Raw genomic sequence first — 61434 nt, 5'->3', positions numbered from 1 at the left:
ACGAACAGCAGTGTTATGCCTGCAACCTTGATCGATTCTACATTTAAAACCCTGATAACAACTCTTATGTCCCTGCCTCCCAACTTGCTTTACTTGTGGATCTCATCCAACCAAGTCCACCTTACAAGACTTTTTAGGGAGTGCGGGGACATATCCAGCGATGTTCAAGGCTTACTCCTGGCTCTGCATTCATGGATCACTCTTAGCAGTGCTAAGAGGACCATATGTAGTGTCAGGGATCGAACCCAAGGCATTTCATGCAAGGCAAGCAAACTACCCACTATACTATCTCTCCAGCTCCACAAAATCTTTCATTTCCCACTTCCTTCACTGTAACTCCAGCACTTCCAACAAAGAGAAAAACAAACAAAACTCAGAAGTCTAGCTGTCCAAACTCCCAGTTTATGTGATCCATTTCTACATTTCAAAAACCACAAACCTGTTTATTGACCATTTGCTGCCACTTCATACATCATTATTTCATTTAAAAAAAAGTATTCTTCTCCTCTATTTTACACTTGGGAGGCTAGGACTCAAGGAAGTGAGTAGCCACTATTTAGATGCATCAAATATAGTGAGCAGCAGGGGCAAGCCAAAGTCACAAGCAGAATCTGGCTCAAAATTCACCTTTTAGGGGCTGGAGTGACAGTACAGTGATAGGGCATTTGCCTTGCATGCAGCCAACCTAGGACAAACCCAGGTTTGATCCCCAGCATCTCATATGGTCCCCTGAGCTTGCAAGAGGCAATTTCTGAGTCCAGAGCCAGGAGTAACCCTGAGAGCCACCAGGTGTGACCCAAAAACTGAAAAAATAATAAATTCACCTTTCAATGTATTCCCTTGAAAAGCAAAGTTTTTACCCAGTTGTTAATACCATTATATCCTGCCATGCTAAAGTCTGTGCAGACATCATTAAGAATATACCGGGGGGGGGGGGTGGGTGGGAGGAGAGAGATCTGGGAAATTGGTGGTGGGAATGTTGCACTGGTGAAGGGGGGTGTTCTTTACATTACTGTAATCATACAACTATAATCATGTTTGTAATCATGGTGTTTAGATAAAGATAATTATTTAAAAAAAAAGAATATACAGGTAAACAAAACAAACAAAAGAGCCTTGTCGTTTGGGGGCCAGGGAGATAGCTCAAAGGGCTTGAGTTCATGCTTTGGATTTTGGAGCTGCGATTCCACCTCCAGAACAACCACTGAACCAGATATGAGATCCAACCCACAGCACCAAGGAGGGACAGTCCCCAGCACTACAAGTTGTGGTCCCCAAACTACAAAAAAATATTGCCACTAGGAGCTTATTCGATTGCAAGATAGATGATAAATAAGTGATAACATAACTAAGTGAGCAATGCAAAAATGATAAAAAGATAAATAATAATAGGATTGGGGGCATTTAAAATCTCTTTATATCACAAGAAATCTAGCACAATGGCTTAAAGAAAGTGTGCTTTAGGGGCCGGGCGGTGGCGCTGGAGGTAAGGTGCCTGCCTTGCCTGCGCTAGCCTAGGACGGACCGCGGTTCGATCCCCCGGCGTCCCATATGGTCCCCCAAGAAGCCAGGAGCAACTTCTGAGCGCATAGCCAGGAGTAACCCCTGAGCCTCACAGGGTGTGGCCCAAAAACCAAAAAAAAAAAAAAAAAAAAAAAAGAAAGTGTGCTTTATTGACCTGTAACTTTCCTCCACTATACACGTCCTTTTCCCATGCTAAAATAGGGATGGACACATTCTAAGTTGGAACTTGCATTTGGGTAAGTAGGATTGGGAAACCATAAATTCTGGGCAGGGGGCAAGTTTCTGACCCAGTTTGGGCCTCTCAGTACGCCCATTAGTATATAAAAGAGCTGGACTAGAGAGGATCCCCCAAGGTCTCCTTCAGCTCTGACGCTCTAAGATGCTATGAATAGGGTTAAAGAGAACTGGGACCAGAGATTGTTTCCCCATGCTAGCAACTGTTGTTAGACTAGGGGCATCCCTGGTGGAGCGTCAACACCTCCTAGAATCTGGGGAGGTCTTTGCTGCATCCCATCATGCAACGCAACTTTGCCTCGCTAGGAGGCACGTTTCGGCCTCGTTGGTCACGACTCTCCTGTCGGAACCAGCCACAGAGCGCTCCTCGTTGCTATAGCAACTCGGCCGGGTCCACGCGCCGACGGCGAGCGTGGAGGGTCAAAATACCTACGCCAAGTCGAAGTCTTTCTCTCTACTTGATTCGTGTTTCGGGTGCGCTGGCCCTTTAAGCATCACGTGACTGCTCTCCGGCTCCTTTCCCTCCTTATTTCCCCCTCCTCCCCGGGCCCCGGGCGATCCCTGGTGTGGACCCGAAGTCTCCCACCCGGCTCCGCAGACTGGATTGGAACACAGGACTCTGCATTCGCGGGTCAGGACGGTGCCCTTCCCTGGTAACTCCTACCCGGCGTGTACAGAGGTGGCGGGGGCCGGGCAGTTTTTTTTTTTTAAAGATCTGTCAATGCCTCTTGGTTTCGGGTTCCCTCTGGGCCTGGGAGGAACCTGCAGCCGACTGGGCCTGGTCCAGGGAAGATCGGGGGGCTTCATGGAGGAGGTGATGGTGGCCCCTTTTCCCAGAGGGCTGCGACCTCCTTTGGGGAGCTCAAGGCGGGCCTCAGCCCAAGAGTGTGTGTCCCTGGGAGCGAGTGTGTGTCCCTGGCCTGGTCCAGGGGACATTGGCTGTCACCTACCTGTTGGGCTGGTTTCTTTCTTTCTTTCTGCACCGAACCAGGTCAGTGGAAAGAGATTGACAGGCACAGTGGTGCCCTCGAGGCAGTGCTCGCCCTGCTTGGTAGGGAACAAAATAATAAGATGACCCAAGACCATTGATGGTCTCTTGCTCAACCCTTGCTCCACAAATCTTGGTGTGTGTTGAACTCCTGAGATGCTTTCAAGGGGGCACCATTCACCCCCATTTTGTGACTAGGGGTGCTTTGAAGCTTTAGGGAGTTGAAATAACTTGCCCAAGGTCGCATGGGGTGGAGGATCACCCCAAGCTTTCTTTGGTCTGATTCCACAGCTAGGTCCTGATGTCACTTTCTGGGTGTTCATTGTATTTGTAGAGCAAAAAAGAGTTCATGGGTTGCCATAACAAGGGAAAAGTTGTTTTGTTGAGGGTTTTCTTCATTGCACAAGAGGGTCTAAATATGAGTAATATTTTCAAGTACACACACACACACACACACACACACACACACACACACTTTAAAGGTTTATGAGGGTGGGGGATTTTTTACTGGATTTGCTTCCCAGTACCTCATAGTTCCTCAAGCAAACATCCATGGCAAGCTACTTCAGTCCAGAGCAATCCAGAGCCAAGAGTATTAATCCCTGACAACCACCAGGTGTGGCCCCAAAACCGAAAAATGAAAAGAGGTTTATGAGAAGTCCAAATAAATATGGTCTATGAAAAGTCACTGTAGGGATCAGAGATATTATACTATAGCAGGTAGGACCTACCTTGCCTTGCTCAGGGCCGGCCAACACAGGTTGGATCTGGACCATCCTATATGTCCCCTGAGCGTGTGAGTGGTGGTCCCTGGTCAAAGAACCAGTAAAGCACTGAGCACTACAGGCAGTAACCCAAAATTAAAAAAGAAATAAGAGGCTGGATTGTTAGCACAGCAGTAGGGCATTTGCCTTGCATGCAGCCAATCCAGGACGGACCTGGGTTCGATCCCCAGCATTCCATATGGTCCCCTGAGCCTGCCAGGAGAGTGATTTCTTTGCACAGAGCCAGAAGTAACTCCTGAGCACCGCTGGGTGTGGCCCAAAAACCAAAACTAAATAAATAAATAAAATAATAAAAAGAAAGAAAACAACGCGTTTTGCCACAAAGAGAGTATATTTTAGTGTCTTGTCCATTAACCAACCAGTATTATTTCCAAACCTACATTGAATTCAATTTTGTATATACCAGAAACAGTTTTAACATTTGAAGACCATGCCTGGTATAGTCTTTTATTTTCATTTATACTTCTTCATATGGGAAATTAAACTTTTTTTCTTGCCATTTTTCCCCCACGTTCTCCATTTGTAATTTTTGCTAGATTGCCAATGATTTTTAAAAAAACAACTTCTCGGGCTGGAGAGATTATATCGTGGATATGATACTCGCCTTGTCCTCAACCCACCTGGGTTCCATCCTGGGGACCTCATCTAGTCCTAGAGAACAGTCAGGAATGATCTCTGAGTACCACTGGGCGTGGCCCCCAAAAAGCTTGCGTAGATAAATAAGTAAATAATTTAAATAGTTCATTTCCTTGTTCAGATGTGGTGAGAACGAACTGGGACTAACTGCACAGAGTTTTTATTTTCAAAAATAGTTCCCTTTAGTGTCTGTATGACTTTAACCCCTAAGAATACCACAACTATACAGTTTTATAGTTTTATACATGGTAAATTGTATCATTGAGGTATATCTCTAAGTCACATACTTTAAGTTTAAAGAGTTATTGCCAGAATTAGTGAAACAGTGTTGTAATCACCTTGATTTTCCTGTGTATGTTTTGCCACATTCACTTATTATTTCTTCATCTCATTCATTTTCAATCATTTCTAAAGCTTTTCTAATCCATGGAGTCGGGAAGATCGCTGTTAATTCTGACTGCTCATCTTTTCATCGATGGTCTATTTGTGATATTCTAAAATAGCAGGTTTGTTGATTTTTAAAAAAATATATACAGTCAAACAGCTTGATACTTTTCCTGCAAAAATACCTTTTGTTGTTTTGTTTATCTATATATCTTTAGATCTATTTATCTATATATTCTTAGATCTTTACCTAAAAAGCAAGACTGTTCAGGTTTCTACCACTGAAACTCACTGCCTCTTCAATCATTTCAGCCCTGGAAAGGAAGAGAAATGGAATTGAAAAAGTTGAGCATTTCCTGGCAGTTCTTGATAGTTCTGGCTCTGATCCTGCAAAATCTGTCTGCGTTGGATTTTGACCCATACAGAGTCCTAGGGGTCAGCCGAACAGCCAGTCAGGCCGATATTAAAAAGGCTTATAAGAAGCTCGCCCGGGAATGGTAGGTGAAACAAAGAAAAATAGCAGTTTAATATAAGCTAAGTAGTTTTAGCAAGAGAATGAAGCCTAAATAATGGCTAGCTTTTGTCTGTTTCTAATTCAATAAATACACAATATATACATATACATATATGTATATATATGTCTGTAATATCTGATGTGCTAGAGCTTATACTGATAGTTTTTAGCTTTTTGATGTGGTTTGGTTTGGGACCACACTGGCTTTGCTTGGGTCTTACTCCTAGCTCTGTGCTCATTGGTCACTCTAGGAGCTGCGCTGGAGACCGTATGTGGTACCACGGATCAAACTGAGGTCAGCTGTATGCAAAGCAAGTGCCTTATCCCGTTACTATTTCTCTGACCCAACTTGTCATATTTTTAGTGGTGAGATCTAAAACTTGTGTTAACTAGGAAACCTTTTTTTTTTTTTTTAACAAATTCTTGACTTCGAGTTGCCTTAAATATATACTATTTGTTTAATGTTAAAATCAAGTAAGCATGAACTTTCACTTAAACATATGCAGGGTTGAACACATGCTTTGCATACAGGAGGCTCAGGTTCAATCCTTAGCATTATATGGTCTAGAACACTACCAGGAACAACCCTGGAGGCTGCTTGGTTAAGTATCCTTCCACCCCCAGAATTGCCAAGTGTAGCCCCTAAATTTAAAAAATATATATTATAATCAATAAAAGACAAGTTGCCCATCCCATGATGTATTTGATCATGAGTCTCATTGGAAAATATATCTAGTTTATTTAGATTATAAAATTTTAAGCTTTCAAAAAACTTTTTTAAGAATCTGGGCATAACAATATAACAATTTCCTTGAATGTATGAGGCCCTAGTTTGGGTCCCTGGCACTGAAAAAAAGGAAAAAGACAAAAGTATGTTTTTAGAATAAGAACTTTTTATCCTGAAAGGTATTCAGGAACTGAGTACATTACTTTTAAAACCTACCTTATAGAAAAATCACAATTCAGTTTGTAAATAGGGGTGATAATGGCCCATTTACAGAAAATCAATGATTTTAAAATATATTAGAGGGGTGAATAGCACAGCAGGTAGGGCATTTGTCTTGCATGCAGCTGACCTGGTTCTATTCCTGGTCCCTCGAACCTGCCAGGAGTGATTTCTGAGCACAGAGCCAGGAGTAATACCTAAATGACAGCAGGTGTGGCCTAAAAACAAATAAGATAAAATTATTTTCATTGTTGATTTTAAAAATTTAAATGATAGTACAGCAGGTAGGATGCTTGCCTTGCTTGCCTTATACATGGCTGACCTGTGGTCACCCAAACACTTCCCAGAGTAATTCCTGAGTGCAGAGCCAGGAGTAACCCCTGAGTATTGCCAGGTGTGAACCAAAAACAACCAAAAATATTTTAAACAAGTACAGTTAGCTTCTTCCTCCACTACTAGAACACACTTAAGAAGTAGAGGTGTGGGTCACAAAGCAGGAAGGGAGCAACTGTGTATGTGGGAGGTGGGCTAAAAAGGACATCAGTGATATAATCCAGGGGAATCATCCATAGGTATCAGTAGAAGGTTTGGGGTGAGCTTTGTCACTAACCTCCACTGCATGCCTGTCTTCTGGTTCTATACTTTTCATCTAATTTAAAACTTGTTGTCGTTCTCAGGATAGAAGGATATTCCTATCCTCGTCTTATGTGTGAGGAAACCTACTTTCATTGTTTTAAGTTTGTATTACCTCCAGGTTCCATAGTTTGGCCTTCTGCACCAGTGGGTAGTTCTAAGAATTTTGCTTTTCAATTGCTGACCAGTGGGCCAAAACAAAAGTGAGTGAGTTAGTGTTTAGGCCTGGAGTCTCTAGGGAATGAGGAGAGGTGCCACATGGAGATGATACTGTGACTGAAACTGGCTCTCTCAGTACCTCTTCTGGTGAAAGAGGGGTCTGAGTGGTGCAATGAAGGTAAAGGGTTGTTTAGAGTATAACATTTGGTGTATATAATATTTGATACCACATTTGTATCATAAAAAGTATAAAATCGATTACTAAAAGTACTAATTATGGGGCCAAAGCAATAGTACAGCAAGTCAGGTGCTCGCCTTGCTTATGGCTGTCCCAGATTCTATCCCCAGCACCCTGCTAGTCCCCTGAGCATCCCAAAGAGTGGTCCCTTATCCCAGGACCATGAGTAAGCCCTAAGCATCACCAGGTGTGGCTCAAAAAACAAAATAAAATAAATTAATAAGTACAAATAATCGGGCCCGGAGAGATAGCATAGCGGTGTTTGCCTTGCAAGCAGCCCATCCAGGACCTAAGGTGGTTGGTTCGAATCCCGGTGTCCCATATGGTCCCCCGTGCCTGCTAGGAGCTATTTCTGAACAGACAGCCAGGAGTAACCCCTGAGCACTGCCGGGTGTGGCCCAAAAACCAAAAAAAAAAAAAGAATACAAATAATCAGGGGCCGGTGAGGTGGCACTAGAGGTAAGGTGTCTGCCTTGCAAGCGCTAGCCAAGGAAAGATTGCGACTGCAGTTTGATTCCCCGGTGTCCCATATGGTCCCCCCAAGCCAGGAGCAATTTCTGAGTGCTTAGCCAGGAGTAACCGCTGAGCATCAAACGGGTGGCCCGAAAAACCAAAAAATAAAAAAATGAAAAAATACAACTAGAATACAAATAATCAGGGAGTGGAGTGGTGGTGCAAGTGGTAGTGTGCTTGCCTTGCTCGAGCTAACCTAGGACGAATCACGGTTAGCCAGGAGTAACCCCTGAGCGTCACTGGGTGTGACCCAAAAATCAAAACAAACAAAAACAATAATCAGCGACCTCTTTTTTAGGGACTCCATTTAGAGTAAAATTGTTTTGTATGTCTTTCTAAGCCCTTGTCTCTCCTTATATTAATAGAAAAATATAGACATCTACAATTAATTTATAAGGTAGCAACACTCTTAGGGCAGGGTATATGACTTTTGACATTTTCAAGACGAGAATGAATGAATAGAATTAATATGTAGCACCTGTTAAAATACAACTTAAGACTTTGCTGTCTTCCATAATTCAAAAAGTGCTATGATATTAATGACTCATATGCTTCTCTTCCTAAATTAGGTTGTCTCTAGGAATAATTCTTTTTCTTTTTCTTTTTTTTTTTTTATTTAAACACCTTGATTACAAGCATGATTGTGTTTGGGTTTCAGTCATTTAAAGAACACCACCCATCACCAGTGCAACATTCCCATCACCCAATGTCCCAAGTCTCCCTCCTCCCCACCCGACCCCCACCTGTACTCTAAATAGGCTCTCCATTTCCCTCATACATTCTCATTTTTAGGACAGTTCAAAATGTAGTTATTCTAGGAATAATTCATCACAATAGAAATGAAAACAAGTCATCGATTTGGAAGTCTAAACTTTCACTTTGCCTTCATGTTTCCGCTGTTCCCTTTTTTTTTTTTTTTTTGCCTCTCAGGCTATGGCAGTCTTTTATCACTGAAAGAGTTTGCTTTACTTTATAGTGATCTCAGATACTTTGAAAATAGTGTTTCACAGTCTGGCGTTTCAAAATGAGTTTGGGAAGGGAGTAATTAAATCTGGAATTAGATTTGTAACCTTGCTTTTTGGCATTATAATATTTCTTAGATTTCTCAAGAGATTTCCATATAAAATTCCCCCTTTTTCATACTAATAATTCATTTGTATCATAGATTTCTTTTCTTTTATCATCTAAATTGGCAACTAAACAACTCCTGGACTAGAGATGTAGTTCAGTGGCAGAGTATATGCTTCACACATAGGATGCCTGGGCCTCAATCCCTGACACCAAAATTAAGTAAAAATTAAATAAACTGCTCTTCATATCTTTGAAAGGAGTATCACAAAAGTTGATTTTTTTTTTTGTTTTGTTTTTGGGCCACATCCGGCGGTGCTCAGGGGTTACTCCTGGCTGTCTGCTCAGAAATAGCTCCTGGCAGGCACGGGGAACCATATGGGACACCGGGATTCGAACCAACCACCTTTGGTCCTGGATCGGCTGCTTGCAAGGCAAACGTCGCTGTGCTATTTCTCCGGGCCCACAAAAGTTGATTTTTAAGGCCAGAGAAAGAGCTCAACATTTGGGAGCTTATGTTTTGCACGTAGGAGGCCCTGGTTCAAACCTCAGCACCGTAGATTCCACCAGGCCCCAAATGGGGAGCTGAACACCAGCAAAACAAACAACAGCAACAAAAGTTAATTGGAAACAAACAAATGGGTATCATGTGCTCAGGCACCTGAAGAGTAAAGTAAGTTGTTGATACTGTGCTTATAGAACAAGCTCTGCCACCAGGCTACATCCCCAGCCCTTCTGCCTTCATTTTTATTCCAACTACCAGTAGCAATCAAATGATGTGTTTTCTTCACTTTGACATTTTAAAGGAGTTTATTATGTTAGTTTGTGATGGGCTTCATTATACTGAAACTAGCATTGGAGAGTACTTTCTTAGAACTCAATTTATCCTTTTAAAAATGTTTTTAGCTACATGGATTCTTCTCGCGATTAGGAAATTTTTCTCTATAAAGCTGGAACTATCTGATGGTTTTCTCCTTCCTGTTCTTGGGCCTCAATTTTCTCTGCTTCAGGATCCATGGTTTTGGTCAAAGCCCCTTCCCAACCTTTCTTCCCCTGTAGAGTTCTAGATATGAATCTTCATTTGTGTGATTGCATAATTTTTATCTTCTCAGCCTTTGACCTTAATTTGAATATTGAAATACTTTTTTTTTTCATCATTCCGAAACATGCTTTGCAATCGTCATCTTGGTTCCTTAACTCATTCTCTTATCTTTATACCTGGCTGTGATTCCCTCCACCCCACCCCACCCCCGCCTTTGCAATACTTAACAAGGAATAAATAGTTCAGTGAGAAATCAGTCTACACTCAGCAGCCAACCATTTGGAGTTCCTTTATTTTTAGAGAAATCAGGTTATGTGCCATAATTCATTCAGACATGTTCCTGCTAGAGTAAGTTGGTCACGTTATAAATTATTTTTATTTCAGTGTACTTGGTACTGTTCTTCATGGTCATTTGTTTCTCTAGAACTTTTGCTAGAGGAAATTTACCAGAAGTTAACTGAAGTAATTACATAAAAATAGGGTCAGGAGAAATATTACAGCAGGTAGGATACTTGTCTTGCACGGCCAGCCTGGGTTTGCTCTGGCATTCCAGGTTCCCTACCACTGCTAGATTTACCTCCAAAAATAAAAATATAGAAATAATCTCTATGATGGTCTCTGTAAAATGAATATTGAAAATTCAGTTGATGTGAATTGCTCATTTTATTAAGCACTAATGGGTTCTAGGAAAGCAAAACCCAGGGCCAGAGTGATAGCACAGTGGGTAATGCATTTGCCTTGCACGTGGCTGACCTCTATTCAATCCCCGGCATCCCATATAGTCCCCCAGCCTGCCAGGATTGGTTTCTGAACGTAGAACCAGGATTAACCCCGAGTGCCGCCAGATGTGGCCCAAAAGGGAAAGCAAACCCCAGCTCCAATTTCCAGGCTTCAAAATCCCCACAAGCTGAAATTGGTGGAATTATTTTGCATAAACTGTAGACTCTTCTCACATTTCAAAACAGATGACCTTGAAATTATTCTTTTGTGAGTAAAAGGCAGTCCTTATGCAGAATGGGCTAACCGGAATACATATGTACATATGTAAATGTAAATGTTCTCATTTGAATGTCAGCAAGCAAGATTCTATTGGAACATGATTGTCACTAAAATACATGGTGCATCCTAGACCCTGTTTTCAGCGTCTGCTGAATTATCGGAAGAAACACTGTATTGAAAGCATTCCAACTTTGGGATGAAATGCTGCCATGGGGAAAGAAAATGGGACTCTTGATAAGGGCCTTGAGCCAGTTCTAATTGTGCAAGATCAATAGAAAGGTATCCACATGTCCCTCCCCCCTTTTCAAGGTGAGGTGCTGCAGTACTTATTTGAAGAATAACTTGTCTGTTTCAAAGTTTTATTTGTTATAGTCATGTGAAGCAGCTGAATGTTTCTATCATCTATCTTTAAGAAACTTTTAACTAAATGGCCTTCCGTTGGCCTCTGATATCAAGTGAGCTGAGCGCAAAAGGATATTAGGTTACCAAGTGTTCAGCATGAAATCCATTCTCACTATCTGCCCATTTGTGTTTCAGGCATCCTGACAAAAACAAAGATCCTGGAGCAGAAGACAAGTTCATTCAAATTAGCAAAGCTTATGAGGTATCATGTCAAACTTTGTGGTGCAACCTGTAGCTCTTAGAAAATATCCCTTATGTGATCAGTTCTGTAAAGTTATCAATTCAACTGGAGGGTTGGGGGGGGGGGGGAACATCCAGTATATTGAAAGTAACATCTGAACATTTTACCCTTTAAAAAAAAAAAACTGGACTATAGGACCAGAGAGATAGCATGGAGGTAGGGAGTTTGCCTTGCATGCAGAAGGACGGTGGTTCAAATCCCGGCATTCCATATGGTTCCCCCGAGCCTGCCAGGAGTGATTGCTGAGCATAGAGCCAGGAGTAGCCCCTGAGCGCCTCCGGGTGTGACCCAAAAAACAAAACAAACAACCAAAAAAAACAAAAACAAAAAAATCTGGACTATATTAACAGCTTCAAGTTGGAATTACAGATTCCTAGTATTGTAAGTCTCCTGTTTCCTTCTTTAGAAATGTACTGCTACTCTGGGAACAAATATATTAGAAACTTGCACTAAATAGTCACAGAACACATGTGCCTATGGTTACTCAGTGACACAAGGTTACAAATATATTTGAAAAAGATTTTTCGGTGGTTTTTCAATGTGCCAGCTTTAATAAATTCATCTGGAATGTACTAAAAACTAAGTGCATGCCTTCCTGATTTGTGTAGGACAGCCTCTTCAGAAGACTTTGTTTTGTTTACAGAATGACACACCATCCTAAAACATTTTCTCAAATTTTATGCTTGAAATTTTAAGTGATTCAAAGTCCACTCACGGAGGCCAGAGAGATAGCATGGAGGCAGGGCGTTTGCCTAGTATGCAGAAGGATGGTGGTTCAAATCCTGACATCCCATATGGTCCCCTGAGCTTGCCAAGAGCGAATGTAGAGCCAAAAGTAACCCCTGAGCGCTGCCAGATGTGACCCAAACAAACAAAACAAAACAAAAAAACAAAGTCCACTCACATAAGCATTGAACAGCATTATTTTTGGTGTTCACAGATTTAATGTCTTACCTAGAATTGTTACATATTATGAAATTTTTTGTGGTTATGCCCTAATGAGTAACATTGTTAAGTTTTGTTTTACTAATATGTTTAGCATTAGATTAGCTGGAAATCTTTTCAACACCATGTGAACATTACTGTCAAAGTGACTGAAGTATTTGGCATAACAAGGCAGTCACATTAGAATGTAGAAGCATTATATATTTATATATATATCATTATATCGATAGATAATCTATGTTTCATATTTTATACATTTTACTTATATATATCATTTATATTTTCTTTTTTTTTTTTTTTTTTTTTTTTTTTGGTTTTTGGGCCACACCCGTTTGACGCTCAGGGGTTACTCCTGGCTATGTGCTCAGAAATCGCCCCTGGCTTGGGGGGGACCATATGGGACGCCGGGGGATCGAACCGCGGTCCTTCCTTGGCTAGCGCTTGCAAGGCAGACACCTTACCTCCAGCGCCACCTACCCGGCCCCTCATTTATATTTTCTAACTTTGTCTTCCATGCTGTTCATAAGAAAGTCTTTTGAAAAACAAAAGGTATAATGTAAATGTAAGGTACAATACCTTACATTTGGTGTGGTCAGTGTCTGTTCACTGTTGTGCCTCATGATTGAATGGAAGGTTGAGAACAGATGGAAACTCCGGGATTTTCCTTTTCATTATATAGAGTTCTCTTTTTTAATCTTTCCTTATAGATTCTTTCCAATGAAGAGAAGAGATCAAATTATGATCACTACGGAGATGCTGGAGAGAACCAGGGCTACCAGAAACAGCAGCGAGAGTATCGTTTTCGCCATTTCCATGAAAATTTTTATTTTGATGAGTCATTTTTTCACTTCCCTTTTAATTCCGATCGGCGGGACTCAACTGATGAAAAGTATTTGTTGCACTTTTCACATTACGTGAATGAAGTGGTTCCAGACAGCTTCAAGAAGCCCTACCTCATTAAGATCACCTCAGATTGGTGCTTTAGCTGCATCCATATTGAGCCTGTTTGGAAGGAAGTGGTTCAAGAGCTGGAAGGCTTGGGTAAGATCATTTTGTTTATTGAAACATCGTATAGGAGAAGTGACTTTTATATCTTGAATCTTTTTTTTTTTTTTTTTTTTTTTTTTTTGGTTTTTGGGTCACACCCTGCAGTGCTCAGGGATTACTCCTGGCTGTCTGCTCAGAAATAGCTCCTGGCAGGCACGGGGGACCATATGGGACATCAGGATTTGAACCAACCACCTTTGGTCCTGGATCGGCTGTTTGCAAGGCAAACGCCGCTGTGCTATCTCTCCGGGCCCTATATCTTGAATCTTAAGGGTTGCTTAAGAGAAAGGGACCGGGGACCGGTTAATACAGCTTGTTGTTGCAAGTTTTCCTGGTAATTCCTATATTCTTTGGGGACACATTTTCAGAAACGAAAAATGTACCACTTATATTTGGCATTACTAGTTTGTTTGGGTGCTTAGTATACAGGAAAAACTTTAAAAAGCATTGGTTCAACAAGTCAGTCTTCCTACATCAATTATTTTGGTTGATTTTTGGTTTTGTTTTTTAGTTTTGGTTTGGGGCTGGCAGTGCTCAGGGGTAATCCTGACTAATTTCTTCTGGTAGTATTCAGGGGAACCACATGGCACTGACATGAGGACTATTCCAAGAGCACAAGTGTCTCAAATCAAGTCACATTTTGAACTATAAGGAGTTAGGTCTTTAAGCTATGAATGCAGTAAATGAGGAGAGATATAATTTAGGCCAGAGCTATATGAACTTTTAAGCCAAAAGAGTTTTACATGGCTATCAATATATGAAATAGCTTTATCAATAATTTACTGATTATAAACCATAAATTTATTTTAAATATAGTTTAATGTCTTCTTCCATATTCGCATTCAGTAAGATAGCCCCATATGGATTGCAACTCTCAGTGTAAGAAGGCGGGGATTTAGACTATAACAGGCTAATGATTGTGACTTCCCACTCTTGCTTTCACATAACCTTTCCTTTGTTCAGAGTTAACACTTAGAGTTGAGAAAAAAAATTTTTTTTTTGGTTTTTGGGTCACATCCGGCAGTACTCAGGGGTTACTCCTAGCTCTGCGCTCAGAAATCGCTCCTTGTAGGCTAAGGGGACCATATGGGATGCCGTGATTCGAACCACCATCCATCTTGAGTCGGGTGCATGCAAGGCAAACTCCCTACCGCTGTGCTATCTTTCCGGGCCCCCAAGTTTCCTCATTTGTAAAAAATAACTGTCATATCAAATAAACAGTATTATTATGAACATTAAGAGAAAAAATTGTATTAAGTAATTATATATATATATATAAACACCTTATAAACTTCAGAAAATTTCTGATGGACTGGGCTTTTTGGTTTACCTAAGTAAATTTGGGGGCGGGGGGAATAAGGGTTATTCTCAGCTATGTGTTGTGCTTACATCACTTAGATCCCATTTGAAAGCACCTGTTTCAAAAACTACTTTCAAAACCCTTAAAGTCAGTTTTCTTCCATTAACTCTTAAGTACTGACTTTTGGCCTATTTTAGCTAAATCTTGAAAGGTGATTAGAAACTGATCAGAAAACAGGAGTGACATTACAGGCCTAGGAGACCTTTCAAACGAGGAAGCAAGAAGTACCCAAGAGTACTATAGGGAGGATGTAACTGAGGAGAAAGCAGGAAGAATATCCTGGGAGTTTGGTTACAAAAAGCCCTAAATTTCACGCCACATTGTATTTGATTGATTGTGGGGGGCAGATTTTGAGCCACAAACTAGTTTGGGCTTCTCTGGCTACATGCTTGGGGAGTTGTAGGAAATGATAGGATGCCAAGGATGAAAGCAATGCCTTACCCTCTAGACTAACTCTCTGGTCCTATACTTTGTTTAATGTGTAATCAAGCTCAGAAGAGTCTTTATTAGAGCAGTGATATGATCATAACTACACGCTGCTTATTTCTTTTTGGAATGGCTTCCAGGTCATAGTCAGGAGACCCAAAGGACCCTCTCGGCAATTCTTGCCCAATTGGTATGGCAGTTCAGTGCAAGGGCCAAAGGATGCAATGCTGTTTATGCTCTGCTGTGCGATGATTACCTAGATACACTGATGGTGCTGGAGGCCTCTAAGCCTGCACCCAGTGATGCTTAGGGAGCCAGGTAATGCCAGAGTTCGAACCAGAGTGGACTATATACAAGATATTCACCTTAACCCCTGTATCTTCTCTCTCTATATCCATGGAATTGCCAGGGTCAACACAGCACAAGAAAACACGGGAGCTTGAACTCTTGGTCTCACACTTGCCAGGCAAGCTCTTCAAGCCACTGTGTCATCTTCCAGGTCCTTTCCACCAGGGATGCCACACAGCAGAGCTGCTAGGATTGTCTCTGCATTGGTGGGTTTGAATTTTCGGCCTCATTTTTGCTGGGCTAGTGTTTTAAGCCACTGAGCTGTCTCCCAGGCCTAAAGCTAACTGTTAAAGTTGATAGCATGGCAGATTGAAGGCAATAAGCAGAGGGCCAGGGTATAACTTAGTGGTAAAGTACTTGGCTTGCACGGTGAGGCCCTTGGTTCCATCCCCAGCACTGGGGTCAGGGAGTGGGAGGGATGTTACCTGACTTTGCATGACAGCCTTTGCCTTGAACTAGGGCATTAGGAGCAAAGTGGTAAACAAGTATAAGCTATTTCAGCAGTAGAATTGTGACAATCTGGAGGTACCTGGCTTTCTGTGAAAAATTGGCCAAGTGAAAGTCAGGAGTGGTTCTGCATATCTCAAGCTACAGGACGTAATATAAAAACCGGGAGGGGGGGGCAGCAAGGTGGTGCTAGAAGTAAGGTGTCTGCCTTGCAAGCGCTAGCCAAGGAAGGACCACGGTTCAAGTACTTCCAACTGTACATAGCTTTATGCTTTGAATGAGAATGCAGACCACATGGGGCCAGAGAGATAGCACAAGCAGTAGGGTGTTTGCCTTGCACACAGCCAATCCAGGATGACTGTGATTCAAATAATGGTACCCCCAAGCCTGCCAGGAGCAATTTCTGAGTGCAGAGCCAGGAGTAACCCCTGAGCACCGCCGGGGGGGTGGGGGTGGGATAAAAACATAGACCACAACAAACACCAAAACCTGATGTGAGGTCTCTGGGAATCACCCCAGCTCTGCATGTGTTCAAGCACGGGTTATGGTAACAACAACAACAAAACTATAATTTGAACATACTGAATGTGATAGTGTGAAAGTTATCATCCAAATATAACAATATCGATAATTTACGTGTGACATATCCCATTAAACAGCACCATTTGAGGGAGATTCCATTGTCACCCTCACCATAGGAATCTTGTGCGCTTTCGGAGCCCAAAAAGTTCCCCGGCTGGAGATTGACTCTGGTCTATTTATGCAGACATTGACACCATGCAGTCCTGCATGATGAATGAAAAGTGTCATTCTTTTGGATTGCTGTGCTGTATCATCCTAATAAGTCAAACGTAAAGGATAGAATTTTAGTTGAATTTAGACCCAAAGGAATGAGTGATGTTCTCTGAGTATTCAGTCCATTCTCCCTCTGTCTCTTCCAGGTCCCCTGGAGGCACATTTTGATTCAGTGTGTTAGATTAGTTTGTAAAGATGGCTTGTAAAATATTTTCCTCTTAGGAACTTCAGGATAGTGGAAGATTCCTGTGGGGTTCTGTTTGATGACATTTGGATAGTGTGGATATGAGATTCTTACAGCATCCATAGCCATTTCTGACAGGGCAGTTGATACTTTTCTACCGATTTTAATTTTAAGCAATGTTTTGTTTTGTTTTGTTTTGTTTATTTTGTTTTTTAAGTATTCCCCTTTAGGGACCAGAACAATAGTATAGCTGGTAAGGCAGTTGCCTTCCGAGGAGTGATTCCTAAATGCAGGGCCAGGAGTAGCTCGAGTATTGCTATGTATATCACTAATATTCCCCTTTGATGACCTCTTTATTGCTGTGATGTCCCAGGGTTGCACAGGCATGGTCGTATTGCTCACAGGTAGTGACAAACTCTAGTTACTGTTCAATCCCCTTGTGACACTGTTTCCGAGCCCCCTGACAAACAGAAGCCCATAGAGGAACTGTTTTGGGAAACCCCTAGAGCACCTGTGCCTCGGGGGATTCACCTTGAGGCAAAAACTTCAGAGACACTGCACCAGAGATGGGGAGGGACAGCACAAAGAGGGGCACCATCTCCTCATTATTAGTAGTTCCTAATCAGGCTTGATTCCAAGCTGTTCCCCCATCTCTCACAGAGTGTTCTGGTTAAAGTAGAGCACTTTGTTGCTCCTGATGCATTTCTGAGACCCAATGCTCAAGCTTATCTTCTCCCTGACACTACACTTGCCCCTGGCTATGCTTCTGCTGTGTCCTGCCTACCCTGCAAGTGTCACAGTTCCTCTTGTCCTATATATGCATTTTTGAAATGGAATAAAACGTCTCTGGTCATCAGCCTGGGACCCATTCTTTTCCAGTCATCAGCTGAGGGAAATGTCCTAGGCCCCAACTGCACTAGGGGGATTGAAGTTGACCCTTGTCAGCTGACAGGTTTGGTACAGTTGCAATGCTGGTACACACTTGATTGTAATATGCCACAGATCACATATTTCATTTGTGCCTTTGGGAGGGTCCCAAGGCTAATTTTAATGGGATCATCCCTGTACTTGTAGGGCAAGCAGTACCAGAAATCAAACTCAAACTTGTGACCTCAAGCTCACCAGACAGAGCTCCACCTATGCCACTTTAATACTTGTTGCAGGAAATGTTTTCCTTTTTTTTTTTTCAATAATAATTTCTTTATTTAAGAATCATGGTTACAAACATGTTTGTAATTGGATTTCAGCCAGAAAATGCACAACCCCTTCACCAGTGCAACTTTCCTGCCACCAATGTCATCGACACTGGCAGGAAATGTTTCTATTGTTAGTTTGAAAAAAAAAAAAGTGCGAACACCTCATCAGCTGAGTGATATGGGGCGACCGTGGGCATTATGACAGAGTAATAGCCAGTGCCTGAGTGATAAAAAGTGAACATAATAGGGGCCAGAGCGGTGGCACAGCTGTAAGATGTTTGCCTTGCATATGCTAACCCAGGACAGACCGCTGTTCAATCGCCCCCAACCCCCGGGCATTCCATATGGTCTTCCAAGTCAGGAGCGATTTCTGAACACATAGCCAGGAGTAACCTTTGAGTGTCACAGGATGTGCCCCCCCCCCAAAAAAAAAAAAGTGAACAAAATAGAATCTTATAATCCAGAGGAGAAAAGTTGTAGCAATGGAAGTACCAGTCATGTGACTTGATACTAACTCCTACAATAAAGTGGCCCACATTCTGGACTGCTGTGCTATGGTGGAAGCCCAGAAATAGATCTGACCTGACCTTGAGAAGCTTAGCACTTAGAGGAAGGGAAAATAGGTACCAGAGATTCAGACCAGCTGTCTCTTGCAAATGCTAGTAAGAAAGAGATTACCACAGGAATAAGTAGAGAATAAGCATGAATTCATTGTATGTCATTTTAGAACTTTTTTTTTTTTTTTTGGTTTTTGGGCCACACCCGGCGTTGCTCAGGGGTTACTCCTGGCTGTCTGCTCAGAAATAGCTCCTGGCAGGCACGGGGGACCATATGGGACACCGGGATTCGAACCAACCACCTTTGGTCCTAGATCGGCTGCTTGCAAAGCAAACACCGCTGTGCTATCTCTCCGGGCCCTTAGAACTTTTTTTTAAAACATTTTATTTGAAACTTTTTTTTGGTTTTTGGTTTTTGGGTCACTCCCGGCTGCGCTCAGGGGTTACTCCTGGCTCTATGCTCAGAAATCGCTCCTGGCAGGCTTAGAGGACCCAAATGGGATGCCGGGATTCGAGCCACTGACCTGTATGCAAGGCAAGCGCCTTACCTCCATGCTATCTCTCCAGCCCCCCCAAAAAAAATTTTTTTTTTTTGGTTTTTGGGCCACACCTGGCAGTGCTCAGGGGTCACTCCTGGCAGGCACGGGGGACCATATGGGACACCGGGATTCGAACCAACCACCTTAGGTCCTGGATGGGCTGCTTGCAAGGCAAACACCGCTGTGCTATCTCTCCGGGCCCCCAAAAAACTTTTTTTTATGAAGGAATCTTTTTTTTTTTTTTTTTTTGAGACGAATGTGAATTACAAGTCTTTCACAGTTGTATTTTAGGTATGTAGTGACAGTTAATTAGGCCTATTCCCACCACCAGTGTTGACCTCCCCCCACCATAGTTCTCAGTATGCCTCCCATACCTCCACCCTTCGCCCCCTGGACAGTTAATGTAACAGGTACCTTTTGTGTATAGCTTGTTGTAGTTTGAGTCTCTTGATTCTATTGTTGTTGACTTTGATTTGGGTATTTAGGTCTGACCATTTTATTTAAAACTTTTTTTTTCTTTTTGGCTTTTGAGTTACACTGGCAGTGCTCAGGGGCTACTCAGAAATCACTCCTGGCACTCTCGGGGAACCATATGGGATTCTGGGAATCGAACCTAGGTCCTTCCCAGGTTGGCCACATGCAAGCAAACATCCTACCGCTGTTCTGTTGCTCCCGTCCCTTATTTAAAACTTTTATTTAATGAACCTTGCACATTTGTTTGCTGCTGTTGTTGTTATTTTAGAGCCATACCCAGCAATGCTCAGGGATTACTTCTGGCTCTGCTTCAGGAATAACTTCTGATGGGGCACAGGAAACCTTATGGGATGCCAGAGACCGAAACCAAATAGTCCACATGCAAGGCAAACACCTAACCTGCAGTACTACCATCTGGCCCTAAACCATGTACTTTTTAGATACTAAAGTACGATGATCTTTATTGTTTTCATTTGGTATCAAGGCTTGAACCCAGGATTTTATATATGCAAGGCTTCATCCTCTGCCCAGTGATATTGTGTGTGTATATGTGTACTGAACCCCATGTTGCTGAGGGGTTCCTCCTGACTCTACACTCACGAATTACTTTATTTCTCGCAGTACTGGGGACAATGGGGACAATATGGGATGCTGGGGATTGAAACTGGGTCAGCTGAATACAAGGCAAATGCATTACCCATTGTACTATCACTCTGGCTCCAATATTGTTTTTTATTCAGCATTTAAGTTGCTTGTATTGGACTCAGTGTTTTGTATGGATTAACTTTGTTTCCAAACCAACTGAAAGGGAGATTTATACTAATAACTATTTCTATTTTATAGATAAGGAAACAAAAGCAGGCCCAGGAAAGCTAAGGAATTACTCAAGTTGACATTGTTCTTATTAGGATATGGAGGTAGTGCCATGCAAAGCTTGCATTCAGCCTTTTAAACTACCTTTCTGATACCCAGAGTTCATTCTATGTTTTTCTGGAGTAGATTAGGAGTTACTCATGGGGCTCTGGGGTCAAACTGGGCTCAGCTACATGCAAGGGAAACACTTTATCTTCCATTATCTCTCTGGCCCTGCCATAGCTCATTTTTTTCTCTTTCTTTGGTTTTTTGGGTTACATCCAGCAGTGCTCAGGCTATTTCTGCTCTGTGCTCAGGAATATACTAAGGATTTGCACCAGGGTTGGCTGCATGAAAGGCAGGCATGTTACCTCTTATACTCTCTCTCCAACCCAAATTTGTTCTTTATTTTTTCTTTATTTAAAGAAGATGCATCACACAGTTGACATAATGCATTTATTTCCAGATCAGTGAAAGCAAAGTTATTGAAGACAAGTTCTTTCTTAAAAAGAAAAAAAGGTAAAATGTGGTTCTTTTTTTTTTTTTTTTGGGTTTTGGGCCACACCCGTTTGATGCTCGGTGGTTACCCCTAGCTAAGTGCTCAGAAATTGCCCCTGGCTTGAGGGGACCATATGGGACGCCAGGGGATCGAACCACGGTCCTTCCTTAGCTAGCACTTGCAAGGCAGACACCTTACCTCTAGCACCACCTCGCTGGCCTCAAAAATGTGGTTCTTATAGCTAGGAAATTCAGTTAGAGATACCCAGGTATCATTCTGGCCTACTCGATGCTCCCAAGTAGCTGCTGGCTGAACACCCAGCTTCTTACGGAAGTTGAGAGTCTTTTTTTGTGTGTGTGTGTCACACCTGACAGTGCTCAGGGTCTACTCCAGGCTCTAGGCTCAGAAATCGCCCCTGGCAGGCTCGGGGGACCATATGGGATGCCGGCATGCAAACCACCATCCTTCTGCATGCAAGGCAAACGACTTACCTCCATGCTATCTCTCCGGCCCTGGAAGTTGAGTCTTGAAACAAATAGCCTTGAAGGGATAGTCAGTTTGGATGTTTGGGTGGTGATGACTCACTCACACTGACTTTCACATTTAAAAAAGAGAAATATTGGGGCCGGGCAGTGGCGCTAGAGGTAAGGTGCCTGCTTTGCCTGCGCTAGCCATGGACGGACCGTGGTTTGATCCCTGGGCGTCGCATATGGTCCCCCAAGCCAGGAGCAACTTCTGAGCGCATAGCCAGGAGTAACCCCTGAGCGTTACCGGGTGTGGCCCAAAAAACAAAACAAAAACCAAAACAAAAAAAGAGAAATAATTTCTTTCAAAGACTTAGTAAATATGTAACACCATTTTGTACTCTTTTTTTTTTTTTTTTTTTTTTTTTTTGTTTTTGGGTCACACCTGGCAGTGCTCAGGGGTTATTCCTGGCTCCATGCTCAGAAATTGCTCCTGGCAGGCACGGGGGACCATATGGGACACCGGGATTTGAACCGATGACCTCCTGCATGAAAGCCAAACGCCTTACCTCCATGCTATCTCTCAGGTCCCACCATTTTGTACTCTTTAAGATAAAAGTCTACCTAGGAAAAAAGTTCTTTTTTTTTTTAAAGTTCTTTTTATTCTACTTCAGTGTCTTGTTATTGTTTCTGTTTAACAGTTTTTCACCTTAGTGGTTTGTTTATGAAAAGATTTGTTTGGCGGGTTCTTTCAGTTGACTCTGTACCTTTCCTTAAGGCATATGCAAAAAAAATTGAAAGTAAATGAATCTTTGATAGGAGAGGAAAAATTTCACTAGAAGGTTTGCCATACGATTAGAATTTTACAATCAAGCAAAATATAATATGGTACCTCAAAAAAATAGGCATGATACAGAAACGTTTTGTAATGTACAAAAGGACCTTCTTTACAACTTCACAAAGAGAATAGTATTTGTGTGTGTGTGTGTGTGTGTGTGTGTGTGTGTGTGTGTGTGTGTGTGTGTGTGAAGCAAAATAAGTGTTTTTTGTCTGTTGGGTTTTTTTTTTCAGTGAAACTTATTTAGAAAGAAAGTGAAGAGACAGAAATGAGATTTGTGTTCAACGAAAAACACAGACTTGAAGAGTAAGCCGAGAACAGTATTTTTAATCCCCCTGGATATGTAAATTAACCAGAAATCTCAATTTATATAAAAATCAAAGAATGTTTCTAAAAGAAGTCAAAGCTGCTTTTCCTCTCTTTCACATTTTCTTCCCAGTTCTGTTGGGTTCCAGGCTCGTCATCTAGCCAGCTTGTTCTGCATCAGGAAGAATTGCATAAACACTTTCTTGTTCAGTACCCTGAACTTTGGAGTATAGAGAATTTGAAAGCAGAGAAGGAAAAGGGAAGTTGTTGTTTACTACTCTCTGTATTTAAGGTCATTTTCCAGATTTAGACTAGGTTCAAGCCAGGTTGCCATCTACTTACTTTTCCTAGCACCTGGGGAGGGTAGTCGGGAGAGGATTATATCTGGACTATTTTCATTGTTTATTTCTTGGCCACCTCTGGCTATATGCTCAGGGCTTACTCCCAGATATGCACCCAGGGATCACTCCTGGCTGGGCACAGGATGCCATTATACCTGAATTTTAAAAGAATTGTGCAGGACTACAGAGATAGGATACAGGTAGTGTACTTGCCTTGGCACATGGCTGACCTATGCTTGATCCCCAGAACACCACCAGGAATGATCCCTTAGCACAGAGCCAGGAGTAAGCTCTAAGCACAGCCGGGTTTGGCCAAAATGCTCTCAGCCTGTTCAGTAGGGGAATAGAGTACAAATTTGAATACCAAATATTTATCATTCATTTTTCTAATTCTTAGGAGAATGTATAGGGAGGCATTTACAAATGCCTCCTGGAATTTCGAAGATTATAATAGTAATAAAATCCTGTGTAGAAATCGCCAAAAAGGACAGCCAATATATTGTATTTTCCGGCGTATAAGACGACTTTTGAAACAAAAAAAAGTCAACCGAAAATTGGGGGTCGTCTTATACGCTGAGTATATCCCGAAAAATGTTTCAATATGCCACTACACGAAAATTGTCTGAATATTGCCACAAAACGGATTTTCCAACTCGATCCTGCACCAATCACTGCAAGGCTGCTCGGTCCACCTCTCTAACTCAGCCAATCCAAGCAGGCTTTTGATGCATGTAAATTAGACAATGTTCTGGACCCGAATCTACACTGTCAAAAGCCTGCTCAGATTGGCCAGAGTCAGAGAGGACATCTATTACAGTATAACCTTTGAACCTTTGCTTGTTGTGATTGGCTCACTGTGGTACATGAGCACAGGAACACATGCAGCACAGGAACATTCTGTCTGATACAGTGAATATAGGCCTAAACCCTGTTTTAACTGCAAAATTAGGGGGTCGTCTTATACACCCTGTCGTCTTATATGCCAGAAAATACGGTAGATGAAGAAATGTTTGCCTTTAGTGAAGGAATATGTGTAACCCCAAGATCTCAATTAAGTAAGAGAAAGAGACCAGATTATTTGTGCTTGTGTAACTAAAGGAAAAAGATGGGGAGAAGACAACAAAAAGGGCAAGGCTTTGGCATTTTCTCATTCTGTAGGATGAGGAGACAGACTCTACTGTGTTCTCTTTAGTCTTTGTACAGAAAAGGAACATGATCTGATCAAGCTTATATTTTACTTCTTTTTGTGATAGGAAATAGGATTTAATGGGGTGGAGTTGGATGACAGGGGAAGCAAAGACTCAGGAGGGACAGCTCGAAGGCTCAAGTGTGTGCCCCCCCCCCATTTCTTCAGAAATGTATGAGGATATACTTGACTCTATGCATCTGAGATGACCTGTCAAACATGCATTTTAAAATAAACAGGTTTTGATTGCCTGGTTGAGAACAGATTGTAAAAGACCAGGGAAAACACAATCAGAGCAAAGAAAAAACGGTAGCCCCTTATGAAGTTATTTTGTGGCAACTGAGAGAAATAAGACAGTGATGACTCAGAGGAAATCTAATGAAAGCAAGAGAAAAAAAGATAAATTTATGATATATTTTGAGGTCGGAACAAACAGGACTTGCTGGTGGGTTGGATATGGGGTCTGAGATGAAGTCAAACATCACTTCTAAGATTTCTCAGCCTTGGGCTGGAGCAATAGTGTAGCGGTAGGGCATTTTCCTTGTACATGACCAACCCAGAATGAACCCAGGTTCTATTCCCAGCATCCCATATGGTCCGCCCCCACCCCCAGCCTGCCAGGAGCAATTTCTGAATGCAGAGCCAGGATTAACACCTGAGTGATGCCTGTTGTGGCCCTAAAAGAAAAAAAAGATTTCTAAGTATGGGGAGGAAAGAGACACCAGATACCATCTGTAATGGCAAAGGACTTGGTAGAACTGGTTATGGGAAATGTTAAGCTTGAGAAATCTATTAGATATCAAATAGAACATTAATTTATTTGGTTATTGATATTCAATATTTTTCCAATGTTTGGCAGAGTAACTGATACTTAAATGTATTGTTTGAATGAAAGAACAAAAAATTCCATATAGAATGGCAAAACAAGGGTATAGATAGTATTGAATAGTGACAAACTCTTGGCTTTGGATTGCAGACTTGATTAGCAAATAGTGGGAGGAGAACAGGGGCATGCAGATGAGACCAGAGGTAACAAAGATGGTGATGGACAGTTATGGGCACTTTGGCAGCGGTGGGTGTAATAATTTTGTATATCAATACCACAAAGTTTAATACTATTGTGACCATATTACCTAAACTATAATTTAAAACTTTTTAAATTCTTCCAATATCAAGTGAAATCTCAGATTATTTTTATTATATGTATGTGTGTGTATATAGCCAGGAGCAACTACTGAGCGTCACCCGGTGTGCCCCCCCCCCAAAATGCACTTTATCCACTATACTGCCTCTTTTGTTTGTTTGTTTGTTTTCTGGGTTTTCTGGGCCATATCCATCAGTACTCAGAGATTACTCTTGGCTCTGCACTCAGAAATCACTCCTGGCAGGCTTGGGGAACCATATGGAATGCAAGGGATTGAACCCAGGTCAGCTGTGTGCAAGGCAAATACCTTACCCACTGTGCTATGGCTCCGGTCCCATGTACTATCTCTTTTGGTTTCTTTCTCTTTTTTTTTTTTTATTTTTAAAGAATTAGTGCTGCCCTCCCTTCTCTCCCCTTCCCCTCCTTCTACCTTTTCTCCCCTCTCTTCCCCTCTTCCCCCTCCCTCCCTTCCTCTCCTCCCTCCCTTTATCTCCCTTCCCTCCCCTTTCCCTCCCTCCTCTTTTCTCCTCTCCCTCCCCTCCCCTCATCTTTCCTTTCCCACTCCCTTACTTCTCTTGTTCTTCCCACCCCTCATCTCCCTTCTCTTCCCTCCCTTCCTTTCCCCTCCCTTCCCTCTCCCCTCCCCTCTTCCCCCTCCCCTCCCTTCTCTCCCTTCTTCTCCCCCTCCCCTACCTCCCCTTTTCTCCCCTCTCCTCTTCCCCCTCCCCTCTTCCCCCTCCCTCCCCTCTCTCTTTCCCTCTCCCCTCATCTCCCCCTCCCCTCATCTCTCTTCCCTTCCCTCACCCCTCCCCTCCCTCTCTCCTCCCCCTCCCCTCCCTCCCCTAAAAAAAAAAATAGAATTGGTGCTCAAGTGTTACATCTGACTCTGTTCAGAAATCACTCCTGGCAAGCTCAGGGTGTTCATATGGAATGCCAGAGATAGAACTGCAGAAGGCCACTTGCAAGGCAATGCCCTACCCTCTGTGCTATCACTCTGGCCCCCAATAATCTGTATTTTCTAAGGACCATAAAGTTATTTGCTACAAAGGACTTCAAGGATGAGAAGTCTGTGACCTTCTCTGTGTAAATCCAAGTCTCTTCCAACAATTACTGAACTGTTGAGCCTTTGAACTATTCCTTGTAACTTGGAACAGTTTGCTTTTCTTTCCTTTTTCCTTTTTTTTTTTTTTTTTTATTTCCTCATGATTTTCTCCCCAAAAGATTTTTTACCTACCCAATTATTCTGTAGAAAAACTGAACTGGCCCCTCCTGCTTGCTAGATGAGGACTCCATTTCCACATCTGTGTCCTACTGTTGTGGCATTGCTTCACAGAGATGTTTTGATGTCTATACTTTACAGGTGTGGGAATTGGTGTTGTGCATGCTGGATATGAGAGACGCCTGGCCCATCACCTAGGGGCACACAGCACCCCCTCCATCCTGGGGATCATCAATGGAAAAATCTCTTTCTTCCATAATGCCGTGGTTCGTGAGAACCTCCGACAGTTTGTGGAGAGTCTTCTTCCAGGAAACCTCGTGGAAAAAGTAAGTGCTTGTCAGCAGGACCTCTGCCTTTGGAGCTCTGTCTGTGTTGGTTTCCTTTGATCAGGGCCTATTGACGAACTACCCATACTCTATCATTTGAAGATTTCACTTGATTGAAGACCAAAAATTGAAGCAGTGGAGAGAATGAAAGAATGCATCTGTTAGTAACTACTACAGATTTGCACTGTCCTAGGAATTTGAACCAAAAATGATAAGAACTGTTTTCCTAACAGAAAAATTAGATCACAGTATAGGATGAAGGATTTCTTTTAACTCATAAATGTTCTCACTGGAAGTTATTTTTCTTTTCTTTTTATTTTGGTTTAATGCTTACCTATTGGGGATTCGTTGGGGTTTTGTGGTTGTGTAGTGGTGGTATATTTTTTATTTTTTAAGTGAAAACAGGCTTTATTCTAAGGTACTAAGGAAGGAGAGGGAAAGGATAAGAAAGGAAGAGAGTAACATGCTCAAGAGAACTAGGCTTCTCCAAAAGTGGAAAGAGCTCCAGTACACAGCCTAACATGAAACTAGAAAAGTACATCTCAGGAGGGGAGGTGCAGGCAACATGTACATGTAGGCGTCACATATGTGTGCCCAAAGAGCACATGCGCTGAGGGGTTTTTTTGTTTGGTTGGTTTTTGGGTCATACCCGGCAGCACTCAGGGGTTACTCCTGGCTTTATGCTCAGAAATCACTCCTGGCAGGCTAGGGGGACCATATGGATGCCAGGATTCAAATCACCGTCCTTCTACATGCAAGGCAAATGCTCTACCTTCATGCTATTTCTCTGGCCCGGGGTTTGTTTTCCTTGATGACACTCAGGCTATCCCCAGTATTCAGATTGTTGACCTATCTCTCAGGATGATGCTATTTTTCATGAGGGTATTTAAGTAATATTTTGTGATTATATCTAATACTACTATCTAGAGAAATAGATTTTATATCATTATTTTTGGAACATTCAAAATTACAGTGAATAATATATTAATGTTAAGTTAAAGAATTTAGGCACAGGGCCCGGAGAGATAGCACAGCGGCGTTTGCCTTGCAAGCAGCCGATCCAGGACCAAAGGTGGTTGGTTCGAATCCTGGTGTCCCATATGGTCCCCCGTGCCTGCCAGGAGCTATTTCTGAGCAGCCAGACAGGAGTAACCCCTGAGCACTGCCGGGTGTGGCCCAAAAACCAAAAAAAAAAAAAAAGAAGAATTTAGGCACAAAAGAGTTTGTGCTAGTTAATGAGTTGGGTTTTTTGGGTCACACCCAGTGGCGTTCAGGGGTTACTCCTGACTGTGGGCTCAGAAATCGCTCCTGGCAGGCACGGGGGACCATATGGGATGCCGAGATTCGAACCACTATTCGTCCTGAATTGACTGTGTGCAAGGCAAACGCCTAACGCTGTGCTATCTCTCCAGCCCAGTTAATGAGTTTTATATTTAATATATATTCATTTTATATTTAAGACTTCTTGAACTCTTCGACCAGAATTATTGTCCATGGTAGACATATTATAGAATTAGCTTGAAAGGAAATTATCAGCGAGGAGAGCGCTGTTGGCTTCTACAAAGGTGATAGTTGGGTCAGAAGCGATATTACGGGGCCGGGTAGGTGGCGCTGGAGGTAAGGTGTCTGCCTTGCAAGCGCTAGCCAAGGAAGGACCGCGGTTCGATCCCCCGGCGTCCCATATGGTCCCCCCAAGCCAGGGGCGATTTCTGAGCACATAGCCAGGAGTAACCCCTGAGCATCAAACGGGTGTGGCCCAAAAACCAAAAAAAAAAAAAAAAAAAAAGAAGCGATATTACAGCAGGTAGGCCACTTGCCTTGCATGAAGCTAATGCAGGCTCATTCCCTAGCATCTTATTGCCCCCTGAGCACTGTCAGATGTAATTCCTCAGCATAGAGCCAGGAGTAACCCTTGAGCATTGCCAGATGTGCTCCACCCCCCCTCAAAAAAAAAACAAAAAAACCTGGCAATGAGGAGAAAGGTGATAGTTATCCTAGCAGGTAAATTGTTTTGTCTAGTTTGTAAAAGTCTCACTTTACATAGTGGGGAAGAGCTTAGTTTTTGTTTTTTTTTTGGTAGTCATGCCTGGCAGTGCTCAGGGCTTACTACTGGCTATGCACTCAGAGGGTCACTCCTGGTGGTGCTCAGGGGACCACTCCCTACCCACTGTGCTATCTCTCCAGCCCCTAGAAATAAGTATTGGACTCATGATGTAAGTTGAGTTGAGGGAAGTAAAGAATGAGTTGCAGGCAGAGATACAGAGACACAAAGCAGTCTGCCTGCCCAGTTTTAATTCACAGCACTATTTTAAAACATAAATAAGGAAAAATAAAATTAATTCAAATGACAAAATAGTTTCAAAAGATAACAAAAATTCATGATGTTTCCTTTTAATTCGTTATGGAATACTTTTTGTGTAAGGATCCATTTAGTTATTTTCTAACTTAATTATAATAGAGCCTTAAGAATTAAATACTGAAACTAATATCCTTTATTCAATTTAGGTTACGAATAAAAATTATGTCCGGTTCCTTTCTGGCTGGAAGCAAGAGAATAAACCACATGTTCTCTTCTTTGATCAAATGCCTGTTGTCCCTCTATTATATAAGGTAATTGATATACTAGGTACAAAGGTTATGGCTGCTCATATTTTAGTGGAAAAAACGGGTAGCCCCATTATCCATTTTATAAGCATATTATCCATTTTGTAATAGCTCATTCCATGCGAAAAGTTTGGTTGCCAGAAATTTGCCCTGACTCCCATATATTGAACAGCCGCTAGTGCAATAATTGTGCTGGTGCTTCTCACATACCTATATGATGTCACTTAGTCACAGCATGTCATCAGTAAGACCCTCATGATAAAGGTGTGGTATGTACTTTCAAGACCAAGAGTTTTATGTAAACTCCTCAGTCTTCCCTGAGTGGGATAACTGGGCTCTGCTGTTAGCACCTTTCTCATCTGCTTTCTGCAGGACCCCAGCATACCTTACCTGTCACTGTGGCATGAAATGGCAGGGCACTGCTATCTTTCATCATTGATGGGTTGGTAATGCCTCTCCAGTGTCGGACCTCCCACGGAGTATAGAGCTCAGTAAAATGAGAACTGTGTTCTATTTGGGCCAAGGGTGAAAGAATTAGTTCTGTTGAGCTTTGTTGGTGGACTTTTTATGCATACCAAAAAATTCCTCTCTGTTATGAATGAGTATAGCAGACTAGCAGACAGAGAGTTGCTCTCAAAGCCAAATTCATTTTCATTCACATAGATAAGTCAAACTTAATATTTAAAAAAATGTTTTGCAAGAGCATAGATCAGGAAAAGGGCCAGTTTCACACCAGGTAGAACATTTCTCTTGCATAGAGCTGACCCAAGTGTGATCCCTGAGCCCTGCTAGGAATGATTCTGAGCAGAGAGCCAGGAGTAAGTCCTGAACACTGCCAAGTGTGACACCTCACACACAAAAGAAAGAGTATAAATGGGGATCAGAGTATAACTTGGCAGTAGAGCACTTGTCTTACATATGTTAGGCCTAGGTTCAATCCCTGCTGCCACAAAAAACTTTTAAGAGAGTAAATGTTTAGGTGTCCATTGTTAACCCAACACCAAAGTGCCAGTATCCTCTTGCCACTGTCCATATTGATTTGTGATTTGATTGCTTTGCTATTAATTTAATTTCCTCTTCTCTTTTTTGCCCAACTAGTTGACTGCTTTTGCATACAGGGATTATCTGTCATTTGGCTATGTGTATGTCGGCTTGAGAGGAGTGGAAGAGATGACAAGGCAGTATAATGTCAATGTCTATGCCCCCACTATCTTAGTCTTTAAAGAACACATCAACCAGCCTGCAGATACCATCCAGGTATGTAAGCAACATTTGCTTAGGGATTGTGCCCACTCTTATTTTCAACCTTTCAGATAAGTAAGTAGGGAAGTTGAACAAAGCAAGTGAAGGGAAGGGGAAATGAGACTTACTTTGGGGATGGGGATTTCTTGGGGGCTTCTGGTAAAACACCCTCAGTGCTTAGGAGTTAGGTTACTTTTGGTGGCCTTAAGAAAACATGTACTGGGGCCGGAGAGATAGCATGGAGGTAAGGTGTTTGTCTTGCATGTAGAAGGTCAGTGGTTCAAATCCCGGCATCCCATATGGTCCCCTATGCCTGCCAGGGGCGATTTCTGAGCATGGAGCCAGATGTAACCCCTGAGCGCTGCTGGGTGTGACCCAAAAACAAAAACAAAAAAAAAGAAAGAAAAGAAAAGAAAACATGTACTGGGGATCAAACCCAGAGCTCTACATGCAAAGAAGCAAGAGCTGCTTTATCAAGAAACTAGTTTTTTATTTCATCCTTCAAAGTACAAACTTTTGTATTTGTTTTTGTGCCACACTTCATGGTACCCAGGGCTAACTCTTGGCTCTGGGCTCAGAGATCACTCCAGGCAGATTCAGGAAACCATAAGGGGTCCTGAGATCAAACCAGGGTCTGCTGCATGCAAGGCAAGCACCTTACCTGCTGTTCTATGACTCCTGCCCCAGCACAAACATTGGGGGTGGGGGGGTTGGATCACACCTGGCAGCATTCAGGGGTTACTCCTGGCTCTGTGCTCAGAAATCACTCCTGGCAGGCTCGAGGAACTATATGGGATGCTGGGAATCAAACCGGGGTCTGTCCTGGGGCAGCTGCATGCAAAGGCAAATGCCCTACCACTGTGCTATCGCTCTGGCCCCCAGCACAAACATTTTAACTTTGAAAAAAAGTAGTATAATTGAGGGCCCAAGAGCTAGAATAGGGTTAAGGTGCTTGTCATGCATATGTCTAACCCTGCTTTAATCCCTAGCACCACATGGTCTCCCAAGCACCACAAGGAGCAACTTCTGAGCACAGAGCCAAATAGAGCCCCTGAGCACTATTGCATGTGACCCAAATATATCTGACTTGATACTATTTTGCTTTAAAAAAAAAATCAGTCTTGTGCCGAAGAGATAGCACAGCAGTAGGGCATAGCCAATCCAGGATGGACGGTAATTCAAATCCCAGCATCCCATATGGTCCCCCTGTGCCTGCCAGGAGCAGTTTCTGAGTGCAGAGCTAGGAGTAACTCCTGAATGCCACCACAAAGTGTGACCAAAAAAAAAGAAAGAAAAATAAAATCAGTTTTTTTAAAATAAGAGAATATGGCTGGAGAGATATGCAATGGATAAGGCTCTTACTTTGCACAGAACGGACTCAGTTTCTATCTCCAACACCCCATATGGTCCCTTGAGCCCCACCAGAAGTGATCCCTGAGCTCAGAGTAAGAATAAGGCCTGAGCACTGCTGAGTGTGGTTCAAAAACTTGAACAAGGAAATAGACCGTATCAAGTGGCAAAGCCTCGTGATTTGGGATTACAAAACTGAGACTACTAAGGTGAGTGGGAGGAGTGAGGGAAGAAAGAGGTGGGTTACAAGTCCCATAGGACAAGGGTAAAGGCTCTTGGGCACTTTGGTAATAAGATATGATACCTTTATTAAAATCATAACCATTTGGAACCAGAGAAACAGTACAGCTGGTAAGACATTTTGCCTTGCATGGGGCTCAAATTCAGTCCTTGGCACCCCATATGGTCTCCTGAGCACTGCCAGGTGTGATCCCTGAGTACAGAGCCTGGAGTAAGTGCTGAACATAGCTAAGTATAGCCACAAAACAATCAAAAACAACATTAGAACTATTATAAACGCCAGAGAGATAGCATTGAGGTAGGGCATTTGCCTTGCATGCAGAAAGACGGTGGTTCGAATCCCAGCATCCCATATGGTCCCCCGAGCCTGCCAGGAGTGATTTCTGAGTGTAGAGACAGGAGTAACCCCTGAGCACTGCCGGGTATGACCAAAAATCAAAAACCATAAAATAAAAATAAAAGAACTATTATAAACAATGTTACCTAAACTATCATAAAAAATGGAAATGTGGGGCTGGAGCGATAGCACAGCAGGTAGGGCATTTGCCTTGCATGTGGCTGATTTAGGTTCTATCCCCAGAATCTCATATAGTTCCGGAGCCTGCCAGGAGTGATTTCTGAGCTCAGAGGCAGCGCCAACACATATGACTCAAAAACAAAACAAAACAAAACAAAACAAACAACAAAAAAAAGGAAATGTAGATCCAGTTTTTTCTAAGATCTTAAAATACCTTTCAGAGTAAAAACAGATAGCTTACAATATATAAAGACTAGATGTAAATCAAAATTTTCAATAGCATCTTTAATACATAAGTATTGTAATAAACTTAAGGATGCTAAGGGTAAGATGGGGCTGAAGCAATAGCACAGAAATAGGGCATTTGCCTTGCACATGAACTACCCAGATTGATTCCTGGCATCCTATATGCCTCACTAGGAATACCTGAGTGCAGAGCCAGGAGTAACCTGGAGCACCATCAGGTATAGGCTTTCCCACACCACCATGACAAAAATAATCATTTGGCAAAAAAAGCAGGATTTGTTTTCTGGAGCTGTGGGAAAGGAAATAGAGAATTAAGGTTTAATGTCATTATCCATGAGGTGGCACAACAGTGTGAATGTACTTGGTGCCTCCGAATTATTTGCTTATAAATGATTTAAAGGGGCCGGAGAGATAGCACAGTGGTAGGGCATTTGCCGACCCAGGACAGACCCGGGTTCAATCCTTGGCATTCTATATGGTCCCCTAGCCTGCCAGGAGCGATTTCTGAGTGCCGAGCCAGGAATAACCCCTGAGCACAGTGGGTGTGGCCCCTCCCCCCCAAAAAAAAACAAAAAGTAATAATAATAATAAAATAAAATAAAAATGATTTAAATATCTGACCCCTGACATGGTTAAATGTTGAGGCCCAGGGAGAGAATTCCTAAGACTGGAGTGCTTGCCTGACATTGGGAGGACCCAAGTTTGATCCTGGTTCCCCATATATGCCAGGTATTGCCCATGTGGCCACCATCACTGCTGTGGCCCTGCACTAGTTCATCTCCTAACTTAAGTCTGTGGGAAAGAGGAAAGGAGGGGAGGGAACAAGAGGGGAGGAGAAGAGAATGAACTGAGGGTGGGAGGAAAAGAAAGACAGCAAAGAAAGGGAATAAGGAAAACTAGTAAAGTATGTTAAATATATTATATCATGGGGCTGGAGCGATAGGGCGTTTGCCTTGCATGTGGCCGACAGGACAGACCCAGGTTCGATCCCTGGCATCTCTTATGGTCCCCTGAGCCTGCCAGAGGCGATTTCTGAGTGCAGAGCTAGGGGTAACCCCTGAGTGCACCCCTGGGTGTGACCCAAAAATCAAAAAATATATATAAAATATCATAATTATAGGGGCCGAAGAGATAGCATGGAGGCATTTGCATACATGCAGAAGCACAGTGGTTTGAATCCTGGCATCCTATGTGGTCCCCCACCAGGAGCGATTTCTGAGCATAAATCCAGGAGTAACCCCTGAGCGCTGCCAGGTGTGACCCAAAAACCAATATATTTATAAATCAGAATTATAATATATTGCCTCTAAAGTATTCATGTTAGGGAATTAGTACTACTATTTTATAGTAAATTATAAAATAAAACTGAGCTAAATGTAAAACAGTAATAAAGAGAAAATTTGAAAATAACATTGTGGGGTCAGAGAGATAGCACAGAGGTAAGGCATTTGCCTTCCATGCAGAAGGACATTTGTTCGAATGCTGGCATCCCATATGGTCCCTCGAGCCTGCCAGGAACGATTTCTGAGTGTAGAGCCAGGAGTAACCCCTGAGAGCTGCCGAGTGTGACCCAAAAACCAAAAAATAAATAAATAGCATTGTGCCTGAGAGATAATAAAGCAGGTAAACTTAACATGCATGCAGTCAACCTTGGTTCAAATTCCTGGCACCAGATATGGTCACTGGGGCCAGGATATTCCAGGCAGGGGGTACAGGTAAAAATCAAATAAATGGAGGGCTACAGCACAGATTAGAGGGCAAATTGGTAGGACTGGGGAAGTAGGGACACTAGATGAAAACAAGGCCAGAAGGAGGCCACAGTTGAAAAATGGTTAAGAACCATTTTGGTTCTTATTCCTGGTTCAAATTCCTGGCACCAGATATGGTCACTGGGGCCAGGATATTCCAGGCAGGGGGTACAGGTAAAAATCAAATAAATGGAGGGCTACAGCACAGATTAGAGGGCAAATTGGTAGGACTGGGGAAGTAGGGACACTAGATGAAAACAAGGCCAGAAGGAGGCCACAGTTGAAAAATGGTTAAGAACTACTAAATTATATTCTTTGGGAAAATTACTCATCAAATCCCTTTACAAAATTACTGTGGCTGCTTTCGCAAGCTGTTTTTAGGATCTTAGAAACATATACTTCACATAAACTGAGTCTTTTCAGCAGAGGGTGGACCCGTTGGTATGATGTTATCAGCACCACTTGCTACATGTGGCTCTAGCTAACTTATGTATATGGTGTCTATGGTCACATTTTGCTTATCCTTTTGTTCTGGACGCATTCATATATCTGAAAAGTATCCCAAAGGCCCCTGAAGACAGTCTATGAGATCAAAACTGTCTTCAGATAACATTGAGACAATTCTTTTTCACTGTTTCTTTGAGACTGCCCTTTTTCACTTTGTTGACAGTTGGCACTGACACTATAGTGCCCTGTGATGGACAGAACTACTAGTACAAGGAAAAAAAAAAAAACAGGTACAGAGTCCAAGGCGTGAGAGCTAGTCTACAGATCATTGGTTGGTTTGTGTAAAAACAAACAACAAACAGCAGCACTCACTTCATTCACTACCCTTAATGAGGCAGTAAGAAGTTTTTCATTTTAGTTTTTGGTTTTTGATTTTTTGAACCACACCTAGTAGTGCTCAGTCTGCTCTGCACTCGGTCACCATGTGGAGCTGAGGTCTCCCACGTGCAAAGTAAAACTCTGAACCAGTTGAACTCAGCCCCAAAAAAGTTTTGGATTTTCTAAGTCAGATGACCCTTGAACACTCATTGTTTTGGCTTTTTTTTTTAATGTCTTGTGTAACAAAAGGGCAAGTAGACCCAGCTCTCTACCTACACAGGTTAGCCGAGGACAGCTTTGTGTGATTATAAGCTTGTGCCTTTTGAGTGAGCTAATTCAGGGATGTTTGTTCTAGTTTTAACAGAAACTCGTTTTTACCTGACAGACAGTTGTAATTACTCAGCTTGGATCTTTGGTGACATTTTCTCTACACTGAGTGAATCTAGCATTTTAAAGGGGACAGCTGATGGCATTTTGTTGCCAACATAAAACTCAGGCTTCCAAGAAAATTCAAATTTTTAAAATATGTCATTAATCATATCAACAATTTTGCAAATAGTTATTATGAGCTTTAGAGCTTCTTAGATTTTCTGGTGAGATTGTCGATATTTTATGATGGATAAAAATCGGTTAAATTAATTGATACAATTTTTTAAATGTTTAGGGCCGGAGGGATAGCACAGCAGTAGAGTGTTTGCCTTCAACCTGGCCAACTCAGACAGACCTGGGTTCAATCCCCAGCATCCCATATGGTCCTCCAAGCCTGCCAGGAGTAACTAATTCCTGAGCACTGCCAGGTGTGGCCCAAAACCCCCCAAAAATATTTTAAATATTTATACTAGTATTCATATTTATACTTTGGAGTATGAAATTATACATTTATGAGCCATAGAGATAGTACAGACGGGAAGACACTTGCCTTCCCGTGGGGTATAGGAAAGGAGGAAGGAAGATAGATCAGGTGAACCAGTGTTGTGTAAATAAGCAATGCAGGGTATTATAAAGTCATAGGTGAATGAAAGTTTCACTCAGATTCAAAGATTCAAAGAACTATTAGCATCTTTTTTCCAACATGTATTCTCTTTCTTTGTTTTGTTTTTTGTTTTTGGGCCACACCCAGTGATGCTCAGGGCTTACTCCTGACTATGTGCTCAGAAATTGCTCCTGGCTTGGGGGACCATATAGGACATTGGGGGATCGAACTGCAGTCCTTCCTAGGTTAGCGCATGCAAGGCAAATGCCCTACTGCTTGCACCACCGCTCCAGCCCCAGTGTTCTTATTTTTTTATCTCACCTTTTAGTAACACAATAATCCAAACATTATTATTATTATTCTTTTATCTAGTAGGGTGATCTGTGATCACTAGCCTTTGATGTTACCATTGTAATTATTTCAGTGTACCATGAACAATGCCAGTTGAATAGATGGTTGTGCATTCCACAATCCCCAGAGAGGGAGAGGCTATTCCCATGCCCCTGTGTGGGTAGGACAAGAGAGGCAGTCCAGTAGCAATTTCAATTCAGGAAATAATCCACACAGTTGGGAAGGAATAGCAGGCCAGAAACTAACGCTGCAAGCTGTTCACCCACAAGCCAGTCACTCCACCACATGGAACCATGAGCCAAGATGGCAGGTGCCACTCCAGGCCGCCTGATCGGGAAAAACAAAGGCAACCCCCAAGAGGAGGGGGGAAAAGCCAGATGAGGAGGCAATGTAGAAACATCTTTTTAACAAGAAAATCAAAGGAACCAATGGAGAGATCTAATCAGAAGTCAATATGAGGATCAGTCCAAAGGCCTTTACCAACAGTTGCCCATATAATATAGTAAATATGAATTGATACCTCTTTCTGTGTGTTCTAATTGCTCCACTGATCAGCTTTTTCCTTCATCTGTGTCTGCCTTCCTTTCATCAGGCTTTTCATATGCCAAGACACAACAATATTAAAATAAGGTCATTTTGAGGCCAGAGAGATAGCACAGCAGTAGGTGTTTGCTTTACACATGGCCCACCCAGAAAGGACCCAGGTTCGATTCACAGCATCTCATTTCCGGGCTGGAGTGATAGTACAGTGAGTAGGACTCTTGTCTTGCAAGCAGCCAGCTCAGGTTCAATCCCTGGCATCCCATATGATCTCCCAAGTATTGCCAGGAGTCCTAATTGCAATACCAGGAACAACCGCTGAGCATTACTGAATGTGGTCCAAAAACAGAACAAAAAAGTTAGGTCAGTGCTATGGGTGAGGGCCAGAGCAATAGCACAGTGTTAGCCTTGCACACAGCCAACACAGGACGAACCCCAGTTTGATTCCCAGCATCCCATATGGTCCCCCGTGCCTGCCAGGAGTAATTTCTGAGTGTCGCCGGGTGTGACCCAAAAACAAAAAGAAAAAAAAAATGCTATAGTGGCCCAGAGATAGTATTGCAAGCAAGGTGCTTGCCTTGCCTTCCACACAGTTGGCCCAAATTCCCAGTACCTCATTTAGTCCCCAAAGCTCTGCTAAGAGTGACCCCTGAGCATAAAGCCAGGAATAAGCCTTGAGCACCTTCATACTTGTCCCCCACCCCATATTAAAATGCTGTAAGAAGACCTGGGCAGGTGGTTCAGGAATGACTCAGCAACAGAACACCTGCTTTTGCAAATGTGAGGCACTGAGTTGATCCTTGGCACCTTAGCTCTGCTATCTGGGATCTGCAGAACTGCAACAGTATGTCCCCTTCTGAATTGAATGGTCTACAATGAGCGTAACTCAAGTTACAGGAAGGGCTGGGTATGTTAGAACAGTCTCCAACACTGCATGGTCCCCCATATACTGAGCCAGAAGTAGCCCCTGAGAACGACCAGGTGTGTGACTCAGAAGCCACAAACTACAGCCAGGAGTACAAGCTCCAATGAGCACATGCGTGAACACCACAACGACGCCCTCCCCTCCAGGGAGCACATGTGCAAGTACCTCAACTAAATGAGCACAACACATATCTAGCTCAATAACCAACATCTTAAGGGAAATGGGAAGTTTTGTTTTTACTTGCTACAGTGTCCTCTCATTGTTCAAAGGGGATCACATGTCTCTCACTTTAAACCAAAAGTTAGAATTGGTGACGACACAGAGAGCTGAGTGAGGCTTCTTGTTCCCAGCAGTCATGTGGGTGCAAAGCAAAAATTCTGGAAGGAAATTCTAAGTGTTGCTCCAGAAAATACAAGAATTGTACAGAATGAAATCACCTTGTTACTGATAATGGAGATAGTTTTAGTGATCTGGAGAGAAGAGTAAACCAACCACAGCATTTCTTTAAGCCAGAATCTAATCCAGAGGGTAAGGCCCCTAACTCTTCAATTAGTCTTCAATTCTATGAAGACTTAGAGAGGCGCGGAAGCTGCAGAAGAAAAGTTTGAAGCCACAGAGGTTGGTTTGTGAGGCATAAGGAAAGAAGATGTTCCTTCCATAATTTAAAAGTACAAAGTGAAGGAGCAAGTGCTGATGTAGAAGCTACAGCAAGTCATCCAGATAATTTAGCTAGAATTGTTGATGAAGGTGACACCAGTAAACATATTCTTAGTGTGGATTTATGGATTTTCGGCATCTTGATGTTCAATATTTGAGTGAAATAGCCTTCTATTAAATTATGGTAAATCCACAGAATGTTAGGAAATTTTAAGTCTTGAAACTAGTTTAGGAAATGGAGAATATTATGCTGAGTGAAATGAGTCAGAGGGAAAGAATAAACATAGAATGATTGCACTCATTTGAGTGATATAAAAACAAGATAGTGGGCCCAGAGAGATAGCATAGCGGTGTTTGCCTTGCAAGCAGCCGATCCAGGATCAAAGGTGGTTGGTTTGAATCCCGGTGTCCCATATGGTCTCCCGTGCCTGCCAGGAGCTATTTCTGAGCAGACAGCCAGGAGTAACCCCTGAGCAACGCCGGGTGTGGCCCAAAACCAAAAAAAAAAAAAAAACTAAAAACAAGATAGTATGATAATGATGCCAAAGATAATAGAGATGAGGACCAGGAGGACTAGCTCACAGTAGGGAGCTTGCCCCCAAGAATGGGAGAGTGCAGTTAGGGCAAAGAAGAGGCCACTGTGACAATAATGTTGTCACATTATTCACATTGTCACATTATTAGTTGAAAACAATCACTCTGGACAAGAATTGGGTGCTTATAGGAGGTAAAAATATATGCATGATATTTCTTCAGCCACCATGTAGCAAACCATAGTATTTAAAAGGGAAAGAAAGGGGAAGGAAGAGAGAGAAGAAAAATGTCTGCAGGAGGCATGCAGTGGAAAGGGTGGAAAGCAAACCCAACATTGATGGTTGGAAATGTGCACTGGTGAAGGGTTGGTGTGTTGAACATTGTTTAGTTGAAACTATTACGGATAGCGACACCAAAGCCTGACTTCAAACCTCAGTCGCTGGGGCCACACAGAGATAGTGCAGCCAACCCAGGTTCAATCCCCAGCATCCCATATGGTCTTCTCAGCACCACCATGAGAGATGCCTGGGTGCAGAGCCAGAAGTAACTCTGGAGCATCTCTCCTGCTACCAGCATACCCTATTTTGTTCTGCCTTTTATTCTTTTTTATTAAACTTGATTGATTGACTGGTTGATTGGTTTTTTGTGTCACACCTGGTGGTGCACAAGGGTTACTCAGAAATCACACCTGGCAGGCTGGGGGACCATATGGGATGCCAGGAATCAAGCTGGCACTTCTGGGTCGGCTTCATGCAAGGCAAACGCCCTACCACCATGCTATCTCTCCAGCCTGTGCCTTTTATTTTTAGTCTCATTGTTGATTTGGAGTTTATTTTTAATTGTTAAGTGTGCTATAACCTTTGAGTGGAAACAAATTTTTCTAAAAGTTCCATGATTGAAATTTTTAATCTGATAGCATAAAACAGTAGACCTTATATAAAATCTCTTAAGTAGAAAGAACACTTGATTTTCCTCTTGGCCTGAAATAATTTCCTCATTACATTCAACCTTTCATTGTCAAAATAGATTACCATTCAAACTGTAACTGTCTAGATTTGTTCCTGCAGAACTGTCTTCATTGGCTACATTGCTTTTGCCAGGACTATATTACTTTAGCCAGGTCTGTTTAAGTTTATAAATAAAACCTATTTGCCATATGGAAACTGACTTAAAGTCAACGGTTTCTTGGTTTTTGTCTAGGCCCGAAGTATGAAGAAGCAGGTCATCGATGACTTCATCACCCAAAACAAGTATCTGCTGGCAGCCAGGCTTACCAGCCAGAAGTTGTTCCATGAACTCTGCCCAGTAAAACGTTCTCACCGACAGAGGAAGTAAGGACTTGAGGTTTTGCCTTTTTTATCATATGATAGAGAAGCCATATTGCATTCAGTCCAGGGCACTGAACCCAGAGCCTCCTTCCCGCAAAGCACATGCCATATCCCTGACTCCAATATTCTTTCTCTAAAAGAAGAGAATGTTGCTGTGTTTCCAGGCTTTCAGATTACTTTATAGACTATGAGAAAGACTATAATCAAGTGGATGTCAAGAAACATATTTTTGGGCCTACAGCAAGTAGAATGCCTGCCCTGCTTACAGTCAACCTGGGTTTGATCCCCAAGCTGACCCGCGTGACCCCTGAGCACAAAGCCAGGAGTAACCCCTGAACATCACCAGATATGGCCCAAAAGCAAAAAAAAAAGTAGGGCCCGGAGAGATAGCACAGCGGTGTTTGCCTTGCAAGCAGCCAATCCAGGACCAAAGGTGGTTGGTTCGAATCCCGGTGTCCCATATGGTCCCCCGTGCCTGCCAGGAGCTATTTCTGAGCAGACAGCCAGGAGTAACCCCTGAGCAATGCCAGGTGTGGCCCAAAAAAAAAGAAAGAAAGAAAGTAGAAGAATACTCTAGGGTCAGAGAGATAGTACAGGGGTGAAAGCACTGGCTTTGCAAGTAGCTGACTCTGGCCCATCACCACATCTGGTACTCTGAACACTGCCAGAAATGATCCCTGAGCCTCACTGAGAGTGAAAAAGCTGGGGGAGTTGAAGGGGGATGGACAACAAAAGAAAAAGGATTGTTATTTACATAGTCTTCAAAAATGAATCTCCTAGATCTGCATTGTCACTGATCCTACACCCATTATAGATCATTGGGGAGACCACCAATGACTCTGTGAGGCTTCTGCCCAGTGTCTACTTCTCGACCATCTCATCCCTATCAGCTTTCCCACTCGTCAGCCAAGGATCCCTCTATCGCTCTCTGCCGTGGAGTCTTTGCATTTAGTGTCTCTACCTAGGCTGATCCCTTTCCTTCTTAGGAGACATGTCAGTCAAGCCTGTACTCAAATACCACCTCCCCAATGTTAGTAACTGCTGCCCTCCTAGGTCTCACTCTGGCACTATCTCCCCCAAGCCCCCTTCTTTTTCCCCAATACTTGAAATTACCTGTTCTGTTCCATCTATATTTTTGTCTGCCTTCTCCATCAGAATCTAAGCTCCACAAAGCAAAGGCAAAGACACTATGTGTCTTACCTAGCATATAGTTAGTGCTCACTAAACATTTGGCAGACTAATTACTAACTGAATTTTCCAATGGAACCATAGCAAAAGAAACCTTTCAGAATGTTACAATGGGTTTCGGTAGTTTCTGGCCTGAGATAGCTCAGACCAGCCTTGCTTGTATAAGAACCAGTGACTACTTAAAGACCCTTCTGCAGCAAAGATTGAGTGGCCATTGCCTTAAAATAATTGTTATGGGACCCAAGAGTTGGTACAGTGGGTAGGGCACTTGCCTTTCATGTGTCCAACCTGGGTTCGGCCCTTATGTTTCCCTGATCACTGCCAGGAATAATTCTTGAGTACAGAGCCAGGAGTAACCCTTGAGCATCACCGGGTATGGCCCCAAAAAACAATCTGAAAAAACTTGGGGTATGGGGCAGGCATTGCTAAATGTGAAATTTGGATCACCAGTCTGGAAAAGCCATTGGTCTTTTATGACTTCTGTATCTTCTCTCATTTGAGAATGCCAGCAGACAGCTTTCCTGAGCAAAGTGGATCCACTTTTAGGGCATAAGGGCTTTGTCTTGATTACCACTTGCCAATGGTGGCCCTTACCTTGGCCTTGGAATTTGGTTGTCAAGTCTTTTCTTCTGTTGTTGTGCAGGTACTGTGTGGTTTTAGTCATGCCCGAGGCTGCCAAGTCAAGTAAACCCTTTGAGGCCTTCCTGTCTTTTGCTCTGGCGAACACACAAGACACAGTGAGATTTGTGCACGTCTACAGCAATCGGCAGCAGGAGTTTTCCAACTCCTTCCTACCAGACAGCGCTGCATTTCAAGGGAAATCTTTGGTGAGTGGAAGTCTCTCCTAATGCTAGTTTCATCATAAGGACATGGTTCTTGGTAATGTGGCCACCTTTTGGGGAGTTTGGGGTATAAATGCCAGAAAATCCAGAGATCTCTGACTCTTATTTTTAGAAGCCTACTCTTCAGAGTCTTTGATGAATTCACAGCCTAGTCTTAGACCTGTGGAGCTCCAGGTCCACTAATTCCCATCAGGTCAACTGACAGTGTTGAGTTTGTAAAATGCCACCACAGTACCAACCAAATGCATACAAAATTGCTTCTTCCTTTTCTTTTACCTCCTTCCCTTCATCTAAGTGATTTCACTCTACTCTTGCTCCTCCTCTGTCTTCACTCTGTAAATTTCTTTTCTTTTTTTATCACTTGGGTTCTCACAGAAAAAAAAAAACTCTGAAAAACAAAGGTTTCCTATATTAAAATATATATATTGTCAGAGGGGCCAGATTGATAGCGCAGTAGTAGGGCATTTTCATTGCATGCGGCTGACCCAGGACATACCTTAGTTCGATCCCTAGCATCCCATATGGTCCCCTAAGCCAGAAGCGATTTCTGAGCACATAGCCAGGAGTAACCCCCTGATCATCACCAGGTGTGGCCCAAAATCAAAATCCAAAAACAATATTTATGGTTATCTAATGACTAAATTTATGGGAGCCAGAGAGATAGCACAGTGGTAAGGCATTTGCCTTACACACGGCCAATACAAGACAGACCTCGGTTTGATTCCTGGCATCCCATATGGTCCCCAAGCCAGGAGTGATTTCTGAGCGTATAGCCAAGAGTAACCCCTGAGCATCATCGGATGTGGGCCAAAAACAAAACAAAATAAAAAAAAAAAAAAAAAAAATATATATATATATATAGTCAGAAGGTTAGAAATATGGGGGGAGGGTGTTACTCATGTAATTAACTCTACTGTGATCCCTGCATTTCCTGAGTACTTCCAAGAGTGACATAAAAGCTAAAAAAAAAAATCATAAAAGATTAAGTATTATTAGACACGTTTAGTACTAAGTTTATTAAGAAAAATGCTTTGGGGCCGGGTGGTGGCGCTAGAGGTAAGGTGCCTGCCTTGCCTGCGCTGGCCTAGGACGGACTGCGGTTCGATCCCCCGGTGTCCCATATGGTCCCCCAAGCCAGGAGCGACTTCTGAGCGCATAGCCAGGAGTAACCCCTGAGCGTCACCGGGTGTGGCCCAAAAACCAAAAAGAAAAAAAAGAAAGAAAAATGCTTTAACTTGAAAGTAAGATTTCAAAAAAATACCATAGGGACTAGAGTGATAGTACAGAGTAGGGCATTTTCCTTGCACTTGGCTGACCTGGGTTTGATTCCTAGCATCCTGTATGGTCCCTTGAGCCTGCTAGAAGTGATTCTGAGTACAGAGGCAAGAGTAACTCCTGAGCATCACCAGATAGAGTCCAACAGAATTAAAATAAAGAAAAACGTAAATCTTTTGCAAATACCAGAGATTCAGCCATACTTGTGTTTGGACTTACCATTACCGTCACTAGATCCCTTTTTCCATCTACCCAGAAAAAGAAAACTGTAGCAGGTTCCCACTCTTGGGAGACTTTTATGGTTTTTCTCTCTCATTCTCCCAGGTGTCTATCTTAGAAAGACGCAACACGGCAGGAAGGGTGGTCTACAAAACCCTGGAGAACCCATGGACAGGGAGCGAGAGTGACAAATTCATCCTCTTGGGTCATCTCAACCAGTTGCGTCAAGACTCAGCTCTTCTGTCCTCAGAGGCTGTGCTCCCAGACCTGACAGATGAACTTGCCCCCGTAAGCATGTGGACCCAGAGCGTGGGCCCTGGGCAGGGTTTTGCACTGGAAGCTTCTTCCTCTTCACCAGGTTTATCCCTGACCATTGTCCGTGTTCTCTCCCAATAGATTTTTCTCCTTCGGTGGCTCTACTCTGCTTCTGACTACATCTCAGACTGGTGGGACAGCATATTTCACAACAACTGGTAGGCCTCTCTCCAGACTCCATTCCTCACTCTATTTGTAGCAGAATAGAAGAGTTCTTTGGAACTCTTTTGAAGACTCCATCCACTGCTTTCAGTTTGTACTTCGTATAGGTGAGGGGAAGGCTGTTTGCATACAGCTTGAACCCTTTCTGTTTCTTTCAGTCAACTTTCTTTTGCTTTTTGTCGGTGGTTTTTGTTTGTTTTTGTTTTATTTCTGGTGGTGCAGAGATTCAAACTCAGGGCCTCACACATGCAAGGTAAGTGCTCTGCTACTGAGCCATATCCCTGGCCCAAGTTTACTTTTTTTAATGTATTTCTGATTGATACTTTGTGACTGTTGGGAAATAAGGAACCACTACATAGCAGAGCCTGGAACTATCCTCTTCATGAAGATTCTAGTGCCTTTCACTAATTTGAAAACATAGGACACACACACACACACACACACACACACACACACACACGCAATGAGCTCCTATAGAGGAAAACCACTACATACTCTCTTCTCCTCTCTCCTCTCTCCCCTTTTTTTATGCGCCTCCCCCCTAGAGTAGGGGGGTGAGCCAGAGGACCACTATAGAGTCCACCTGGCACCCACTTCTGGCCACCTGGGCTGGCACCCAGAGAAGGCCTGAAGTCCAGGAGAGAAAGAGGGGGACACCTGGGGGCCTGCCAAGCCTCCCAGCACCCCCCAAGCTAGGGAGAAGGCCTACGGCCTGGGGCTTCCCCAAACCCCATACCTGGCAAGAGCTGGTCTCCAGAATCAAAGAGGGAACCGGAAGCCAGATATCTACCTGCCCTCCTCCTCCCCTCCCCTCCCCTCCCCCCTCCCGTTCCCTCCCCTCTTCCCCTCCCCTCCCCTTCCCTTCCCTCCCCTCCCCTTCCCTTCCCTCCCCTCCCTCCCCTTCCCTCCCCTCCCCTCCCCTTCCCTTCCCTTCCCTTCCGTTTCTCTCTTCCTATAGAGAAAAACCACTACTCACTCACCATTGAGGTTCTTAGACCTTTAGTTTTGTCAATGTATCAGATTTTAAAACACTAGCTCTCAGGGGCCAGAGAGATAGCATGGAGGCAGGGTGTTTGCCTTGCATAGAAGGACAGTGGTTTGGCATCCCTATGGTCCCCCGAGCTTGCCAGGAGCAATTTCTGAGTGTAGAGGCAGGAGGAACCCCTAAGTGCTGCTGGGTGTGACACAGAAACAAAAATAAAAACACTAGCTCTAGAGGAAATCTTGAAAGACCTACTCTCTACTCCCACTCCATCTGGGCCACTTCTGAATTTATCTAGTGAGGGAGAAAAAGCCATTTTAGTCACTAATACTTCCCTCGGCATGATAATTTTCTTCCTTGTATACAACTTTAATCTTTGGTTAACCTCTCCTTCATTCTACAAAATTTATTTTTTGGTTTTGTTTTGTTTTGTTTTTGGGTCACACCGGCAGTGCCCAGGGGTTACTCTTGGCTGTCTGCTCAGAAATAGCTCCTGGCAGGCACGGGGGACCATATGGGACACCAGGATTCGAACCAACCACCTTTGGTTCTGGATCGGCTGCTTGCAAGGCAAACGCTGCTGTGCTATCTCTCCGGATTCTACAAAATTTATTAAGCACAGTTTACAGAAACACAATCAAGCTTTTTAAAATATGTCATTTGTGGGGCCAGAGAGACAGCACAGTGGCAAGGCATTTGCCTTGCATGTGGCCGACCCGGGACAGACCCTCTTCAATTCCTAGCATCCCATATGGTCCCCCGAGCTTGCCAGGAGCGATTTCTGAGCACAGCCAGAAGTAACCCCTGAGCATAGCCGGGTGTGGCCCAAAAACCAATCAATTTTTTTTTTTTTTTTTGGTTTTTGGGCCACACCCGGCGGTGCTCAGGGGTTACTCCCGGTTGTCTGCTCAGAAATAGCTCCTGGCAGGCACGGGGGACCATATGGGACACCGGGATTCAAACCAATCACCTTTGGTCCTGGATCGGCTGCTTGCAAGGCAAATGCTGCTGTGCTATCTTTCCAGGCCCCCAATCAATTAACAAATAAACTGCTTTTTAAAAAATTAATAAAATATGTCATTTGTGAATTAAAACAGTCAAGGGAAAACCTCTACTTTTCCATCAGTACCACCTCCACCACCCTCTCCCCCATCCTAACCAAAAAAAAGTTGGTATTTGGTGTTTGTTTTGTAGATTTTTGGTTTGGTTTCTGATGGGGCCACATCTAGCAATGCTCAGGGGTTATTCCTGACTCTGTGCTTAGGCACAACCCTTATTAGTGCTGGTGGGGGGGACTGCATATGGTGCCAGGGATCCAACCAGAGCCATCCACATGTAAGGAAAGCACCTATCCTACATTGTTCTTCTGGCCCTCAAGTGCTTGTGGTTTTGGAAGTTTTTGGCTTTGTGTGTTGTCTTTGTGTAGTCGTGTGCTTTGAACTAGAGAGCCGAGAATTAAAATAACTCATGGACATAGCACAGTCAGTTACACAGAACAGACCAGAGTGTGTTGGCTTCTTTTCAGGCGGGAGCTGATGCCACTTTTGTCTTTGGTCTTCTCTGCCCTCTTCATCCTCTTTGGCACCGTCATCATTCACGCTTTCAGGTAAAGGCCTCCCTATCCTCTTTTTTTTTTTTTTTTTTTTTTTTTGGTTTTTGGGCCACACCCAGCGGTGCTCAGGGGTTACTCCTGGCTGTCTGCTCAGAAATAGCTCCTGACAGGCACGGGGGACCATATGGGACACCGGGATTCGAACCAACCACCTTTGGTCCTGGATTGGCTGCTTGCAAGGCAAACACCACTGTGCTATCTCTCCGGGCCCCTCCCTATCCTCTTGATGAAATTCCTGAAATTTGAGCCCCGAACCCTTCTAGTGGTTTGTATTTCTTTTTTGGTAAAACTGTTGTGTTTTTGTGTTGTTGTATTTTTTTTTAACTTTAGTGATACAAATGAAGAGAGAGAGTCAAATCCTCCAGATAAAGAAGAAACGCATGAGAAGGCCGAGAAGACAGCAGAGCCCAGCTTCACCAAAGAAAGCAGCAGGTTTCTTGACCAAAACTCTCAATGCACCTCCCTCAGCCATACACACAGAGAGTGTCTAACACAGTTAGAGCACACTTTGTCACGACTGATTTATGACATTTAACATGAGTCCTTGGGACAGGCCATTGTACAGTGGGTAGGGTGCTTGCCTTACATTCAGCTGACCTGGATTCAATCCCTAGCATCCTGAGCTGGCAGAAGTAAACCTAAGCACCACTGGGTACCCCACCCCACCCCCAAGATAAAATAAGCATGGGTCCTACTTACTCATTGCCTTTGCTTTCTCAGTCTCCTTTTAGTCATCAAGCAGCAAGCAAAAAAGCATGTCAAATGTACTGCATGAGCCAGAAGAAGAGAGTAGTATAATGCAGTAACCTATGTTCTGCCCTAAAGCATTTATGTACCATCAAATCAGAAGCAAGAGTGTTGGTAATGGTACCAGAAGGCAGTCCGGTGATTAGGGTGCATTCCTAGTATGTGCTCCATCCAGGTTAAATAACTAGCACCGGGGCCGGGCGGTGGCGCTAGAGGTAAGGTGCCTGCCTTGCCTGCGCTAGCCTAGGACGGACCGAGGTTCGATCCCCCGGCATCCCATATGGTCCCCCAAGCCAGGAGCGACTTCTGAGCGCATAGCCAGGAGTAACCCCTGAGCATCACCGGGTGTGGCCCAAAAACCAAAAAAAAAAAAAAAAAATAACTAGCACCACAGAGACCTTAAGCATCACTAGGTGTATTACAGCGGATCTTTGGAGCCTTTTTTTTTAGGGGGAGGGGATGGTTGGGCCACACCCGGCAGGGGTTACTCTAGGCTCTGCACTCAGAAATCACTCCTGGCAGGCATGGGGGACCGACCATATGGGATGCCAGGATTCAAACCCAGGTCCGTCCTGAATCAGCTGTGTGCAAGGCAAACACCCTACTGCTGTGCTATCTCTCCGGCCCCATTGGGCCCTTTCTGAACCGCTGATTTAGGTTAGTCAAGAATTGCTATTGGAGGGGCCAGAGAGATAGCGCAGCGGTGTTTGCCTTGCAAGCAGCCGATCCAGGACCTAAGGTGGTTGGTTTGAATCCCGGCATCCCATATGGTCGGTCCCCCGTGCCTGCCAGGAGCTATTTCTGAGCAGATAGCCAGGAGTAAATCCTAAGACCGCCGGGTGTGCCCCTCCCCCAAAAAAAGAATTGCTGTTGGAGGGGCCCGAGTGGTGGCACAAGAGGTAAGGCGTCTGTCTGCCATGCCTGAGCTAGCCTACGATGGACCGCGATTCGATCCCCCAAGCCATGAGTGACTTCTGAGCACATAGCCAGGAGTAACCCCTGAGTATCACCGAGTATGGCCCAAAAACCAAAAAAAAAAAAAAAAGAGATAGAATTGCTATTGGAGTCTATAGACCACTTCAATATCACTTGGGAAGTCCCCCAAGAATTAATGAAAACTACCAATTTGGGTCTCTCCCAAAATAAAAAAATAACAACAACAACAATAATATCTAGTTATTATAGCAGTCTTTTCTTCACTTATACCTTTTTTTTTTATTGGAGTTTGGAATTATAGCCAGTTCCAAGGCTCCTCTCAGGTTAGTGCTCAGAGGTGACTCCCCACAATGCTTTGGGGACCATGGTCCCATGGTCCAGACCCAAGTCTCATACATGTAAAGCAGGTACTCCAGCCACTTGAACCCTCTCCATGCTTTCCCTTTAATACTTGTACTTTCATTCCTTCATAATTCTCCACAGCAAGGTTCCTAAAAAAGGCTTCGTGGAGGTGACTGAGCTTACAGATGTGACCTACACCAGCAACTTGGTCCGCCTGCGGCCAGGCCACATGAATGTCGTCCTCATCCTGTCCAACTCCACCAAGACCAGCCTGCTCCAGAAATTTGCTTTGGAGGTCTACACGTTCACTGGGTGAGCATGTGTTTGTTTCTGTCTGTTGGGGTTTGAACATTTGAGTAAACCAAAGACTAGGAGAACATTTATTTTCCTGACCTCAAGTACTTTTTTGCTTCTCTTTTGGGGCTATACCCAACGATGTTGAGGGACTACTCCTGGCTAAGCACTTGAGAGTGGGTTCACATGATTTTCAGGGGACCACATGCTGCTGAGCATAGAACTCTGGGCTCTCACATGCAAAGCATGTTTTCCAGCCCTTGGCACCATCTTCCTGGCCCCAGCCTTTAGAGTCTTTATCTATGTAGCAAGATGTTGGCTGGGACCTTTTAGCCCAGAATTCAAAGCCACCATGAGGGGACCTCGTTTCCTCCTTGACTTCACAGTCTTTTGGTTCTGAGAGAAGAGCCAGAACTCTCTCTTCTTCCCTGAGCCTTTTCAGGAAGCCAGCTATTCTCTAGCTTCTGTGGATTTTCCTAATGTCAGACATTAGCAGTGATAGTAACTCCCAGTAGAGGATGGGAAATGGACAAGTGGCCGTCACATTTGTAGAAAGCCTCCAGTTTCCACAGAAGTGGCTCATTTTTCCTGTATCCAGGCCTCAACACAAAGCCCTTTTCTGTTATTTGGAAATTGACTCAGGTATTTCGGTGCCTGCAAATGCATGGAGAGATAACCCACATCCTCTTGCTGTACTTTCTACAGAAGCAGCTGCCTGCACTTCTCCTTCCTGAGTTTGGATAAACACAAAGAATGGCTAGAATACTTACTGGAATTTGCTCAGGACGCAGCTCCAATCCCAAACCAGTATGACAAGCATTTCATGGAACGAGACTACACCGGTTATGTACTGGCCCTGAATGGCCACAAGAAGTACTTCTGCCTCTTTAAACCTCAAAAAACAGTGGAAGAGGAAGAAGCCATGGGGTCCTGCGGTGACCTGGACTCTACCCTCCACCTGGGTGAATCTCGGGGGAAATCTTCCTTTGGCCTTGGGTCCAAGCCCATCAAAGGAAAACTAAGCAAGTTGTCCTTATGGATGGAACGCCTATTGGAAGGCTCCTTACAGAGGTTTTATATCCCATCGTGGCCTGAACTAGACTGAGAGATTCAGACAGGCTCAAACTATTTATTTTATTTTTTAATTTTTTTTTTTTTTTTTTTTTTTTTTTTTTATTTTTGGGTCACACCCAGCAGCGCTCAGGAGTTACCCCTGGCTCTGTGCTCAGAAATTGCTCCTGGCATGGGGGACCATATGGGATGCCAGGATTCGAACCACCATCTGTACTGATCAGCTGCGTGCAAGGCAAAAACCCTACCGCTGTACTATCTCTCTGGCCCCTGGCTCAAACTCTTTAGACTTTGTACCTGAGAAGCGGTATTTTCAGGACTCAATTTACAACGGACAAAGTATACATTTTAGATGATTCTTATAGAACAACTAGAAGAATCTCCTCTGTCCTGTTCTAGCCTAAGAATGAAAAATGCCACAAATTCAGTTCTCTAGATCAAATATTTTCCTCCGGTTTATTTTTGCCCTCTCCTTCGAATGCCGCACTATTTAAAATTGACTCTTCATTTCCCTTCTCCCTTTGTTGGCCCTGCCATGTGCTCACTCAACCCTCCTTGCTTTGTCTGAGCTGTGGGAGGAGCAGGGGGCTCAGTCTTGCCAACTGTACCCAGATGGAACTTCAAGCACCTGCCCTGTGTGCAGTTTCCCCTCCCATGCCTTCCTCGCCCCTGCTGTGCTCCGACCATGCGCATGCTATCACTGTCACGGAACCACCCACAGCAGCTAGCAGGCCCTGCATCTTCCAAGAGGCCTAGTTCCAAGCACTACTTACACTAAATGTCTTATCTTGGAGTAAGTGGCTGAGTATATTTTGGGGGTATCCCCCTACCTAATGTGTAAGCCACAGTTTTAGAAGGATTGGGATGCACAGAGTTCTTCATGGGAATTCAGTTTTCTTCCCAGAGAAGAGGCAAGAGCCAGGCCATGCCTGAGTGAACCTCTATGAGCAACCCCTCATGGCCTCCCCAGCACCCTGTGTCACTGAGGGAGGGAGCCCCGGGCCAGAAGTACTGTAACGACTTTGAGCCATTTTGTGTGTGTGTTTTCCCATGCCTTTCTGCCTCTGTCACTTTTAGGGTATGGATATTAGGAGCCATAATTTGTGGCTTTGTTTTCTGAACATTTAGATAAGCAGCTAGAATCCCACAGATATTAAGCTGAAGGCACGTTCTCACCACCACCAAGAAGGAAGGACCCCTTCACTCCTGCAGTGTCTCTTAAGTCAAACACCAGACATGTCTTTTTTTTATCAAGTAACTTAAAATTTCTCAGCCTATGTACTTTGAACCCCCAAGCTCTGTATCTTCGTGTCCTTTTTGGTGACAAGTGAATCAAGACTTGTTCCAGACTCCTGTTTTTGCACATGGCTGACTTTGAGCTTCTGGCCTATATTTTGGTGTCTCACACTGTTTTCTCTCTTGCCACTGCTTCATCAGTAACAAGGTCCAGTCTCTCAGCACCCCGCCTGCTGAGCTCTAATGTACAATGGACTCCAGTCTGCCTCTAAAGACCTACCATTCATTTCTCTGTAGGGCAGGAATACCAGTGAAGTTTGGACATCTTCAAAGGCCTTCCTGTTTAAATATCAGAGTAGATTGTCCATTTGTAATGAATTAAAAATCAGTAATAGGGCATTTATGCTCTAAGCTAAGCCATTTTGATCCGAAATCATTAAAATACTGTGCTACTGTAGCAATTCATTTAACTCCTGAATGTTCAAGTAAACACTCAAAATTATCTTTTGAGGGTCTTTCATGGCCTAGTTGCTTACGTGAGTGGTGTTTTATACTAGATTTTATTTTTAATTCCTAGACAAGATGGGATTCTTTATTTAAATTCCAAAAATCTGGGGCCAGAGCAGTGGCACAAGTGGTCGGGCATTTGCCTTGCACACGCTAACCTAGGACAGACCACGGTTCGATTTCCCAGCGTCCCATAGGGTCCCCCAAGCTAGGAGTGATTTCTGAGTGCATAGCCAGGAATAACCCCTGAGCATCACTGGGTGTAGCCCAAAAAACAGCAACAACAACAACAAAAAAAAATCAGAAATTCCCCAGGTTTGGTCATCTGTAAATATTTTACCTTAATATTGAGATACAGCTGCACCTTCCACTTGTACTAGACAAGGGAAGTTATGATAGGATTGAAGGTAACCCTGGTAAATATTTCAGGGAGTGAAATAGTTCTGTAAGAGAAGCTGGGGAAAAGGATCAGTGCTACAGTACATGTTTCACATCTGTGAGGCCCTGGGTTCAATTCCTCACAAGAAAAAAATAAGACCCGTCAGATCTGTTTGAGGGCTGACAGATATGTACCCAGGAGGGTATTGGAAACTTTCCTTTTAATTACAACTTAACTCCATCACAAACTGAGCCTTTCCTCTTAAGTACAGCTTCCATGAATTTTGTTTACTCGCGTGTCAAATGTATGAGCCATTGCTCTGCCAATGCCACCTTGCTATGGCTGTATGATACCATATACCCAATTTTGCTTTTCAGTTAGCATCCTAGATTTCAAATGTCTTGAAACAGGTACCCTTGAAGTTTCAACGTCAGGTTTTTCTGGTTGATACAAACTAAACTATGCATCATGTTTAGCAGAAAAGGGCAAACACCAGACTGACACAAATCTTTATAGAAAGCATGCCCATCTGAAAAATATTACCTAATTTCCCATGTGGTGGCACAGCCAGCAAGACAAGGGTCTGCAGCTCCAACTGAGCAGCATTCTCATGAACAAGAGCAACAAGTGGTCTCACTGTTATCTCAGCAACCACATGCACAGCGGGTTGTGGTTTTTAAAGAGTAGGCTGATTTCCTCTTCCCGTACAGTAATATGTTACTAATAGAAAAGGAATTGGAATATGAATGTATTTTAAATGATTGGCTCTGAGGGAAATAGATTGGAAACAAACAAATACATTTTATTTTTCAGTGCCAGGGGCCAAACCCAGGTCTCATGTATGCAGTGCTTTACCATTGAGCCATATGCCCAACCTCAGACTTTTCTTTTTAAGTCATAATTTAAAAAAAAAAAAAAACTAATGCAAAACATCTTTACATGAAAGATTGCTCACATTCAAACACCTAAGGTTGTCCCTTGAAAAACAAATGCAGTATGACAGCTGCTAACATTGTTAAGTTTCTCAAAGATGATAAATGTACTTTCAAGACAGGTCTGAAAAAAAAAGGTGAATATTTTGCACTTTTGATACTCTTAGGAACAAATAACTTATTCGACAACTGGTGTCTTTTTATGTTGTTTTTGTTTTGTATTGTGAACAGTTACTGAAGCTGATGTTATTTTATTTTAAGAATATTACAGACTGGAAACAGAAATAAACTATTTTAATGTGTGATGACTATGGAGAGCTTTTGCATTGGGAGATCATGACCACATCCGTAAAGCTGATGTGAATTAGTTGGTAATTCACACAGGCTTCACATCAGCATGTCTGAACTGCAGATTTGGGGAATTGCTATCAGGGCACTGTGGTTGGGAGAATAGATGTTATTTGGTTTAAAGCCATTTCATTCACCATCACAGATTTTTGAGTGGAAAGTTTACTGGCATCTGTGTGTTTTTTTCTTTCAAACTTTTAATGTTCCTGATAGTCCTAAACCAAGGTGTAGCCCTAAGCTCCTCAGAGGATGTACACTATATTATAAAGGGAAATACTCAGAAAAACGTTTTTAAAATATTCTTTCTTCAGCTTTTTTTATTCCTTCACTTTTTAGATAATCTTAAATTAAATTCTGCCCCTTTGGGGGCTGGAGAGATAGCATGGAGGTAAAGCATTTGCCTTGCATGCAGAAGGTCAGTGGTTCGAATCCTGGCACCCCATATGGTCCCCCGAGCCTGCCAGGAGCAATTTCTGAGTGTAGAGCCAGAAGTAGCCCCTGAGCGCTGCCGGGTGTGACCCAAAAGCCAAAAGAAAAAAAAAAAAGAATTACTTTGTATATAGTCAACTAGTCACAGAGTTAAATTATTAATGGGGCCAGCGTAGTGGAGCTAGCCTTGCCAGCGCTAGCCTAGGATGGACTGCGTTTCGATCCCCCGGCGTCCCATATGGTCCCCAAGCCAGGAGCGACTTCTGAGTGCATAGCCAGGAGTAACCCCTGAGCATCACCGGGTGTGGCTCTCCAAAAAAAAATTCTCCCCCTTTTCTTCTCTATCCACAATCATTATTAGGAAAAGGGGGCGGGATTAGCAGCATTGTTTTTGTTTTGTTTATTTTGGGGTTTGATTTGGGGGGGTTGTTTGGGGGACACACCCAGTGGTGCTTGGGTTATTCCTTTGAGCTCAGAAATCACTCCTGGCAGGCTCAGGGTGCTATATGGAGTAGCAGGGATCGAATCTGGGTTTGTCCCAGGTCAGCTGCATGCAAGGCAAATGCCCTACCACTGTGCTATCGCTCCAGTCCAGAGTATTTTATTTTTAATGCCAACTCTTTAGAAATACTAGTTGTTTGGGTTACAGTTCAACTGGATGCCCTGGGCTTAAAGTCACCACCAAGAAAGTTTCAGAGACATAAAACTAGTCCTGGGTGGGCCAATAGTATGGCAGACAAGGCATTTGCCTTGCATGCAGCCGACAAAATTTGATCCCTGGCGTCACATCTGGTTCCGAGTACTGTGACGGGTGATAAGGCCCAAGCACCACTGGTGTTGGCTCAAAAGCAAAATCTAGTCCTGAGATAGCTTGCCCATTTTTATTTTATTTGTTTTGTTTTGAACCCATACTTGGCAGATCTCAGGACTTACTCCTGGATCTGTGCTCAGAGATTACTCCTGGCAGTTTTCAGGGGACCATATACCATGCCAGGGATTGAATCTGGGTAAACTTCATACAAGTTAAGGACCTTAACCCTCGTACTATCTTGCTCATAAATTCTTCATGAGAATCTATCAATCGGTGCGATGGACTTTATTTTTTATGATTTTAGATAACATGGTTACAATAGTGTTACTGTCTGTGGTATTAACGTACAGTCTACAGCACCCCACCTCCACCAGAGTGCCCACATAATCTTGTTTCATCTTCAGGCACAAGGGCTCAGGCAGTTTTCACTTTGGGGAGAATACAGAGCATCTCAAAGAGCAGGTTTGCTGCCAGGAGCGCCGTGTTCCCTACAGAGAAGTAAAACCACTGTGAACACCATGCGGAGCAGAATAGCAAAGCAGCTCAGAGCCACTTCTCACTCCCAGCCTTCCCTCAGCAGGGCCTGCGAGCCCCACTCTTCTCTAGGCCTCCCTGCTGCACCGGACGTGCCTGCCCTGACATTCTGCTCCATGGAGTGCTATTTAGAAATAATAATTTAAGGATCAAAATGTTCTTTGTTTACTCTAAACAAATTTTCCCCGAAGGAAAACCTATAACGGTGCAGGTTTGTATTTATTATCGACCCACTGAGGCCATGAGATCTAACTCTAAGCTTTTCTAAATGAAAATTGTTGAAATAGGGGCCGGTGAGGTGGCACTAGAGGTAAGGTGTCTGCCTTGCAAGCGCTAGCCAAGGAAGGACCTCGGTTCGATCCCCCGGTGTCCCATATGGTCCCCCCAAGCCAGGAGCAATTTCTGAGCGCTTAGCCAGGAGTAACCCCTGAGCATCAAACGGGTGTGGCCCAAAAAAAATATTTTGATGCTTTATAATTTCAGCGAAATAGCAAAGCAAAGATTATGCTGCCCTGTTATTAAATGAGAGGCTGATTTCTCTCCTGCAGATTGGTGGGCAAGCTAATGATACTTAGCCACATCCCTGGGGTTAGGGTTAATTAGTTCCTGTTTGTAAAGAGAGCAATAACGAGTTTATTTTCTTCACCACAGGGCAGACTCAGCAGGCTCCCAAGTAGCATAAAAGAACCCATCCATTTCTACCCGTGAACTAGTTCGATATTCTTTAAACTAGCAGCTGTCTCAGCTTCCATACTCACCAGAAAGATCATACATCGGTGAAACTTCCACTAGGTCACAGCCCACCACATTGAGACCTTGACAACCCCGAATGATTTCCAGAGCCTGTTCAAAATCAAGTCTGGAGTTGTCCACAGTGGGAACCATTTACAAGGAGAAGCAACCCGAAAGGCATCAACAAATTCCTCACAAATACATGTCGGTCCTTTGACTTGGAACTGCTGCTCTCCCTTCATACACATGGTTGATCGCCCAGCACACCAATGAGCACCAGTGAGCACTGCAGAGACAGGAATGACCAGTGTGCAATCCCAAGAGCACCACATTGTGATGATGGAGAGACAAAAGCCCATCATTTCAATGCCATGCATTAAGGCCTTGAAGAAAAGCAAGTCTTAAGGCCAGAGAGACAAGTCAACCTGCTGAGCACATATTATACATGCAGTTGGAGTCCTAACACCATGTGGTCCCCTCAGCAGCACTTAGGAATCACTTCTTGTGAGCTCAGGGGACTATCTGGGACATGGAGGTGTTAACCTGAGTCAGCCTCATGTAAGGCAAGTGCCTTACCCTAGGAATATTTCTCTGGCCCCATAAATTGAAATGTTAACCAGGTTAATTCAAGGGTTGGAGAGAGTACAGTAGTCGAGTCACTTGCCTTGCATGTGGCTAACCTGGGTTCAATCCTTGGCATTCATTATGGTCCACCCAAGTATTGCCAGAAGTGATCCCAGAGTACAGAGCCAGGAACAAGCCTTAAGTACAGGCAGATGTAACCCAAAACCAAAATTAATTAATTAGATGGCTGGAGCAATAGCACAGCAGTAGGGTGTTTGCCTTGCATGAGGCCAACATGGGACAGATCTGGATTCAATTCCTGGCATCCCATAAGGTTCCCTGAGCCTGCCAGGGGCAATTTCTGAGTGTAGAGATGGCAGTAACCCCTGAGCACCACCAGATGTGGCCCAAAAACCAAAAATAATTAATAATAATAATAATAATAATAAACTGATTCAGCTCTAAAATGTTGTGTAGTATTCATGGTTATGAATGGTGCCAGAGATCAAACTCAGAGTTTCATACATGCAAGGCAAATGCTCCACCACTAAACTATATCTCTAGCCCTGTAGTGTTTTTAAGAGGGGTACACAATTGTACGTGTGAACTTATTAGAGGTGAATCAGAGAGAGAAAGATCAAATGAAAGAGTATATTATTCCTTGAGGCCAGAAAGATAGCTAAATAAGCTAAGCTCATGTTTTGTATACAGGAGACCCAGCTTTAACCCCAGCCACCTCATGATCCCCCAGCAATGCCCAAGTACCAAGCAAGAAATAAATATTGAGCACCAAAAAATTATTTTAAAAAATAATCAAAAACAAAAGACTGTTATTTCTAGACAGGAAATGAGGGCCCTTACCGAAATCTTAAGCCTTAAAGGTAAATATTCAAACCTAGGCTATGCGCTGGGAACAGTACTGAAGTAGATCACGGATCCACTTCAAAAATCTTGTCCTGATGCCTGAAGATTCACTTCAGGTCCCCAGAATGAGGAAAGTTGAGAATCTTCATCTCAGGATTGTCCCTGGTAGAGAGAGCCTCCTTACCTGACTTGGAGTGAGACCTGCGATTTCAGGCGTCCCTGTCCCTGGGGCATAGGCAGGATCCAATGCATCAATATCGAAGGTGATATACATAGGTTTGCCTCCCATCTGCTGCCTCACTTCCCCCATGAGTGGAACCAGCGACTTCATCCAGCAATCTTCTGCCAGCACCACCCGGAAGCCCTGAGGATGAAGGAACCAAAAAGAAGATCCAGGCTTCTCCTGAGCAGCACAGATTAGGCTTTCCTCTGTGCCCACCCCAAGTTCTGCTCTGTGTACTACCTCTGACCCTCAGTCTCCACAACTGCAGAGCTACTGTTCACATTCTTCAGATGAGAAAGGGAAGGGACAATGACTGGGAAAGAAGCAAGTTGGAAAACAAAAGTGGCCTCTAGGATGAGCTCAGAGAGGAACTCCGTGAAGGTGAGATGGAGAAACTCAAGCCAGCCCATGCCAATCTTTGGCTCCTGGGCAGCTCTGAGCAGGAGACAGGCCTCTGAAAACTCTACAGATCTTTCCTGTCAGCTCCTGACTAGGTGTTTCCAGGAGCCACTGTGCCTGGTGGTAGGAGGATGAGAACCAAAGTGGCTGTTTGTGGGTGTTTGGACTGCTTTTGCTCCTCCTTATGCCACATCCCAGGGTTCCATGCATCCTTGTCTCCCCACATCCTATGTGAATTGGTGTCCTCCGCCGCCTGGATTCAAACCCACATTCGCCTCTGCTCCACCTGGCTCTCAGGATGCAAAGTTAGCCTTTCACCTCCACCTTCTGGACATGATTAGGAAATCCCCACTAAATTCAGAGCTACTCTAGCCTGGTCCATGGAGAGCAAGGCGCTCTGGGGAGCTGGGGTACAGAGAGAGGAGTCTGGTATGTCACCTGATTCCGGCTGTATCTGTAGGTGTCCAAGGTCGTGGAAGAGCCCCGGATGCCAATCTGTACCACACGCTTACAATCCAGGAGTCCCTCCTCCACACACCGGCGGAAAGGCGTTCCATGGTAGAGCTTCTCTCCTAGGGCTTTGTCAGCTGTGTCCATGTGCGCATCTACATGCAGCAGCCCTACAGGGCCATGTCTGATACAAAATGGCAGCTCAGAGGCCAACCTTCTCGTGGGACCCACGCACAGCTCCCCTCCAGGTCACCATACTTGAGGACATTTGCCAGCCACAGAGCAGAGAGATGGCATCAATTACCAGCCTTGCAACTAATTCAGATCTCCAAATCATTGAGCAATTCAGAAGAATGATAAACTCAGGAAAAGTCAGGTGGAAAATCTACATGTACCACCACTCACTTCCTATCCCCAAAATTCTCTTCACTCAAAGAAGAGGGATAAGAATGAGGGATGTTGGCTCAGATGAGCAGAGAATAATCAGGCACTCTGTGGCACCAAAAACCAACTTCCTCTGAATTCTCCATAATCTCCATCAATCCTCAGTCACCCAAAATACATAAACAATCCAAACCGATACTAGGCAAACTACTGTGAGAAAAACTTGAACAAAATCACCCTCAACTGGAAAGTTACCCATGTGTCCTTCCCATATCTGAATTTTGTAAATGTCAAAGCCTCAGCCTTAGAGACAGAGAGATAGCATGGAGGTAGGGTTTTGCCTTGCATGCAGAAGGACAGTGGTTTGAATCCCAGCATCCCATATGGTCCCCAGAGCCTGCCAGGAGCAATTTCTGAACCTAGAGCCAGGAGTAAGCCCTGAGCACTGCCAGGTGTGAGCCAAAAACCAAAACCAAACAAACAAACAAAAAAAGCCTTGGCCCTTTTCTTCCTCAAACAAATTAACTGAGATTAGTCAGTCCCAGGAAGACTCCCATTAATGAAAAAAAAATCCATATTCTCATTATCTAGGAATAGGCCTCTCAGATAAAACTGGTCTCAATTTTAAAATGCAGGTCTCAGCAAGCAATACCTGTTAGTATTTAGCCTTTGAAGCCAAAGAGAAACTGAAGCTAACTGAGGTTGTATATTCCAGTAGAGGTTCATCTTCCAAACACAGGCAAGCTGAAAACATTGCATGCATATCAGAATAGATCTAGGGCCAGAGAGGGTGACCAGGCATGTTAATAATAAATTATCTTGGCTTTCTAAGATGACTGACAGAAACAAATGGTGCTCAACCTTAATTCTGATCCACAGAATCAGCTCAGTTAAGAATCCCTAGCACCCACCCCCAATATACAATATCCAGTGCCGCCTCTCCAGGTACCAAAGGTCTTTCTCTCTCTAGAATTTTGAAACCTCTCTTTGGCTCAGAGTCTTGGAACTTACTTTTTTGCCATCGTTTGCAATATAGGATATGTGATTGTGTGATCTCCCCCTGCAAAGATAACAAGAAAAATATCTGAGATGTGGATAAGATTAGAAGATCGAATATTTTTTAAACTTTATTTGTTGATTGGTTGATTGGTTTTTGGGCCACACCTGGCAGCATTCAGGGGTCACTACTGGCTCTGCACTCAGAAATCACCTCTGGCAGGCTGGGAGACCATATGGGATGCCGGGAATCGAACTGGGTCCCTCCCGGGTTGGCCACTTGCAAGGCAAGTTCCTATTACTGTGCTGTCTCTCCAGCCCCTTAGAAGACCAAATATTACATAGAACAATCTCCAATTTGCCCAATTCTGCCAGCCTTTTAGCAGCATTAAAAGATTATAACACCCCAGAAAAAATAAAATCTTGTCCAGTACTAGTAAAATTGCCACTGGATGTGTGAGATTACAGTGTGATTTAAAAGAGGAAATGAGGGAACCAGAGAGATATAGCACAGCAGTAGAGCATTTGCCTTGCAGGTAGCTGACCCAGGACGGTTCAATTTCTGGCATCCCAAATGATCCCCAGAGCCTGCCAGGAGCTATTTCTCAGCACAAAGCCAGGAGTAACCCCTGAGTGCTGCCAGGTGTGGCCCAAAAAACAAAACAAAAAAAAGAGTAAATAAGAGACACACTGGGGAAGACTCTTGCTTTGCATGTGCCAACCTAGGTTCAATCTCTGGCATCCCATATGCTCCACTGTGCACCTCCAGAAACAATTCCTGA

General features: G+C 43.5%; 2 protein-coding genes across 4 annotated transcripts in view; one reads left to right on the top strand and one right to left on the bottom strand.

The window, feature by feature from the left end:
* The first annotated feature begins 2293 nt into the window (after positions 1 to 2293).
* DNAJC16 (DnaJ heat shock protein family (Hsp40) member C16) lies at positions 2294 to 50903 on the top strand. Of its 3 annotated transcripts, XM_049771985.1 has the most exons (16): positions 2303 to 2411; positions 4582 to 4673; positions 4864 to 5048; positions 11201 to 11267; positions 12959 to 13292; positions 26615 to 26799; positions 29305 to 29409; positions 30502 to 30660; positions 40752 to 40882; positions 42711 to 42894; positions 44509 to 44691; positions 44800 to 44876; positions 47388 to 47468; positions 47805 to 47906; positions 49641 to 49811; positions 50499 to 50903. In XM_049771985.1, exons 3-16 carry the CDS (start codon positions 4882 to 4884, stop codon positions 50896 to 50898), a joined length of 2346 nt encoding a protein of 781 aa, XP_049627942.1. In that variant the 5' UTR covers positions 2303 to 2411; positions 4582 to 4673; positions 4864 to 4881; the 3' UTR covers positions 50899 to 50903. The 3 variants fall into 3 exon arrangements, with proteins under 3 accessions (XP_049627944.1, XP_049627943.1, XP_049627942.1); XM_049771986.1 differs by lacking the exon at positions 4582 to 4673 and having other exon boundaries at positions 2297 to 2411; XM_049771987.1 differs by lacking the exons at positions 4582 to 4673; positions 4864 to 5048 and having other exon boundaries at positions 2294 to 2411.
* Positions 50904 to 55562: 4659 nt separating this feature from the next.
* Positions 55563 to 61434, bottom strand: part of AGMAT (agmatinase) — a 10758-nt gene continuing 4886 nt past the window's right edge. Inside the window, exons 3-7 of the mRNA XM_049772069.1 lie at positions 60668 to 60716; positions 59261 to 59456; positions 58385 to 58564; positions 56799 to 56883; positions 55563 to 55994 (exon numbers count right to left, since the gene is read on the bottom strand). Coding sequence (XP_049628026.1) covers positions 55921 to 55994; positions 56799 to 56883; positions 58385 to 58564; positions 59261 to 59456; positions 60668 to 60716 — 584 coding nt within the window. The 3' untranslated portion in view covers positions 55563 to 55920. The remainder of the gene's footprint in view (positions 55995 to 56798; positions 56884 to 58384; positions 58565 to 59260; positions 59457 to 60667; positions 60717 to 61434) is intronic.

The sequence above is a fragment of the Suncus etruscus genome, chromosome 4, assembly GCF_024139225.1.
Source record: "Suncus etruscus isolate mSunEtr1 chromosome 4, mSunEtr1.pri.cur, whole genome shotgun sequence".
Taxonomy (NCBI): domain Eukaryota; kingdom Metazoa; phylum Chordata; class Mammalia; order Eulipotyphla; family Soricidae; genus Suncus; species Suncus etruscus.
This window is presented reverse-complemented; position numbering and strand designations above follow the sequence as displayed.

Coding starts and splice junctions, on each gene's coding strand:
- DNAJC16 (XM_049771986.1), top strand. CDS start 4,882: ATGGAATTGAAAAAGTTGAGCATTTCCTGGCAGTTCTTGATAGTTCTG. Junction 11,268..12,958: donor AAATTAGCAAAGCTTATGAG/GTATCATGTCAA, acceptor CTTTCCTTATAG/ATTCTTTCCAATGAAGAGAA. Junction 47,907..49,640: donor TTCACCAAAGAAAGCAGCAG/GTTTCTTGACCA, acceptor AATTCTCCACAG/CAAGGTTCCTAAAAAAGGCT.